The sequence below is a fragment of the Microcaecilia unicolor genome, chromosome 8 (genome assembly GCF_901765095.1).
Source record: "Microcaecilia unicolor chromosome 8, aMicUni1.1, whole genome shotgun sequence".
NCBI classification, from domain to species: domain Eukaryota; kingdom Metazoa; phylum Chordata; class Amphibia; order Gymnophiona; family Siphonopidae; genus Microcaecilia; species Microcaecilia unicolor.
The window spans coordinates 216,521,369-216,593,457 of record NC_044038.1 but is presented as its reverse complement, the minus strand read 5'-3'; positions in this window follow the sequence as shown (position 1 = coordinate 216,593,457).

Here is a 72,089-nt window from a genome sequence, read left to right as displayed (position 1 = left end):
CTACTGCTGGAAAAATGTGAGAGAAATCCAAATAAAGTAGTGGAAAGTTCAGGGAAAAGACATGGGAGCGAGGAGCTGATGTGGCTTCACATATGGTTCTTATATATTAACCAAAGTGGAAGAGCCTCAACTGAAACAGGCCAATTTGGTCCTTTTCTGTCATCATGTACTGTGCTATTACATGGGCTTACCCTGCCACACTTCCAGATAAAACAACACTGTTGTAATCTGGGAAGCATAGACTGCTGAATTACTCAAATCATTCTCTCTCTTGAGACAGGCATCTATAGTTCATCACTGCCTCAGAGATCCTACTGGTCATTCCTCTCTCCTCTCCAACTTAGAAGCAACCTCAGCCTCTAGAAGGCCTAAGACCCCACCCCTGGCTGGCATATACCATAATTCCACAATGTAACAGGGGTGCACAGAACCAATATGATACCATCTCTGACTGTGAGTATGGATTTATTTCTAACTTTAAGTAGATTACATAGGGACCCTACCGTAGACTCATTCAGAGAGGCCATCCATTAGGGATGCCCATGGAAAAAGTTTTCAAGTTGTTTTCAGGCCATTTTCAAACGTATTTGGCCAATTTTTCAGGTAATTGTTTGGTTCGCTTCAGATATTTTCAGATGTGAATATTGATTAAAGCACATAAAATGTTTTGATGTCTGTAAATCAATTTTAGGCTCATTCATTTTGAGGTTTGATGTGCATAAAGTTGTTTTAGTGTATATTCTATACCCATGCACCTTCTCACCAGTCCTATTTTCTGATGGAATTTGTGGACTTCCCTGTTAAATAAATGGTACCTACCGTGGTAAATACCCTGAACACAGACATTATTGATAAGATAAATGAGTTCAGTTTTCTTCTGCAGATACAAAGTTGAAATAACGACTCCCGATTTTGTATTGGACAGTAGAAACACCTTGCAGTATGATGATGGACACTTTATTGGTGGGGAGAAATGTCACTGTCCGATATTTGCAAAGAGAAGAAGAGAGGCCAGGATCTTAGAAACAAAGGAACAGCACCAGGAGATGACACCAGAAGTACATATCAGTATGGTGAAGAACACTTTAGTGATGGACTGCCCAATGCAGGCACATTTTGGAATACATTTTGTGTCTCTGGCGTTCCCTGCAGACTATGAGTTGGCGCGCGGGTGGCGTCCCCCCCCCCCCGCATCTCCTTTCTCTCTTCTCCCACCCTGCCCCTGTCCAGCGATTCTCCTTCGCCCCCATCTCCCTCCCATTTATGTCCACCTGCCCGCCCTCTTCTCCCCCCCAACATCCCCCTTTTTCTTCCCTGCGTGGTTTAAGTCTTTTTTAATTTACTTCCGTCCCAGCAGCCGTGTCATTTGAAAGCCCTGCCCCGTCTCTAGCTTTCCCTCCCTTCATGAGTTCGTTCCCTCAGAGTCCCGGCCTCGAGGAAATGACGTCAGAAGGTGGGACTCTGCGGAACGAACTCACGAAGGGAGGGAAGGCTAGAGACGGGGCAGGGCTTTCAAATGACGCGGCTGCTGGGACGGAGGTAAATTAAAGATTTAAAGCCCCAAGGGCGGCGCGGTATGGCAGGCGCCACCCTGCGGTGCTTACCCCGCTTACCAGGTTTGACCGGCTCTGAACACCTGCATCAGGGGCATGCTTTCATAGCCAAGATGCACACTTGCAATAACAGTGTATAATGCAGTGGCATAGCTATTGGGGGGCCACAGGGGCCTGTGCCCCCCAAAACTGGATCTGTGCCCCTACACACATGCTCAATTTCATTAAAATGACATGACATAAGGGGAAGAAAGAGCAGGGCACCAGAGACCAGCGCTGGAAAACGTGCTTCAGCTGGGGGGGGGGGGGGGCGGGGGACCAAAATGTGCCCCCTCACTTTGGGTTCTGGCCCCTCCCACCTCGAAGTTCGGCTATGCCCCTGGTATAATGTAATAGATGTATTCTCTAACCTTAAATACGATCCATACTAGCAACTTCACAAAAGAAAACACCCGATGCACTCCCAATGGCGTTTCGGTCTAAGACCTGCGTCAAGGGTTTTAAAGGGTAGTCGCACATACTAAGCAATGCTTTTAACAAAGAAAACGCTCTCCCCACAGGTTCAAAATAGAAGATTTTTCCCCCTCTTTTTTCTATATACTAATTAGGTTTCTGCCAGGTACTTGTGACCTGGATTGGCCACTGCTGGAAGCGGGATACTGGGCTAGATGGACCATTGTCTGACCCAGTATGGCTATTCTTTTTTTCTTATGTTCTTACCATCATGAGGCCGATATTCAGGCGCAGGAATTAGCCTGGCTAACTCCCGCGGTCACTGCTAAACCTGAATATTCAATGCAGGGCAATTTCTGGTGACTGGCATTGAATATCTGGTTTATTTTTGACCGGTTAGAAGATAACCAGCTATGTTGACAACCAGATTTTAATCAGTTATCTTCTAACCAGCCAAAGATAGCCCACATATTCATGCGGTCCAATATAGCTGCTAAAGTGGGGCTGAAAATCAGCGGATTTTTCAAGAAATGGCCATGCGGCAAGTGAAGCATTTGCCACACGGCCATTTTAGGGGGGGGAGGAGCACTTACCGTCACCCATGGAGGTGGTGGTAAGGACTCCCACGCTAATCCGCTGGTAACCGGTCAGTGTGCGGCACTGCTCGATTACCACTGGGTACACACCAGCGCGACAAGAATTGAAATATTTATGAAGCGCCAGAAATGGCGCGTGCTGGGGGAGGGAAGTACCGCCGGGCTGCTGCGGTACTTCCCTTTTAGTAAGTGGTAAGCCTTCATTGGGCTTACTAACGCTTCGTAAACGGGCCCCAAAATGCCCTCCATGCTAATTCTCCACCCATAACATTCTACCCCACATAACGCACTTAATCCGCAGCTTACTGCGTGTTAACTGCAAAAATACTTCAAAGCTTCCTAACATGGTTGTACACTAGCAGTTACTGCACAGCAAATGGCGAGGTGCTTAATAGAGTTTAATAAAAGGACCCCTAAATTTGTACATAAGGCAGCGGAGGGCTAACCCTCTGACTCTATAAATGGCATTCAAAGATAGGCATGTAGTTATAGAATGGGGTCACTTGCACCAGGGGCGTAGCCAGACCGAGGTGTGGGGGGGGGGGGGTCCAGAACCCGAGGTGGGGGGGGGGCACAGTTTAGCCCACCTTCCCCAGCTGCCAACTGCCCCCGCCACTTTCGACCCCCCCTCCTGCCGCCGACCCTCCCCCGTCGCTGCCGCCGCCAGGTCCCTTTGCTGGCAGGGGTCCCCAACCCCCGCCAGCCGAAGTCTTCTTCAGCGCCGGTCTCCTGCGCCTTCGCTGATCTGTTTCTGACTCCTGACGTCCTGCACGGGGCTACATACAGGGCATGCACGCAGGACATCAGCGGGGTTTAAAAAAGGTTTGGCTAACTTCCTAAAAGAAAAGTCCACAAACCATTATTGAGAAAAACGCCTATATTGCGACCCAAATCGGGAGATGGGCGTCTTTCTCCCGTGGGCGCCCAAATCGGTATAATCGAAAGCCGATTTTGGGCGTTTCCAACTGCAATCCGTCGCGGAAATGGGTAAAGTTGATGGGGGCGTGTCGTAGGCGTGGTGAAGACGGAACTGGGGTGTGGTTATCGGCCGAGGAGAGATGGGCGTCTTTAGTTGATAATCGAAAAAAAAAAAAAAGCGTTTTTACCGCAATTTTGGGTCACTTTTTTTGGACCCTTTTTTTCATGAACAAGTCCTAAAAAAGTACCACAACTGCCCAGATGACCACTGGAGGGAATCGGGGATGACCTCCCCGGACTCCCCCAGTGGTCACTAACCCCCTCCCACCAAAAAACCCCCACTTTAAAAACTTTTTTTCCAGCCTTTATGCCAGCCTCAAATGCCGTACCCACCTCCATGACAGCAGAATGTGTTCTATCCTGTGACAGCCTTTCCCTGGTTCTGATGTGGCTCTCGGGTGGGTGTGACACCTTTTCTGTTATGCGCACTGCAGAGTCACATCAGCAATGCATTGTGGTGGGTGTAGGGTATTGGGCTCCGTGATTCCACTAGCTTGTGGCAAATGCTCACGATGTTGGTAGTTGGTAGTCTCTACTCCCATGGTGCTTTTTCCCCTGCTTACTGGGTCAGAGTGTGCCCTGTTTTGTTTCCGGTAGTCCATGAGGTAGTAGTGGCCATTTTTGTAAGCCAGTTTTAGATCCCTTTCACGTGTTAGCCACGTTACAGAACTTAGTTCTTACCTTGAATGTGGCTGAAAGAGGGCATTGTACAGCGTTCTGCCAGCTCTGACCTACTGCTCATCTCAGTACCAGGGAGACTCGTTGCCAGTGGGGCACAACCTCTGATCTGCAGTTAACTGTGAGTAAGCGTGCTTATTCCAATAAAGGACGTTTTCGGAGAGATTAGTCTTCAGGTGTCAACTGCTGTGCCAATGTTATATAGCAGCAACCAGTCCTAGAGGCCTGCGTGTATGCAGGTCCCTGGAGCACTTTTAGTGGGTACCGCAGTGCACTTCAGCCAGGTGGACCCAGGCCCATCCCCCCCACCTGTAACACTTGTGCTGGTAAATGGGAGGTCTCTAAAACCCATTGTACCCACATGTAGGTGCCCCCTTCACCCCTAAGAGCAATGGTAGTGTTGTACATTTGTGGGTAGTGGGTTTTGGGGGAGGGGGGTTGGGTGCTCAGCACCCATGGTAAGGGAGCTATGCATGTGGAAGCTTTTACTGAAGTCCACCGCACTGACCTCTAGGGTGCCCAGTTGTTGTCCTGGCATATCAGGGGGGCCAGTGTACTACGAATCCTGGCCCCTCCCATGACCAAATGGCTCGGATTAGGACGTTTTTGAGCTGGGCGTTTTTAGTTTCCATTATCGCTAAAAAAACAAGCAAACGCCCAGCTGAAAAACGTCCATTTTTTTCAAAAATACGGTCTGTCCCGCCTCTTCACGTACCCGTTTTCGGACATAGACGTCCATGGAGATAGGCGTTCGCGTTCGATTATGCCACTATTGGAAACAGGATGCTGGGCTTGATGACCTTCGGTCTGCCCACTATGGTAACAGTTATAACTACACAATGATACATTTCACATTAGAGGGACAATTCTGTAGAGGTCCCAAAAGTTAGGTGGCAAGATGCTATGCACTAATTGTATAATGCCATTCGGTTACCCAGATTCCATTCCTACTAAGATATGTGGAGAAATGCAGTGAGACCAATAGAACATCAGTGCATTCCATTCATTATGATCATCAGTCCTAGTAAAAGTGTTGACTCCCAAAGTCTACCATCTGAAAATGTGATTCAGGATCTATAAATAAAGTATTTAATAGCCCAGAAAGACTGTTTGTTTTGGACCTGTGCAATTCCATGTATAAAAATGCACTTAATTCTGCTGTGTCTGTAGAACATGGTATCATGTTTCAGTTCCTCTTCTGCTTCAGAGACTTCACTGAACTCAGTGGTCTGATTTCTGGCAGTAGCATTCTCTCCCAGGATGTGTCCTTCTTTATATGATAAGCTTAAAATAGGGTGGAGTTTGGACTTTTCATTTAACCTCCCTTTTACAAAATTACCCCCCTTAGTGCCCTACTATTTAGCCTGAAAAGTTCTCATTTGCAGCCAGTGGAAACCCTGGTCTTTAATAGTTGAAGCAGATCTGAAAAGAAAGTTTGCTCCAGAACCTCAATTTTTATAAAAAAAAAAAAAAAAAAAAGCTGGTTAACAAGAGCTGTCTTTTCCCCTTAATATTGTGGGATAAGGTACTTCAACAAATGTGATATGCAGGATTCAAGTTCTTAATTTTGACACAAAACACATGATTTGTGTTTTGTATGACGAATGGCAAACAATATTTTGCTTTCTTTCTTGCTTTCCAAACAGGAAAAGATTCAGGAGAGGTACCTCTTGCAGTGGCACAGCCAGAACTGAATTTTGGATGTGTGTGTGTGTGTGTGTGTGTGTGTGTGAGGCAACATTTAACATGAGTGGACACTAGACACTGACCAGTCCATTTCCTTTGGAGGAGTAGCCTAGTGGTTAGTGTAGGACTTTGATCCTGGGGAACTGGGTTTGATTCCCACTGCAGCTCCTTGTGACTCTGGGCAAGTCACTTAACCCTCCATTGCCCCTGGTACAAAATAAGTACCTGTATATATGTAAACTGCTTTGAATGTAGTTGCAAAATACCACAGAAAGGCGGTGTATCAAGTCCCAGTTCCCTTTCCCTATTTGTAGATTCTACATGGAATGTTGCTACTATTTGAGATTCTGTTGCTACTATTTGAGATTCTACATGGAATGTTGCTATTCCACTAGCAACATTCCATTTGGAAAGCCTGCCCTTGCAGATCAGCAACAAGGCCGCGCAGGCTTCTGTTTCTGTGAGTCTGACGTCCTGCACGGCCGCGTTGCTGATTTGTAAGGGCAGGCTTCTAAGTTGGAGTGTTGCTAGTGGAGGAGTAGCCTAGTGGTTAGTGCAATGGACTTTGATCCTGGGGAACTGGGTTTGATTCCCACTGCAGCTCCTTGTGACTCTGAGCAAGTCACTTAACCCAACAAAAAAAGGAGGAAAATACCTCAGGTAAATGTGAGCCTCAAACAAAGAGAAGTGAGGTGGATACAAGGAGGATGTCAAGAAGTCTTTTTTATTTGTTACATTTCTATCCCACATTTTCCCACCTTTTGCAGGCTCAACATGGCTTACATATAACCGTTAACGGCGTTAGCCGATTACGGTCTGAACAAGTACATAGTATGAATGAATACAAAGTGATATTGAGGTATAATGAGGTATATGTATGGTAGGAAACAGTTGGGGGGAACTTAGAGAGGGAGAGGGGGAAGAAGAGTCAGGTAATGTCCATTACGGTCTTTGGTTGTATTGTGTCGCAAGTGACCGGTATTTTTATGTTGGGTCAGTGGGGTATGCCTTTAATGTAACAGCATAAAAACAACCCAACATAGCTGTGTTTCAGCACAAAGGCCTGCCTCTTGTGTTATGGTGAAAAAGCTTAACATAAGAGTGAAGTCAAAGTCCTGGCTGTTGGACCTCTATGAAATCCTCGGTAGGAGAAACTGCTGAGCAGCAAATGCTGTCCAACTGGCAAAAGTCAGTGACGTAAGTAATGTACTCTTATTCCAGACTTCTTCAGCTAGTGGGGTTTGGGGGTTCCCTGCCAACCAGCGGCGTAGCCAGACTTCGGTGGGAGGGGAGTCCAGAGCCTGAGGTGAGGGGGCACATTTTAGCCACCCCCCGGTGCCACCAACCCTCCCCCCCCCGCCATTGCCAACCCCTCCGCCACCACCAACTTTGCCCCCCCTGCCGATGACCCTCTCAACCCCCCTACCGCCGCCAACCCGTCGCCAACCCGCCGTCGCCTACCTTTGCTGGTGGGGGACCCCAACCCCCGCCAGCCGAGGTCCTCTTCTTCCCGCGCAAGGCTTCCTTCTGTTTCTGATGTGACATCAGAAACAGAAGGAAGCCGTTTGCAGGAAGAAGAGGACCTCGGCTGGCGGGGGTTGGGGTCCACGACTAGCAAAGTCAGGCGACGGCAGGAGGGGGTTCAAGAGGGTCATTGGCATGGAGGTCCAGGGCCAAATCTAAGGGGGCCCAGGCCCCCTGGCCCCACGTAGCTACGCCACCGCTGCCAACTACAGCAATGGTGAACTCAGCTATTTGAGACAAAAGTGGAGGGGCCCAGACCCACCCAGGCCCTCCCGTGGCTACACTGCTGCCTTCTTGCATTCTCCTTCTTGAATTTAAAATCTGGAATTTGATAGCTGTAGGTGAGCGAATAGTGCTCCAAATTTCCCCTTGAAAAATCAAATGGATCTAATGTTTTTTTCTCTAGCATATGAAGTTACAGTGTATTAGTAAAATGTCATAGTTGAAACCTTCAGAAGAATGCAGAGTCAAAATATTTATAAAAGCACTTTTCTTGCCAAACTTAAACGGAAGTTGTCTTAAAAAAAAAAGGCAAATCTCTGTTGCCAAAAGTAGGAAGCAGTTCTGTTTAAATCAGTGAGTGATTCCTACATCATCACAATGTGTTTAACAACATTTTCACCTTAGAATGGAAGTAAAAAGATGAGAAAAGTTGTGCTTTTTCAAGGCATGCAGTTACATAGTAACATAGTAGATGACGGCAGAAAAAGACCTACACGGTCCATCCAGTTTGCCCAACAAGATAACTCATATGTGGCTAATTTTGTGTATACCCTACTTTGATTTGTACCTGTGTTCTTCAGGGCACAGACTGTATAAGTCTGCCCAGCACTATCCCCGCCTCCCAACCACCAGCCCCGCCTCCCAACCACCGGCTCTGGCACAGACCATATAAGTCTGCCCAGCACTATCTCCGCCTCCCAACCACCAGTCCCGCCTCCCACCGCCGGCTCTGGCACAGACCGTATAAGTCTGCCCAGCACTATCCCCGCCTCCCACCACCGGCTCTGGCACAGACCGTATAAGTCTGCCCAGAGTCAGCCTCCACTAGAGACGTGCACAGGGCAAAAATGTCTGGTTAGTTTTCTGTTTGTCTGGGCCTTTTCCCCTGCTTTTCAAACTATTTCGATTCATTTCACACTACCTGCACCAGTGCCACCGCTTCCCAGCTTTGCTGACGCGGGCAGCAGCATCAGGCCCAGGGAATCTTGCCCCCCTCTCGGTGGCCCTGTCCTGACGTAGGCACATATGTTGAAACACGGCCGTGTCGCGTCACCTCCACACATGTCTTCCTTCATTTGGATTTTATGAATGAATTAAAAGTTCTATGTGCATTCCTCGAATCCTGCCTTCTTTGTTGCCTCACTACTCCTCTTGTTGCTTATCTATGACCTCCTTCTGTTGTTTTGCGCACCTACTTACTAGCATGTAGGCATATAAATGGACATGTTCTATAAAACCATGCCTGAACGCTGGGCACACCCCTGACCCACCCATGCCCCTCCCATGGTCATGCCCCTCCCATGGCCACGCCCCCGTAGGAGTTGCATGCTATGGAAATTAGGCATTCTATTTATAGACTAGGGGCATAGATCGGTTACATGTATAACTCCTAATTAGTGCCAATTAAGCCAATTAGTTTATGTGTGCAAGTCAGGGGCGTAGCTAGGTGGGGCCACGAGGGCTTTTACTACATTCTCTGGCAACAAATTCCAGAGTTTAATTACACATTGAGTGAAGAAATATTTACTACTTTGTAGCTTCATCGCGTGCCCCCTAGTCCTAGTATTTTTGGAAAGAGTAAACAAGCGATTCACGTCCGACCGTTCCACTCCACTCAGTATTTTATATACCTCTATCATATCTCCCCTCAGCCATCTTTTCTCCAAGCTGAAAAGCCCTATCCACTTTAGCTTTTCCTCATAGGGAAGTCATCCCATCCCCTTTACCATGTTCGTCGCCCTTCTCTGTACCTTTTCTATTTGTATTACTTTACACTTGTAATATAGTAGCAGAGTAAATAACAGCAGGTAAAGACCTCCATATTAAATTTCTTCTGTCATTTGGATGCCCAATATTTACTTTTAATAGGAACCAGGATGAAATCCTTATGCCTAAATCAATCTGAACTCCACTTCCTGGTACAGAGCAAGTCGTGGGAGACCCTGTTATATGCTGCAACTGCTGGTAAAGATTACAGTACACAAAATTTATAGATGCTATTTTAATAACTTCTTGTAAAGTTAAATTCCTCAGTTATAGCCTTCAGAAAATGTATTTGCTTCCAAAATATGAGTCATTAAGGAAAGGAAGGGGAAAAGTGCTTTTACACTCATCACTTTGAGGCAGGGGCATAGCCAGATTTCAGCGGGAGAGGGGTCCAGAGCCTGAGGTGAGGGGGCACATTTTAGCACCCCCGCCGACCCCCCACCATTTTTAACCCCACCACCATTTTTGACCCCCCCCCCCCCCACTGCCACCCTCACCTTTGACCCCCCTGGTGCCAACCCTTTCAACCCCCTCTTCCCGCTGCCACTGCCAACCCTCCCCCGCTGCCGCCATCGGGTACCTTTGCTGGTGGGGGTCCCCAACCCCTGCCAGCAAAGGTACCCGATGGCAGTGGCGGTGGGGGAGGGTTGGCGGCGGGATGGGGGTCAAAGGGGTTGGCAGGGGGGCCAGGGCCAAATCTACGGGGGCCCATGCCCCCATGGCCCCACGTAGTTACGCCCCGGCTTTGAGGCTAAAGTTGAAGTTAATGCCTCATGCTCTTATACACTAAGGGGTCCTTTTATTAAGTTGCGGGACAAAGGGCCTTGCGGTAGCGACAGGGCCCTTTTTAGCGCAGCGGGTAAAAAGCCTCTAAAAACAATGGCCATGCAGCAAGATAACTCTTGGCCATATGGCCACTGAGGTGGCGGTAAGGGCTCCTGCGGTAACCCAGTGGTAACTGGGCAGTGTGCGGCGATGCGCAATTTCCTCCGGGATAGTGCCGCTCTATAAAAAAAATTTCCGGCGCAGCAGAAATGGTGTGCGCTCGAGGCAGAACTACCGCCAATGGTAATTCTGAGTTAGCATGTATTAAGCCCACATTGGGCTTACCGATGCTTTGTAAAAGGGCCCCTAACTTTTCCACAGGGGCAAGATCTCCAAATAAGTTAATTTTGCACATACAATGACATTAATGAACCGTTCTCCTAAGCCAGGGTATGTTGGGTATCATTTACTACTACTAGTACTATTTAACATTTCTAAAGCGCTACCAGGGTTGCGCAGCACTGTACAATTAACAAAGAAGGACAGTCCCTGCTCAAAGGAGCTTACAATCTAAAGGACAAAAAGTGCAGTCAATCAAGATTGAGGCAGTCTAGATTTCCTGGATAGAGGTACAATGGTTAGGTGCCGAAAGCGACATTGAAGAGGTGGGCTTTGAGCCCACCCTCAATACGTGCATCACATTCCTGCCTAGTTAAATCACTCTGGCTGCGTGATCCAGTGGCGCAGCCATGGGGAGGGGCCTTAGGAACCTCAGCCCCCCCCCCCTCTTAGGGCTCAGACCCAATCCAAACCCTAACTGTACCGGTTAAATGGTTGGCGGGGATGCCAAAGCCCTGTCAGTGAAAGACATTCCCTGCCAAACTGCTCCCCTCCTTCTTGCGCTGCTGCAGTAACTTGGAGATCAGTGGGGTGCCCTCTAGCCACTGGCACCGGGACACACTTTGAGCATGTTTAGGAAGTCCCGGAGTTGGTGGTTGGAAGCACCTGGCCGATTTCCGGGTTACTGCAGTAGTACAAGGAGGAGGGGAGCAGCTCAGCAGGGAATTTTTTTGGCTGGTGGGGCTTTGGAATCCCTGCCAGTAAAGATACTAATTTTAATGTGGAGGGTGGGTGGAGGAATACACTGCTCCAGTCCACTTCTCCCCCACTCCTTAAATTGGAGGGTTGGCTATGCCTCTGGTGTGATCCCTGGATTTTCAGTGGCAGATAACCAGACAATGCTACTGAGAATCCAGGAAGACTGCTGTGGCACTCTTTCGTTACTGCTGGTAGCGGAAGCAGGATTTACTCAATTAGTGATGATTCTCAGACTGTGAATCAGGTAAGTACTTTCCTAACTTTATCCAGTCAGTTATCCAGGTACTGATCTGAATATCAGTTGGCCACGACCTGGATATTCAATGCCAGTGGCCAGATTAGATTTGGCATTGAATATCCAGGTCGTAGTCGCCTTTAAGATTGCTGACTAGTACAGGCTGAATATTGGTCCAATAGTGTTTATAAAGTTTCCAGTGGATGAGATGTGCCACCTTATTGTAGTGGCGTAATCATGGGTGGGCCCGGGTGGGCACAGGCCCACCCACTTTGACTCAGGCCCACCCAGCATCAGCACAGCAGCAATATGGCTTGGGGGGATCCCGAAACCCCACCAGCTGAAGACTCCTGGCATCTCTCTCTCCATGCGATAAGGGTGGGGGGTGACTAATGCTACTCCTCCAACATCTCCCCTCCCCCTGTAACTTTACATGCCAGCAGTAAGCAGCAACATATTCCCTGTGCTTATTCAAGTATCAATTCTGGATATTTACCTTCATAGTTCAACACTTTTTGTGTGTTTGTGTGAACGCAGCAGCAGCAACACTGTCCGCAAAATTCAGCATGCAGCCTGTCCAGGTCCTACAGCAGGGGCGTAGCCACGAGTGGGCCTGGGTGGGCCCAGGCCCACCCATTTCTACCCTAGGCCCACCTAAAAACAGTGGATCGCAATCGGGCATCATGCGTGGCCAAGATGAAGCTTTTTTTCCCTCCCTCACCCCCACCGCGAAGCGTCTAGTAGTTTAAATTAAGGTCGCTCCGGCGCTGGCCAGCAGAGATTCAGTGAGATCAACTCCGGAGCCTTCCATGATCCGAGTGGTGGCCCGTGGCTGAGGTGAATCAGCTTCTCCCTCCCTCACCCCCGCCAAGCACCTAGTCTAAATTAAGGGCACCAGCCGACAGCGATTCAGAAACAAGGTTGCCAGGTGGAAAATTTTTTTCCCACCCAAAACAGCCTAAATCCAGCCCAAAACCCGCCCAAACTCAAACCCCGCCCCCAACACCCCCACCCCCGCGTCATCACCCCCGCCCCCGCCGTCATCAACCCCGCCCCTGCCGTCATCGGCCCCGCCTCCCACGTCATCGGCCCCGCCCAGAACGTCATCGGCCCCGCCTCCCCCGTCATCGGCCCCGCCCAAAACGTCACTAACCCCGCCCCCTGCGGCCGAAAAAACCGTCAAAAAAACCGCCCAAGAACCAAAAAAGAAGCCCAAAAAACCGCAACCTGCCGCGGGCAAAAATTTCCCGCGGCGGGTCGCGGAAAACCGCCCAATTGGGCGGTAAAACTGCCCACCTGGCAACACTGTTCAGAAACGGAGACCCACTCCAGGGCGTTCCCTCTGCCACGATCCGCCCTCTCGGAAACAGGAAGTTGTAACAGAGAGCGCGGATCGCGGCAGAGGGAACGCCCTGGAGTGGGTCTCCGTTTCTGAATCGCTGTCGGCTGGTGCCCTTAATTTAAACTAGAACTTAGCAGCGCAGAATGAGGGAGGAAAAAGGACAGAGTAGTGCTGATCTGCTGTGGGGCGGGCTGGGAGACAGTGGCTGCACCAGGGGGTGGGGCTAAAGGCCGAAGGGAAGGGAGAGAGGTTCAGGGTCAGGACTTGCAAGGGGGGGAGAAGGCTAACTGGCTGGAGGGAAGGGATAGGGTTTTGGACCGTGTGTGTGGGTGGTGGTGTGTGTGTGTGTGTCTGTGTATGGGTGGTGGGTTGCCTGCCTGCAGCGAAGGAAGAGAGGTTCTAGACCTGCAAAAAAGGGGGGGGGGAGTAGCAGACTGGAGGCAAAGCTGGACTTATGGGGGGGGGGCTGCTGGAAGCAAGAGAGAGAGATGCTGGACCTGTAATAGCAGGAGGGCGATGGAGGGAAGGAAGAGAGGTGTTGGACCTACAAAGGGGAGAGGCTGGAGGAAAGGGAGGAAGTTGCTGGACCTGCAAGGGGGGCATGCTGGAAGGAAGGGAGAGAGGTGCTAGACCTGGGGGGGGGGGGGGGGCTGGAGGGAAGGAACAGAGGTGCTGTACCAGGAGGAGAGATTAGAGGGAAGGGAGAGAGATGAGGGGTCAAGGGGATGAAAAAAGAGGGAGACAAATGTTTACCTCACAGTTGAAGAAAGAGCCCAAAGCTGGAAGGAGAGAAGCTGGATAGGTGGGATCGCAGAAGAGAGAGAGACATTGGTGTGGGTGAGGGAGAAAGGGAAAATACAGAAACAGATGTGAGATGCTACATGGGGATGACAATGCCTGACCGGGGGGAGGGGGGGTAGGAATTTGGAATAGAGAGGCTATGATGGTCACTGGGAGGGAGGGGTATATGCACACGGGGGACAGATAGTAGACATAGGGGAGAATAGGAACTCAGAAGGGAGGTACTGGACATGGGAGGGCAAAGGGACACAAGGGATGATGCTGGACACAGGGGTAGGGGATAAAAGGGTGATGGATGCAGGAATTTGAACATAGTGGAGATACTGGACAAGGAACCATGGGGACACAGAGAAGGGAGATGGATGGTGGACATGGAGAGAAAAGACATGACAAATAGACAGAAGACTCTGGTGAGTAAGTTAAGACAGAGGAAAGAAGAAACCAGAGACTAGGACCAAGCTGATTTGAAAAGTAAAATAGCCACACAACAAAAGGTAGAAAAAAATTTATTTTCTATTTTCTGATTAGAATATGTCAGATTTGGAATGTACATCTTGCCAGAGCTGGTGTTAGACATGGCTGGAGCCCAGGCCATAAATTTGGGAGGGAACCCCAAAGCCAATCACCAGGCTTTACTGCCTTCACCTTCCATCATGCTTGTGGCTCTCTGGTCAGGGGACCAACAGTAATTGCTCCAGTTGCACTCCTCTAACACCATCCCTGGCACGTACTACCTCTATATTTTGCGCAGGAGGAAATGCATTTCATTTTGTTTTTCTGGTATTGTATTGCATGCAAGGTCTGACTTCCTGGGGTTTTGGTTATTTTTATAATTTGTAGTCAATTATTCTATATTTAGCATTTTTGTTCCATGTGTGTGATCGAGGTATTCTGTTAGCATGAATTTTCTATGTAGCCTTCTTGTAGTAAGTTTGGTTTGTTCAGTTTTCCAAATAGATGTATTGATATTTTAGGGCCCCTCCGTAATATGTAAGGCAATGCCTTTTTCATAGGTAGGATCCTTGTTTTGGACGTTAGTGCTGGCATCTTAAATTTGCTCTAGGTTATGTGACATTTTGTTTTAAAGATTGTTTTATTTACTATATGGTGGCTGTTGAGATTACGGTGAGTTTTATGGGGAAATGTCCTAACTGCTCTGCACCCATTGGGGGAAAGCCAGGGGGTTCTATGGATGCAGAATTTATTTGCAGAATTTAATACTAGAGTAGACTATACTTTTTGGCATCATTTCTACAGCGTGTAACTGGAGAGATATGCTGAAAAGTGTTTGGTCTTGCTATACAGGCTAAGTATGTGTGTTAGGGGACCGAGGCTGAAGAGTGCAATCTCTTGTACTTCCCTCTAGCCCTCAATGTGGCCTGCAGTCACTGAAGCCTGCACTGCTACCCTCATTGAAGTTATTGGCAGTGGGGTACAGGTGGGGCATCAGGTGGCAAGTTTTTCAATTTCAAAAAGTTGGCAACCCTGATGCCCACCCATCTGACCTGTTGGCCCACCCAAAAATTGCCTTCTGGCTACGCCACTGTCCTACAGTGCTTCATCTTCTCCTCTTCCTTTTGCAGGGTTTGCATGGTAACAGGAAGCCCTGTGAGAGATGTGCCAGTTACACTAGTATTTTATGAAGGTAGGTGTCTACTTTTCTTTATAAAAAAAAGCCTTTTAAATAACACTTTTAGGGGTGAATTCTATAAATTGTCACTATAAAATTGGTGCCAAACCAATGGCACAGTTTATAGAATAGTGAATAGTGCTTAAGCTCAGGGGTTGTGTGTAAATTTAGGTGCACTGATTTGCACCAACGAAAATGTGCAAATTCCCTGCCTAAATTTATGCACGGATCCCTCTATTCGATAATTGCATGTGTAACTGGAATCCACGCCCATGCTCCGCCCTGAAATGCCCATGACCCTCCCATTTCCACATCCCTTTTTCCGGGACCTGTGTAAAATTTAGGTGCGGATCGTGTGCCTAAATTTACATACGTGCAAGTTCATTGATTTCAATTCACGCCAATTATTGGCACGAATTGGCTCATATTACGTGCGCAAATTGGGCGCACACCCAAATTTGCGTGTGCAATTTTTGGCAACTTTTATAGAATTAGAGGGTTATAGTGCACTGTATTATAAAATTATAAATCATTGAGGGGGAAATTCTACAAAGTGAGCACTAACATTGACATGGCAAATATGTGAGTAAATAATTAGAATAACAGCATATATGTGCACGTTGTGCATATAAAAGCATATATGTGCACATTGTGCATATATGCAAATAAATACCCAAATTCCATCCAAGTGCTCTTCTGTAAATACCCATATCAGGGGCATAGCCAGACCTCAAAGTGAAGGGGTCCAGAGCCCAAAGTGAGGGGACACATTTTGACCCACTGCCCCCCCTCCTCACTGCAATGTCACATACCTTGGCTGTCGGGGGTCCACAACCCCCGCCAGCTGAAGCGTTTCCCCAGTGATGCTCTCCTTACATTGTCTGCCCTGCTTCCCCTCACGTTGCGCATGCTTGATTTTAATGAATACTGTATGTAATTCTGGTCACGACATCTCAAAAAAGATATAGTGGAATTAGGAATGGTACAGAGAAGGGCGATGTTACGTAAATGATAAAGGGGATGGGATGACTTCCCTATGAGGAAAGGCTAAAGTGGCTAGGGCTCTTCAGCTTGGAGAAAAGACGGCTGAGGGGAGATATGATAGAGGAATATGAAATACTGAGTGGAGTGGAACGGTCAGACGTGAATCGCTTGTTTACTCTTTCCAAAAACACTAGGACTAGGGGGCATGCAATGAAGCTACAAAGTAGTAAATTTAAAACAAATTGGAGAAAGTATTTCTTCACTCAATGTGCAATTAAATTCTGGAATTCATTGCCAAAGAATGTGGTAAAAGCAGTTAGCTTCGCAGGGTTTATAAAAGGTTTGGATAACTTCCTAAAAGAAAAGTCCATAAGCCATTATTGAGATGGACTGGGGAAAAAAATCCACTGTTTATTTCTAGAATAAGCAGCATAAAATGTATTGTACTGTTTTGGGATCTTTCCAGGTACTTGTGACCTGGATTGGCCACTGTTGGAAACAGGATGCTGGGCTTGATGGACCTTCAGTCTGTCCCAGTATGGCAATGCTTATGTTCTTACGTTCTTATAAGTTACTGTGCACTAAGTGGAAGGAAAAGTCCCTGCCCATTAACATAAGACCATAAGAGTTGCCCTTAGTGCACAATGTGGAATGGAGGTGAAGAATGGAAAACAAAAATGAGAATGTTATAATGCCCTTGTATCGCTCTATGGTGCGACCGCAACCTCAACTATCGTATGCAATTCTGGTCAATGCATCGCAAAAAAGATATAGCGGAATTAGAAGAGCGACGAAAATGATAAAAGAGATGGAATGGCTTCCCTATGAGGAAAGACTAAAGCAGCTAGGGCTCTTCAGCTTGGAGAAGAGATGGCTGAGGGGAGGCACACGCAACCCAGTGGAGCTTCATGGGACCTCTTCTCTACCCACCTCCCGACGGTGCCGCATCCTTCAGGTGAGCCAATTCAATTTTTCTGCAAAAATGTACTGCTGGGGCCGCGTGTTGAAGACCACCGATGGAAACTGATCAATTCTGACCCAGTTCTCTTCAGCTTTTCCTTATGGTAACAAGAATAGGTGGGTCTTACTTAGTGGAGGAGTGGCCTAGTGGTTAGGGTGGTGGACTTTGGTCCTGAGGAACTGAGTTTGATTCCCACTTCAGGCACAGGCAGCTCCTTGTGAGGTGGAGCAAGTCACTTAACCCTCCATTGCCCCAGGTACAAATAAGTACCTGTATACAATATGTAAGCCACACTGAGCCTGCCATGAGTGGGAAAGTGTGGGGTACAAATGTAACAATAATAAATAAAATAAAAATCTCACTGCTATTTGGCTGCTTATATTCCCTTTAAGGCTAGTTCAAACTGCTATGAACTGAATCACACAACCAACCCATTGTATTGCAGGCATTGTGGATTATTTCCATTGGCACAGTTGGCTTGTGTGACCTTTCCTAAGTCAGCTTTCCTTCCAGTATCTTAGCTTGCCTGAGATTGTACTGTGGGTGTTAATAAAACAAATCATTCTGCCATCGTTCTTATGGAAATTTGTCATGTGATCTGTATGGGTACAGGGCTCTCTTTAGGCCTGAATGGGGCCTGGTGTGATAACTTCATTTATAACACAGCATAACATAACATAACATAACATAAGAAATCTTATATACCGTTCACACTCTAAGGCTCAGAATGGTTTACATAATAAACACCCATAATGAACAATACAATAAATCAATCAATACAAATTCAAACATACAATGGCGTTAAAACAAGAAACAAAATAAACTTTATTAAATATAACAACAGGAAAAAAGCCAGGTTTTCAATAATTTCCCTACATCTTCAGTAATGAATTCCCATCCTAATTTCTAAGGGTAATGAGTTCCATAAAGTAACTATTGCATGAATAAAAAAAATCTCTTAAAGGTAACAGCCAATCTAGGTTTAGAAAAAGGAGGTTGTTTATTAGCATGCAGAAGCCTATTTGTCATCCTAGGAGTCTGAATCACAATTAATCAGGACAAAAGCCATACATAATCTTATGAGTCAAGTACAAAACCGCAAAATATATTCTAACTTGAACAGGCAACCAATAAAGAGCTTTAAGTAGAGGAGTGACATGCTCATAATATGTGGGCAGCAGTGTTTTGTAGTAGCTAAAGTTCAAATAGAGATTTGGAGGATAATTCTAAATAAAGAGAATTATAGTAGTCAATTCTGGAAAAAATACTTTTTTCTGTAAATCATCTAATGTAAAATAAGAAAGTACTTGATGTATTTTAACTTGAAAAACGTAACAATAACCAACTTCTTCACTTGAAAATCACCATTCAAATCCAAATCAATCCAAACACCCAGGGGTCATTTTAGGAAGGCGTGCTAGTGTTTTTAGTGCGTGCTAAACACTAGAGACGCCCACAGGAAGTCTTGGTACTGAGATGGTAAATCCAAGAAATCAAAATGTGAATCTGAGAGAAATCGAGACCTGACGTCAATATATATATTTTTTCAAAATACTTAGCAAGATCAGTAGCAGAAGGTAAAGAAGAACATTCTGCTGGATTATTTGAAAAAGCACTTGAGAATCATTGAATCCAATTGCAATCTTCCTAGCATAATAAACCTGCTTGGCTTTATGAATAGATGATTTATAATCAGCAAAAGAAACCTTCCAGGAAGTCCCATCTGAATCTAATCCAGAATTAAGCCAAGCTCTTTCCAATTTTCTACATTCCCGTGTCTTCTCCAGTAGTTCGGTAGAAAACCATGGTGAAATTTCACTTTTTCTGTGAAGTTTCTTAAAAGGAGCAACAGTGTCTGCTACAGATAAAAGATTACAGTTTCAATCAAAATCCAAAACACAAAGAGTACCAAAAGCCTTCAAGAACGGGTCAAGTCCTTTTTTTCCACAATGTAGATCAATCTTCTGCATCATTGACACAATCTCGACTAGTTACGAGGCTATGCTACGTCGATAATCCCAGACCGAGTCGCAATAAGGATTCTATTTTTTGCCTTTAACTGAGATGCTGGGCATGTCCATATTGGATTTTGAAGTCACACGACCCCTGACACACATGTTGTACGCCAAAACATGGCCCGTGTCGGGTCATTGATGATCAAGGTTGTGTCATTGATATACAAGACTGACCTACATTTATTTATTTTTATTGCATTTGTATCCCACATTTTCCCACCTATTTGCAGGCTCAATGTGGCTTACAAAACCTGTTATGGCATCGCCATTCCAGGAGCCAGGTACAATTGGTGTTATAACAAGATCATGGATGAGGAAAAAAGGGGCTGAGCAAAGTTATAGAAAGGTGGCTATCAAAATAGGGTGGAGTGGTTAGGTGTTGTAATAGGCTATGGATTCTCATTATAGGCCTTGTTGAAGAGATAGGTTTTCAATGATTTATGGAAGTTTGTTATTTCGTTAATCGTTCTCAAGTCAGTTGGTAGTGCATTCCATAGCTGCGTGCTCTTGTAGGAGAAGCTAGTCGCATGTGTTAGCTTGTACTTTAATCCTTTGCAGTTGGGGAAGTACAGATCAAGGAATTTGCGGGCTGATCTTTTGGCATTTCTGGGAGGGAGGTCCACGAGGTCTAGCATGCAGCTCGGGGCATCTCCGTGGTTGATTTTGTGAACAATCGTGCAGATCTTGAACGCGATACGCTCTTTGAGAGGGAGCCAGTGAAGTCTTTTTCGTAGGGGTTTTGCACTTTCATATTTTGCTTTGCCAAATATGAGTCTGGCTGCGGTGTTGGTAGAGAAATGGAATGGGGAATTGGGAACTACGTACACTGAACAAACGTTTCAAAAGTTCTTCACGACTCTATATGAAATGGTCAAAGTGGCCGATTTGCAAGAGATGCAATTCAAGATCCTACATAGGGCACACATCTCTAGGGCTAAGGGGGTACAACTAGGACTTTGGGAGGATGATCGCTGTATTAAATGCCATAGGGGGGGGGGGAACGCTGCTGCACTCCTATTTAGAGTGTCCGGCACTGACGCTGTGGAATGACGCCATACAGGTGATCAACACTGTTGTGCGACAGACATTGGAGTGGGACTATGCAACTTTGTTGTTAGGAGACCAATCCCTTTTAATTAAGCAAGGCCTAACACAACCTTATAGGAGGTTGATATATGTCACCTTGTTGCTGGTAAAGAAAACCATTTTATATTTCTGGACTGCTGAAGAAGGTGCATTAGGGGCAGTGTGGAAGACGAGAATGCGGGAGGTGGGCACATATGAGAAGCAACTTTATTCAAAGGCCACCAAGTCAAATACCAGGGCGTATGCTATGTTGTGGGCGGAGTGTTTAACTATACTTACCTAAGGATGGAGATGGGGAAGGTTGACGAAGGCGACTGTTGGGTTGAATGGGGGGGGGGGGAAGTATGATTGATGAGGCTTTGGACGGTGAGTTTGCGGGAGTCTGGCTGCAGTATTCTGGGCTGTTTGAAGTTTCTTAATAGTCTGTTCTTTGCAGCCTGCGTATAGTGCATTGCAGTAGTCCAGGTGACTTAGCACCATTGACTGTATCAGGTTACGGAAAATGGATCTTGGAAAGAAAGGTTTTACTCGTTTGAGTTTCCACATGGAGTGGAACATCTTTTTCGTTGTATTCTTCACATGGGTTTCGAGTGTGAGGTTTCAGTCAATGGTAACTCCCAGAATTTTCAGATTGTTTGAGACTGGAAGAGAAAAGTTTGGTGTGATTATGGTGGTGAAGTTACTTGTGTTATGTTGTGAGGTGAGTATAAGACATTGTGTTTTTTCTGCGTTGAGTTTTAGCTGGAATGCATCAGCCCAGGAGTGCATGATTTGGAGGCTTTGATTGATCTCGTTGGTAATTTCCTTTACATCATGTTTGAACGGGATATAAATCGTGACATCGTCTGCGTATATGTAAGGGTTGAGGTTATGGTTGGCTAGTAACTTGGCTAAGGGTGTCATCATTAGGTTGAAGAGGGTTGGTGAGAGGGGGGATCCTTGGGGGACTCCACATTCAGGTGTCCATGGGGCTGAAATATCTTCGTTCGCTATTACTTGATATGATCTTGTGGTCAGGAATCCTCTGAACCAGTTGAGGACATTACCTCCAACTCCAAAGTATTCAAGAATGTTTAGTAATATTCCGTGGTTGACCATGTTGAAGGCACTGGACATGTCAAATTGTAGGAGGAGTATGTTATTACCAGTTGCGATTGTTTGTTTAAATGAGTTCATTAAAGTCACTAGTACAGTTTCAGTACTGTGATTCGAACGGAATCCTGATTGAGACTCGTGTAGAATTGAGTATTTATTTAGGTAGTCTGTGAGTTGTTTCGTCACTACGCCTTCCATGAGTTTGGTTATTAGTGGGATAGATGCCACTGGGCGATAATTGGTTAGGTCACTTGTATTTTTCTTTGCATCTTTAGGTAAAGGGGTAAGTAGAATGTTTCCTTTATCCTTAGGGAAGAGGCCATTTTGTAGCATGTAATTTAGGTGCTTCTTGAGGTCTGTTTTGAGTCGTTGAGGGGCAGATTTTATAAGGTTTATAGGGCAGGTGTCAAGTTTGCATTGCGATTTAGCATATCTTCCAAGCAGTTGGGAGACACTGTCTATCGAGAGTATGTCAAAGTTAGTCCATGATTGGTCTGCTGGGAATTCCCCAGGTATTGGGTCTAGACACTCAAGGAGGTGTACGTAGTCTGTTGTGTTGATAGGTATCATGAGTCGTAGCTTTATAATTTTCTTTTTGAAGAAGTTTGCAAGATTGGTTATTGATGGAGTGTCTGTGTTGTTAATAGTAATCGGTGTGGTATTTAATAGTTTGTTTACGAGTAGATAGAGTTTGTGTGTATCTTTGCAATTTGGTCCGATTTTAGTTTTGTAATATATTCTTTTAGTTTGTCTGATGGTGTATTTGTATTTTCTTTGTAGTTGTTTCCAGTCGTTGAATGTGGAATCGTCTTGTTTCTTATTCCATGATCTCTCTAATCTCCTGACTTGTGTCTTTAGTTTCTTTAGTTCTTCGTTAAACCATGGTATTGAATTTTTTCTATGTGAGGTTCTGGTATGAAATGGTGCTATGTTGTCTAGCACGATTCTGCATCTGTTGTCCCATTCGAGAAGAAATTGGTGTGAGTCAGTTGGTGCTGTCATAGAATTGTTGCCAAAATATTAGCGGGTCTGTTTTGCCTCTCATGGTATAAGTTTGTTGATCTTGTTTATGTTGTGAACCTTTTGTTCGCCATTGAAGGGAAAGGTTTGCTCTGTAGTGATCAGACCATGGTGTAGCTGTCCATTTAGACTCTTTTAATGCCAAATTTGGTTCTGATGAGAATTTATATGTGATGATATCTAGTGTATGTCCTTTATTATGGGTAGGTTGCATGTTTGGCCAATGGAGCTCCCATAATTGGAGGAAGTCTTTATATTCACGTATGTTACTTAGGTTAGTGTCCTCAAGGTGAAGGTTGATGTCACCTGCTATGAGAAGGTTTTGGGTGGAAACACATGTGTTCGATATGAAATCCATAAACTGTGTTTGGGAGTCTTGCCAGTTGTCTGGTGGCCTGTAAAACAGGATAAGGTTCAAGTGGTCTTGTAGGTTTGGGTGGTTGATTCTAACTGAAGCTATTTCCAGTTGAGGAAGTATGGATTCTGCTATTGTTGTGACGGTGAATTGGGAGTTATAGATTATGGCTATGCCTCCTCCTCTTTTTCCGTTCCTTGTCCAGTGGGTGATTTTGTACCCATGAGGGCATAGCTCTAAGATTATGGGATCTTTAGGGTCATTGTGGAATAAAAGGACAACCTGTTTTTGAAGGCTCTTGGTACTCTTTGTGTTTTGGATTGTGATTTGTGCTTTGTACCCTCTCTCTGCTGTGTTGAGTTCCAATCAAAAAATCATCTCACCTACATCACTGATGTTCAAGGATGCAAATATAGGATGAATATATTTATAACCCACAAATATCCAAATTCTCTTCGGCTTTATGTGGCTTACAAATGAGGTGCCTTTCATAGGTTTTGGGCTCATTAACAACCTGCTACCAACTTGCACTCCTAGAAACTGGTGCCCAAGTGGCTCCATAATTTCCCTTACTTGTAGGGTGGAGTAAGGCCCACATACCCAAGATGGTTCCCTGCTCCTATAACAGGTTCATGCTACAAGACCATTTTTTGGCTTAGGTAGTGCAATTGTAGTAGGCTCCTCCATCCACAGGGCCTGGTAACGATCATGCCTTTCCAAACCATTTAAAGATGAGGCTACATGCATCCCCAAAGTGTGATGACAGAAACATATTTCTAGGTGTTAAAACATTCATCAAACCTTATCTGGATCAAAGTAAAATAGTAATAGTATTTTCACTAGATCTGTCTAGCACATTTAAATTAGTCAACCATGCTATTCAGAGCATAGGCATTACAGGAATCATATTACTATGGTTTCACTCCGGCCTATCAGATAAAATGTAGTGTTAAGGGGCAATTCATTATCACCAGCTTACTCACTGAATTATTATTATTATTATTATTGTTATTATTTATTACATTTGTATCCCACACTTTCCCACCTTTTTGCAGGCTCAATGTGGCTTACATATAACCGTTAACGGCGTTAGCCGATTCCGATCTGAACAAATACATGGTATGAATGAATACAAAGTGATATTGTGGTAGAATGAGGTACATGTATGGCGTATGCCTTGTAGCGCTATAGAAGTGATAAGTAGTAGTAGTAGTAGGTACAATTGAGGGGAACTTAGGGAGGGAAGGGGGAAGAAGAGTCAGGTAACATCCGTTATGGTCTTTGGTTACATTGTGTCACAAGTGTCCAGGTATTTTTATGTTGGGTCGGTGGGGTATGCTCTTCTGAACAGGTCTGTCTTTAGTGCTTTCTGAAAATTTAGGTGGTCTAACGTAGTTTTTACTGCTTTTGGTAATGCGTTCCATAGTTGTGCGCTTAGGTAGGAAAAGCTGGATGCATAGGTGGATTTGTATTTGAGTCCTTTGCTGCTTGGATAGTGGAGGTTTAGGTATGATCGGGCAGTTTTAGTGGTGTTTCTGGTTGGCAGGTCAATAAGGTCTGTCATGTATCCCGGTGCCTTGCCGTAGATAATTTTATGGACAATTGTGCAGATTTTGAAAGTGATACGTTCTTTGATTGGTAGCCAATTCAGTTTTTCTTGGAGTGGTTTGGCGCTGTCCAAATGTGTTTTTCCAAATACAAGCCTGGCTGCTGTGTTTTGGGCGGTCTGAAGTTTCTTTATGATTTGATCCTTGCATCCCGCATACAGTAATCTGCGTGGCTGAGTACCATGGACCGTACAAGGTTACGAAATATTTCCCTCTATGATGTTTTTCAGCTATTTATTTTGCCACCAACATTAGTTATTAAGTCTGGATTGAAGATGTTTTTTTTTTTTAGAAAAAAAACATAATTGATTTAATGCCCTACAGTTCTGTGTCTGGCCATGGGTTACAGAGGAAGCTCTGTGAGGACACCATGAGCCTTATCTTTCCACTCTATGAAAATTGTAATGCTTGTTTCACCATTATATTTATAACTTTGCAAACCACTGAGATGGCAGGCACTGCCAATTAGCAGTATATCAAACTGAAATAAACTTGGATCTTGAAACTTGCATTAGATCTTACCCAGCATCGAACTGTAACGGAGCACAGATTTTATGCTTAATAAACTCTGTCAAAGACAACTGTAATTTTCAGGTATTTAGAAAGCAGGTCAGTGCTTTCACGTTCAAGTTCTTTTTTGCTAATTTATAAGCTTGACACAAAACCTAGATGTAATCAGCAGCCATTGCAACCATAATTCTGCCAAGTGACATGGTTAATCCAGAATTTATCTTGTTTTTATTTGAAGTAAACGCCATTCAGGGATGTACGGGCCTTAGGTTAACCCCTGATTTTTATAGACAAATAGCCGTGTCCAATTTGGACACATGATTACACATCCAAAAGAGCAGAATGATTTTAGCGATTGTGCCTGAAGTATCAAAAATTGGGAGGTGGGAATAAATGGTGTGTTCTTTTTCTGTGAAAAATTAGGAAAGCCATATTCATGTTCTTCTACAAAAGAACCAGATATTTCCGTTCTCTGTTAAACGGCCATGAGGGATCATCCGTTTCTAGGGATCCTTTTACTAAGGTGCGCTGAAAAATGGCCTGCGGTAGTGTAGACGTGTGTTTTGGGTGCACACAGAATTATTTTTCAGCGCACCTACAAAAAAATGCTTTCTTAAACATTTTTGCAGAAAATGGACATGCGGCAAAATGAAACTTGCCGCGCGTCCATTTTGGGACAAGTACATTTGGCCGGCTAAATGGCAGATGACGTTTAATGTGAGCAAGTGCAAGGTGATGCATGTGGGAAAAAAGAACCCGAAATATAGCTACGTCATGCAAGGTTCCACGTTAGGAGTTACGGACCAAGAAAGGGATCTGGGTGTCTTCGTCGATAATACACTGAAACCTTCTGCTCAGTGTGCTGCTGCGGCTAGGAAAGTGAATAGAATGTTGGGTATTATTAGGAAAGGTATGGAAAACAGGTGTGAGGATGTTATAATGCCGTTGTATCGCTCCATGGTGCGACCGCACCTTGGGTACTGTGTTCAATTCTGGTCGCCGCATCTCAAGAAAGATATAGTAGAATTGGAAAAGGTGCAGCGAAGGGCGACTAAAATGATAGCGGGGATGGGACGACTTCCCTATGAAGAAAGACTAAGGAGGCTAGGGCTTTTCAGCTTGGCGAAGAGATGGCTGAGGGGAGACATGATAGAGGTATATAAAATAATGAGTGGAGTGGAACAGGTGGATGTGAAGCGTCTGTTCACGCTTTCCAAAAATACTAGGACTAGGGGGCATGCAATGAAACTACAGTGTAGTAAATTTAAAACAAATTGGAGAAAATTTTTCTTCACCCAACGTGTAATTAAACTCTGGAATTCGTTGCCGGAGAACGTGGTGAAGGTAGTTAGCTTAGCAGAGTTTAAAAAGGGGTTAGACGGTTTCCTAAAGGACAAGTCCATAAACCACTACTAAATGGACTTGGGAAAAATCCACAATTCCAGGAATAGCATGTATAGAATGTTTGTACGTTTGGGAAGCTTGCCAGTGCCCATGGCCTGGATTGGCCGCTGTCGTGGACAGGATACTGGGCTCGATGGACCCTTGGTCTTTTCCCAGTGTGGCATTACTTATGTAATTATGGTGTTTATGTACTTTAGTTTTTCTCTGTTTCTAAGTAATCCTCAAACTGAAGCACAGGAAAAATTTAGTACTGTGGACACAATAGGCAGTCAAATTAGGGTTTTTGCACATACATGTGTCAAATATGCCTCTGCTTTCTTGGAATCCAGTATCATAGCATGGTTATGCAAGCCAGCAACGCTGCTTGTCTGGTTACCTGTTTATACATGGGTGTGCAAATATTGCATTAAGCTATTCTTGAATTTGCAAAGCAACCATAGCTTGTATTATAGATATTGTGTAAAGAGCCAATGCACACACTGGTCAGGTAACCTGTGATACTGGGCTTCTCTTGGTGGTGAGTCTTCAGCCTGCCTCATGCTCTCGTTAACACTGGAGATCAAAAATTGAGGCTTCAGTTCATTTGAAACGTAGGCTAGCTATATAAATATCGTGAACTTTCTTATAAGAACTCAGAAGTGAGGTCACAATCAGAAAAGTAGAGCACTATTTAAAAAAAAAGGCTGAAAAACTACATTCAAGTTCTTCCCATTTTCAGTGGGGTCATAAGAAGCTCACACATTAGGTATTTCTCTGTCATTTGAAGTGATAATTTTACAGGCATGCTCCAGTGATTGAGATTTTATGGGGAGAGATATTAGAACTGAGTTTATTTCCTCATAATCATATGTTAAGGAATAAGGAGGATGGATATGCACAGCGCAAAATTTTTCGGTTTATTTTTGATTTGTTTGGACTTTTTACCCAATTTTCATTGAATTTATTTAAAAACATTTTTTTTTATCATGCATCAGTTTATCTAGCACATGTTAGGATATCACTTCTTATCCAATACACTTTTTGTCACCTTCCTCACTTGTTCTCCACCCTTCTTAGTAGCTGATCGTGCAATGTCCATTCACGAGATTCTGTCACAATTCAAACAGTCATGAATCCCAGTTTGCTGTTAACAAACTATCTGGCTTCCTAGAGCTCCATGAATTTTTCCTTATAGTATCCCTTCTCCCCCCACTCGCTGTACAGATCTAGTCAACATGAGGAGTGCATAGCTTGCCAGACAGACTTGGCTATACTGGGGAAGGGGGGGGGGGGGGGTTGAGTCAAATTTTCAGGGTATCCAATGGTGTGCTGGTAAATTTTTAACAACAGTCTCTCTCCCCGGGTATAGCCAGCCCTGCAATTTGAGGGGGGGGGGGGGGGGCGCAGAGGTATTGCATCTTCTTTAAAATGGATGCCAAGACTTACAAGGGCAGCCTCGCAAGACTTCATCGGATGTCTCGCGAGGACACCGCTGGAAGTCTCGGCAGCCATTTTTAAGGAGCGATGCGGCAGCGGGAGGGTCAGCGCTGGCAGCGGGCAGGAAAGACTGGGGATCTTTCTTGCCTCGAAGAATGCACTAGACCACAAGGGTGGCTGCCTTCAGGTATGTGCTGGGACTCTGAGGCTCAGGAGGAGGAGAGGCAAACCGGCTCGCCCTGCCTGAACATCCGGCTCGCAAAATGCTACAAAAATTAACAACCGGCTTTTGTGAGCCGGTTCAAGCCAGCTCCAGCACACCACTGAGGGTATCCCTAATGAATAAGCTTAGTTGATTACAAACGAGATAAGTAGTATTTATATCCTGAACATATATGGGATTATTGAATTCTATGTATTATGCGATCCCCTAGGATCTAATGTAAACAAGGAACAATTGAATTAGAAGAGAGGATGAAGACCTCTCCTCAAGTCACTTCACTGGCTTCCTATCTGTTTCCGCATACAGTTCAAACTCCTCTTATTGACCTATAAATGCATTCACTCTGCAGCTCCTCAGTACCTCTCCACTCTCATCTCGCCCTACATTCCTCCCCAGGAACTCCGTTCACTGGGTAAATCTCTCTTATCTGCACCCTTCTCCTCCATTGCTAACTCCAGACTTCGTTCCTTTTATCTTGCTGCATCATATGCCTGGAATAGACTTCCTGAGCCGGTACGTCAAGCTCCATCTCTGGCCATCTTCAAATCTAAGCTAAAAGCCCACCTTTTTGATGCTGCTTTTAACTCCTAACCTTTGTTCACTTGTTCAGAACCCTTATTTTATCATCCTCACTTTAATATTCCCTTATCTCTTGTTTGTCCTGTTTGTCTGTCCTAATTAGATTGTAAGGTCTGTCAAGCACGGACTGTCTCTTCATGTTCAAGTGTACAGTGCTGCGTACATCTAGTAGCACTTTAGAAATGATAAGTAGTAGTAGTAGTAGTTTTTGGGATTCCGGAATCCTTCTACTCTTTGGGATTCCACTCAGAATCTTGCTACTCTTTAGGATTCCGGAATCTTGCTACTCTTTGTCCTTATCCCTCATTTGTCCTGTGTCTGTCTTGATTACATTGTAAGCTCTGTCGAGCAGGGACTGTCTCTTCATGTTCAAGTGTACAGCACTGTGTACGTCCAGTAGCGCTATAGAAATGATAAGTAGTAGTAGTAGTAGTAAGTAGTAGAATGACTGTGTTCGAAAGGATGGATGCATGAAAACCATAAAGAACTAAAAGCATTAGACTTTTATAACACTTTTGGTGCGGACAATAATAAAATTTTGTGAACTCTTGACGAGTTGGTGGACCTGAGGACTGGAGTTGTCCCTCCAACCCCACCCCTCCACCCACCCCAATAGCTGGTAATTTGCTTTGGGATATGACCACACTATCGGACCATTGCATTTGGAGCATACGTCAAGTTTTCCTTCAGTGTTTTCTATAGTATTTCTAGCCAATGCTTGTCTCCAATTGTCAGGGAGGACAGAAGATACTTTAGTCCTTTTTTATCATCAATCTTTGACCTTTCAGATCACCTACAGAGGTGCCAAACAGATGTTTCCAGTGATGTAGTCCCCTTTGTCCTCTGGGATCTTCACTTTAGTTATACCAAAAATACTAACTCCATTGTGAGATAGTTTCAGTGCTCAGTGCTCCATAGTTGGTCTAGCTTCATGGATGCTCACAATTTACAAACCAAGAGCTCTAAAATAATATCATTTATCCTGTGCGTGCTAAGCATTGTAAATTGTATGTTCGTTCTATAAATTAGGTATTGTTTTTATTTCGGAGTATGTGTGGGAAGGATTGGCATTGCTTAATGAATACAGAGGAAGATGCCAAGAACAACTGAAGACGTTTAGACAAGTTCTGGGCGGGTGAGTTTCATGGGTTGGGCAGAGACAGATGAGCAGACGCGCGGTGGCCAGCTGCCATAATTAGTCTTTGGTTACCAGGATGTGGGGCAGAAGTCATCCCGAGAAAAAAAAAAGAGCTTGAAAAGAAGTCTTTAGTCAAATGTAGCCTAGGATTTAGTTCCTATTTCTACGATCATTTTCTGGATATTTTTTTCTAAGACTTAAGAGTGTATTTTTTTTTCAAACTCTTTTTATTGAATTCACTTAATACAAGCACAGGTGGTGAGCACTGGTTATTCCATGCACCAGTCCCAGAACCATATTGAAATGCAAAGGTCCACCCCTTACCCCTCCACCTTCGCATTTTGCCCTCTTCCATGCCCTTTCCCTCTCCACAATAGTATATAAAATGTATAAAATTCAGCATCGCCAACAGACTCAGTTGTTTGGGAATAGTTCTGGAAACTCTTTGAACTCTCTACAACTCAGGTTTTGCTCCGGGCTTGACAAGTGGGGACAGATCACATCCAGCTGCTCACACGTGAAATACACATACAGAGAAACACACACCCTCTATGTTCTGATGTCAGTCTTTACGCCTCAGGAAGAAGCCTCCAGTTATCTATATCATTGCATAAAGTCCCTCAAGTTTTAAGCTTTGGTGCATAATTATGATCAGCAAGGTTTTGCACATACACACCTTCTTCGGTTAGTTATAGGGACGGTTTGCAATGTAAAACTCAGTTACTTAAGCATTTAGTTTACTAGGGGTAAAGCTCATACCGGTGTTAAGCAACCTTCAAGTGAAGACACGGAGAATGATGAAAAAGATAATAACTCCATAGATATACTCAAAAACCCTCTCTCCCTAAGGGGCCCTTTTACTAAGCCGCGTAAGCGTCTACGTGCGCCTAATGTGCACCATAATGGAGTTACCGCACGGCTGTCACGTGGCCCTTGCAGTAATTTCATTTTTTGGCACACGTCCACTACGCGCTTCCGCAAAATATTTTTTATTTTCTGGCACGCGTCAGCTATGCATTCCAAGTGGCATTTGATGCACATAGGTCATTACCGCCTGGTTACCGCGTGAGACTTTACCGCTAGGTCAATGGCTGGCAGTAAGGTCTCAGACCCAAAATGTACACGTGGCAATTTGCCACACGTCCATAGGCATTTTTTTACAGGTGCGCAGAAAAATGATTCTGTGCGCACCCAAAACCCGCGCCTACACTACCGCAAGCCATTTTTCAGTGCACCTTAGTAAAAGAACCCCTCAATGTCCCTCCTTTAGCTCTTCGGTAAAGTACTACTACTACTACTTATCATTTCTATAGCGCTACTAGACGTACGCAGCGCTGTACACTTGAACATGAAGAGACAGTCCCTGCTCGACAGAGCTTACAATCTAATTAGAACAGGCAAACAGGACAAACAAGAGATAAGGGAATACTAAAGTGAGGATGATAAAATAAGGGTTCTGAACAAGTGAATAAGGGTTGGGAGTTAAAAGCAGCATCACAAAGGTGGGTTTTTAGCTTAGATTTGAAGATGGCCAGAGATGGAGCTTGACGTACTGGCTCAGGAAGTCTATTCCAGGCATAAGGGCAGCAAGATAAAAGGAACGGAGTCTGGAGTTAGCGGTGGAGGAGAAGGGTGCAGATAAGAGAGATTTACCCAGTGAATGGAGTTCCCGGGGAGGAGTGTAGGGAGAGATGAGAGTGGAGAGGTACTGAGGAGCTGCAGAGTGAATGCACTTATAGGTCAATAAGAGGAGTTTGAACTGTATGCGGAAACGGATAGGGAGCCAGTGAAGTGACTTGAGGAGAGGGCTAATATAACAACATGTGTTGATTTTAGGAATGTGCCCTTTCTGCTTGCCTCTCCCATTTTTGTGCCCCCTTTTTCAAATCACACATGAAATTTAGGCATGGATCCCACACTTAAATATACGCATGTAAAATTCAATTAAATTTAATTCGTGCCAAAAATTGCGTGTTAAAAAGCCAATTATTGGTACTAATTGGCTTGTTATTTAATCAAATTGCACACACAAATTGGGTGCACATCCAAATTTGTGCATGCAATTGTTGGCAACTTTTACGGAATTAGGTCCAATTTAAAGGAAGGGGGAATCTAACAAAGCAACTGCTCAAAATATTGAAAGCTAAGTTAGGGCCCCTTTTATGAAGCTGTTGTTTTTGATGCATGCTGAGGCCCCTTTTGACCGTGCACTAACCTGGCAGTAGCGCTGAATATGACGCGCGCTGGAGGTGGGCACTACAGCTGGGTTGCTGCGGTAACCAGACAGTATGTCCCTTTTAGCGAGCAGTAAGCCCGCGTTGGGCTTACCGCTGCTTTGTTAAAAGGACCTTTTAGTGTAGAAGTGAGGAATGTTCCAGCATCGTGATCTTCTATTTAACACTGAGCATTCCAGGTGAGGTTCAGAGTTCAGTGATTTCTCATTTTGACTCTAAGCTGTTACTGAAAAATTATTTTTTTTATCCAAAAGTACCAGATTCACCTGCTCATATCTCCAGTTTCACTAGAATCAAATCCTGTGATAGTGGAAAAATCTTCTGGTAAATTAAAAAAGAAATAGAACCACAAAGGAGCTGATTTTTGTACGTTTTTTTTTCCTAATGGGCATAAGATGATACCTTGATAATTGGACTAACTTATTACATTTTTTGATTAGCTTTCGAAGGTAACCCTTCTTCTTCAGACGCAAATGTTGACATCCTCAGTTAGGCCATTAAAAAAGGTATCATCTTATTTTCTTTTCTATGTTTTGATTTATTTCTATTTATTATCTTTAAAAAGTGGACTAACACGGCTACCACACCACTTTACTCATTACTTTTCTATAATCTAGTTCTAAATCACCCCCTTCCTTCCTAATGTTGTCTTGGTGAAATGAAGCATAAGCACATGGACGTCTCATTCTCTGGGCATCATGGGAGGTAATTCTATGATGCAGGTGGCAACAGTTAGGCACCAGGAATGCATGTAAATGACCAGAATACCAGCATATGTGTTAACATATGGGCATAAATGGTAATAATCTAGCTAAATGCTGTTCTATAACCTGGTGCATAATGCCAAAGCATGCACTTTGAAGGTGGGCATACACATTGGCAAGGCATGAGTGGGGCACACAGTTATGTGCATAAATTATAGAGTGGTGGAGTAGCCTAATGGTTAGTGCAGCGGGTTGGGGAACTGGCTTCATTTCCCACTGCAGATCCTTGTGACCCTAGGCAAGTCACCTAATCCTCTATTGCCCTAGGCAGGGCCGGCCCAAGGCAAGATGCTGCCTGAGGCGAAGCTAAGATGCCCCCCCTCCGGACAAGATATCGCCTCCCCCAGACCGAGATGCTGCTCCCTTCCTACCTGCCGACGGCACCCGGCATCTCCCCTTTGCTGTGTTACCCGGCAGCGGCTGCGATTCCCATACGCTGCCCTGCTGCTGGCACCCGCCTCTTCCCTTTACTGTGGCTGCCTGAGCCTCTGATGAAACAGGAAGTTACATCAGAGAGGTGGCTGCAATAAAGGGAAGAGGCGGGTGCCGGCGGCAGGGCAGCGTATGGGAATCGCTGCTGCTGCCGGGTAATGCTGGGGAGAGGACTTTGAGAAGAAATTAGCGTTGGAAGCAAAAATACATAGTAAAAACTTTTTTAGATACATTAAAAGCAGGAAACCGGCCAAAGAGTCGGTTGGGCCGCTGGACGAAAATGGTGTTAAAGGGGCGATCAAGGAGGACAAAGCCGTAGCGGAGAAATTAAATGAATTCTTTGCTTCGGTCTTCACCGAGGAGGATTTGGGGGGGACACCGGTGCCGGAAAGAATATTTGAAGCGGGGGAGTCGGAGAAACTAAACAAATTCTCTGTAACCTTGGAGGATGTAATGGGTCAGTTCAGCAAGCTGAAGAGTAGTAAATCACCGGGACCTGATGGTATTCATCCCAGAGTATTAATAGAACTAAAAAATGAACTTGCGGAGCTACTGTTAGAAATATGCAATCTGTCCCTAAAATCGAGTGTAATACCGGAAGACTGGAGGGTAGCCAATGTTACTCCGATTTTTAAGAAAGGTTCCAGAGGAGATCCGGGAAATTATAGACCGGTGAGTCTGACGTCGGTGCCGGGCAAGATGGTGGAGGCTATTATTAAGAATAAAATTGCAGAGCATATACAAAAACATGGACTGATGAGACAAAGTCAGCACGGATTTAGTGAAGGGAAGTCTTGCCTCACCAATCTAATGCATTTTTTTGAGGGGGTAAGCAAACATGTGGACAATGGGGAGCCGGTTGATATTGTATATCTGGATTTTCAGAAGGCGTTTGACAAAGTGCCGCACGAAAGACTCCTGAAGAAATTGCAGAGTCATGGAATCGGAGGTAGGGTATTATTATGGATTAAGAACTGGTTGAAAGATAGGAAGCAGAGAGTAGGATTGCGTGGCCAGTATTCTCAGTGGAGGAGGGTAGTTAGTGGGGTCCCGCAGGGGTCTGTGCTGGGTCCGTTGCTTTTTAATGTATTTATAAATGACCTAGAGATGGGAATAACTAGTGAGGTAATTAAATTCGCCGATGACACAAAATTATTCAGGGTCGTCAAGTCGCAGGAGGAATGTGAACGATTACAGGAGGACCTTGCGAGACTGGGAGAATGGGCGTGCAAGTGGCAGATGAAGTTCAATGTTGACAAGTGCAAAGTGATGCATGTGGGTAAGAGGAACCCGAATTATAGCTACGTCTTGCAAGGTTCCGCGTTAGGAGTTACGGATCAAGAAAGGGATCTGGGTGTCGTCGTCGATGATACGCTGAAACCTTCTGCTCAGTGTGCTGCTGCGGCTAGGAAAGCGAATAGAATGTTGGGTGTTATTAAGAAGGGTATGGAGTCCAGGTGTGCGGATGTTATAATGCCGTTGTATCGCTCCATGGTGCGACCGCACCTGGAGTATTGTGTTCAGTACTGGTCTCCGTATCTCAAAAAAGATATAGTAGAATTGGAAAAGGTACAGCGAAGGGCGACGAAAATGATAGTGGGGATGGGACGACTTTCCTATGAAGAGAGGCTGAGAAGGCTAGGGCTTTTCAGCTTGGAGAAGAGACGGCTGAGGGGAGATATGATAGAAGTGTATAAAATAATGAGTGGAATGGATCGGGTGGATGTGAAGCGACTGTTCACGCTATCCAAAAATACTAGGACTAGAGGGCATGAGTTGAAGCTACAGTGTGGTAAATTTAAAACGAATCGGAGAAAATTTTTCTTCACCCAACGTGTAATTAGACTCTGGAATTCATTGCCGGAGAACGTGGTACGGGCGGTTAGCTTGACGGAGTTTAAAAAGGGGTTAGATAGATTCCTAAAGGACAAGTCCATAGACCGCTATTAAATGGACTGGAAAAATTCCTCATTTTTAGGTATAACTTGTCTGGAATGTTTTTACGTTTGGGGAGCGTGCCAGGTGCCCTTGACCTGGATTGGCCACTGTCGGTGACAGGATGCTGGGCTAGATGGACCTTTGGTCTTTCCCAGTATGGCACTACTTATGTACTTATGACGTTGCTCCTGAAGAGTGCCGCCTGAGGTCCCTGCCTTAGCTGGCCTAAAGGTTGGGACACCCCTGGCCCCAGGTACAAATAACCTTAGATTGTGAGCCCATTAGGGACAGAAAGGTACCTGCAAAAAATAGCATACATAAACCACTTTGACTGTATCTACAGAAAGACAGTATATCAATTGTGAAATGAACAGAATACTATAATTTACATGCATTTCTTTACACAATCTAGGTGTAAACATTTGCACCAGCTCTATGGCTGGCATTAAGTGCTCATGTAGCCAGTCTATAAAGGAAATTAGGTGCCTGCTTTCCTTTATAAACCAAGTCCCACATATGTAGGTGCTTATTTGTAGAACTATCCTCCACATGCTTGTGATAAAGGGGATGGGACGACTTCAGCTAGGGCTCTTCATCTTGGAGAAAAGACGGCTGAGGGGAGATATGATAGAGATACATAAAATAATGAGTGGATTGGAAAGGGTAGATGTGAATCATCTGTTTACTCTTTCCAAAAATACTAGGACTATGGGGCATTCAATGAAGCTACAAAGTAGTAAATTTAAAATGAATCATGGAAAATCTTTCTTCACATAACGTGTAATTAATCTCTGGAATTCGTTGCCAGAAAATGTGGTAAAGGCGGTTAGCTTAGCGGGGTTTAAAGAAAGGTTTGGATGACTTCCTAAAGTCCATAGACCATTATTAACATGGACTTGGAGAAAATCCACTGTTTATTTCTGGGATAAGCAGCATAAAATGTTTTGTACTTTTTTGGGATCTTGCCAGGTATTGGCCACTGTTGGAAACAGGATACCGGGCTTGATGGACCTTTGGTCTGTCCCAGTATGGCAGTACTTATGTACTTATCTGCAAATAGTGTTGAAAAAAAGGTAAGGGGGCCAGAATCTACTACAAACTGCAAGAAAATGGAAGACCTGTGTGGAAGGGATTGGCAGCTACAAGGGTCAGCCGCAGGTAGACCATGGAGGGTGAGATTTTGGCTGGGAATCAGACTTAACCCCCGCTAGATATAGTAGGCATGCCCCAGCACAGCTGACTCGTGCTATTAGAACAGATGCTGGCAGGAACATTGCAGTCAAAGGAGCCTCCAGTCCTGTTGTGGCCCTGCCTTTGTCAACAGGCGTTGCTTTGTACCTGCCGAGGGTGTAAGCACGTACTCAGAGCGTTGTGTAAATGCAGCACTGGATCTTAACAAAGAGTGTTTTTGAATTGGGACAGAAGGGTTGCAATGCTTTTGTAGAACCTAAACTACAGCTTTGAGACCTCTATAGCAGGGAGAATGCCTAGTAGTTGTTCCATAACAATCACTGTCTTGGTTATTACTCTAATTGCAGTTAAACTGAATTGTAATAGCTGGTGGAAAAGGAGGCATTTGGGACTTTTGCCAGTTCCACTTTACCTTGGCAACACTTCTACAAGGAACGCGGAGTCACTGGGTTTGTTTACCCAGCACGTTTCTCTAAGCAGAGGGATTTCAATTTATATGTGATTAAGAATCACATGGGACAGAGACCACTTTTGGGAGGGGGGGCGGAGGGGAAGGGAGTTTGGATTTAGCTGTAGTTCCAGGTAAGCTACTTTCAGGTACAGTAGGTATTTTCCTGTCCCTGGAAGGCTTATTTTACTTTATTTATTTAAAACCATTTCAGAGACAGATTCAGACAGTCCTTCATGAACAGTCATCATAAGTGGGTTTTGTATTGCTCAGTTGGTTAAAGAAAAAAACAAAAAACATTTCTAACCCGCAATATTCACAGTTCTAAGGGGATACAATATAAACACACATAATATAAAGACATATTAAATAAAACATACACCAGTAATAATCAAGTATCGCCTCCCCACACTGTCCAAGGTACTCAACAGCTTCACATAGCTTGCTACAGCCCTGCTAACTGGGTAACTATCCAGATCATAAGTGCCAACATTTTCAAAACCATTGGAGGTGCCAAACACAACACAAATTAACCCTCCCTGGACACAGTGAAGGAGCTCAGAGCAGGGTGTTTGAAAAGAGGATTTCTGACAATTCTTTCTTTAAAATCTGCCGGGTTTTCTTTAATTTAGAAGCAGAAGGAAGTCCGTGCAAGTCCCTTAAACATCAGTAGTGAGAAACCAATGTGCATGAGTCCGAGCAAACCCAAAAGTGAAAGCACAAATTGGTGCCTGTTTCCTGCGTTTAAAGATAAGCCTTCCAAGTTAAAAAAAAAAATTGAAAAGCCAATGTGTGCTTACCGTGAAGCTCTTCTGTGAATGTGCCAAGCACATCCCCCTTCCTTGCTTTCGCTGTAACAGCATGCATATGATTTGCATGCCATTTCCTTTGAGCATTAGCAAGCTAATTTTCTGTGCTGTTCCGGCGCTCTTCAGCTTGGAGAAAAGGCGGCTGAGGGGTGATATGATAGAAGTCTACAAGATAGTGAGCGGAGTAGAGCGGACAGATGTGAAGCGTTTGTTTACACTTTCAAACAGTAATAGAACCAGGGGACACAAGATGAAGCTAGAATATGGTAGATTTAAAACAAATAGGAGAAAGATTTTCTTTACTCAGCGTGTAGTTGGACTCTGGAACTCGTTGCCGGAGAATGTGGTGACAGCGGCTGGCCTTACGGAGTTTAAGGGGGGTTTGGACAGATTCCTGAGGGAAAAGTCCATTGAACATTATTAAAAATTAAATTTTTTTAAAATGGGTTTTGCCGGTTCTTGAAGCCTGGATTTGCCGCTGTCGGAGACAGGATGCTGGGCTTGATGGACCCTTGGTCTTTTCCCAGTATTTTTTTATTTGTTGCATTTGTATCCCACATTTTCCCACCTCTTTGCAGGCTCAATGTGGCTTACAATACATCATGAATAGTGGAAGTGTATAAGAAGATATACATGTATGGCGGTGCTTATGCGCTTATGTGCTTTAGTTTCAGCTCTGATGGCTTCTTGTAGGAGTTCTGAGCATCGGGGCATGAATAAGCTCCAGCAACATCTACAGACCTCTCCCGCACTATCCAGATAGTACAGAAGCGGACAGAGGAAATATTCCTTCTCACTGACCATTATCTGGGTAGAAGCCACTGTTGTCCAGATAACTGCCTACGAATATTGACCCCTTTGGGGGTCTTTTACTAAACCGCGGTGGTGTTTTTAGCTTGCGGTAAACGCTGACGTGACCATTCTATTCCTATGGGCCTCTCGACGTTTACCGCCAGCTGATTTCTGTGGCTTAGTAAAAGACCCCCCACCCCCTCCCGCTAAGTTTGTACCTGAAGCACCAGAGGGTTAAGTGACTTTCCCAACATCATAAGGAGCATCAATGGGATTTGAACCCTGGCTTCACTGGCTCTTAGTTTGCTGCTCTAAGCATTAGGCTCCTCCTCCATGAAAGGCACACATTAAACTGTAATTTCCGATGAAGAATAATGGAATTGTGATGGTGTGATACACCAGCAAAGATGTGAGGCCAGAGTGAAATACAGCATTTCATGAACCCTCTTTCTGCTAAATAACACCTCTGTATGTATCCTATGAAAGTATGACTGCACTGCCTACATTTTCAATCTGGTGTATGAGGACTCTCCCCCACCCCCCAACCGTTCCGGTTTTCTGATTTCTTGGCTGTCCACCAGAATTGTGCATGAGTGTGGTAACGTGACTAGCGATAGGTCTGGGCCCTTGATAAATACAGCCTCAGGGCAGGCAACCCTTGTCTCTTCCTGGAATCCCCACCATTTCACTTCCACTGACTTCTCAAGCACACTGTCTACCAGGTTGTAAGACAAAGTTGCCCTACCTCAATCCTCTTCTGCTCTGTCACTTACAGGGTATCACTCCCTGCTAAGGCTACTCTTCTTCCCTAGGCTCTAACCAGGTACTGCAGCCCTGCTTGCCACACCCTTGGAGTCACTGGGGGGTCAGGGCCGCTTAGAGACAAAGCTGGACCAGGGTCAAAAAAATCTTCGGGTCTCCCCCCCTCCCACACTGTTCTTCACCACCACTGCCGCTTTTCTCCCCTCACTTCCTTCTCCCCACTGGTCTCACCTTCAGGTTCCTGCAGCCGGCAGCGATTCACAGTTAGAGGCCATTTCCAACTCTGAGGCCTTCCTTCCGCCTTGTCCCACCCTCTCTACTGCAACTTCCTGTTTTGATGCTAAACAGGAATTGGCAGTAGAGAGGGTGGGATGCGGCAGAAGGAAGGTCACTGCCAGCTGTAGGATCCTGTAAGTGAGACCTGCAAGGAGGAAGAAGACGGGAAGGGAGGAAAGCATTGTTTACTACAGGAACAACATTTTTTACCGTTCCATGGAGCGATAAAAAGTTTTATTTCCTGTATTTGTGATGATTGTTGGCACGATAGCCCTCTGAAGGCCTGATGCCAGGCCCTACTTGGAAGTCGGGTCCGTGGAATTCCCCCCCGCCCTCCCCCCTCCCCTCTCCCCCCTCTCTCCCAATCTGTTCAACCTAAGGGCACTTAACTCCAGCCTGGTCTGAGCCCCACCCCTCTGACTCAGCCTCAGCCTTTGCAGACTAGCACCACCTGCTGTAAGGTGACTGAACTGCACCATCAGTGAGGGAGAGTTCTTCATTGTACCATTTACTCCCTCACAATGAGATATATTTATTTACGGTGGAGGCAATGAATGCTTATTCCTGGTGGACCAAGAAAGACTGCCCTGATTAATTTCAAGGAGCAGATTATGGATGTACAGCACAGAGCTTGAACCAGAACACTCCTTTTCCAATGTCCCAATCACTTACTCAACATGGGAGCTTGAGCAAGATGCTTGCACTTGCAGACTAGCTAATTTAATGTAGCATTTTAAAAAGGCATTTATATTCAGCTTTCCCTTGAAATCATCAGGTTCAAGGCGGATTGGCTTGACATTTCCTTGGTTCTGTTGTCTTTCTCTGAGGGCTTTTATGTTAATCCATCTTAGTATAGCTACTCTTGAAATAGTTTTGCATTCTTTTTGCAATCCAAGGTGTGCGCTTTTTATTAAAGTCACACCTCCTGCTTTTGAAAGTCTCCTAACCCTACATTCTCTCGAAGAGTTTGGACTTAGTTCATGAGTCATGTGTACCAGTGTGATGATGGCGTTAACCAGAACCTAATTTTACTGCAATTCCTAATAGTGGGCATGATTAATTTGGGGGTGCTTAGAAAATAGTTTCAGCAATGTTTTCTCGGGAATGAAATGAAAATCAAGATTTAAAAAGCTAAACCTTGGATTTTAAGGTTTTACCCCTTAATTCTATAATCTTACCTCCTAAATGTAAATGCCATTTGCACGCTAAGATTGCAGAATACTAGTGCGTGAATTTTGCATTCAACCATGTAAGTGCCAGTTGGGCACTAACCAGCATGCAACATACATAGCGCGCAACTGCAAGGGGGCATATGAGTGGGCAGAGCATGGGCGGGGTTTGGGAGAGTCCCACACTTAGGTATATATATATTACATATCAATTGGATGTCACTATACTTCAGAAGCAAAGCAGATTTTAATCAGAATAAACATTCTTATATACTGCTAAACATATCAATTACTGCAATGGTATATATGAGGGATGTAAAGAACAAATCTTAAAGAAACTTCAGACCGCCCAGAATACGGCAGCTAGACTTATATACGGAAAATCTCATTTTGAAAGCGCAAAACCTTTTCTCGAAAAACTGCACTGGCTACCATTCAAAGAACGCACCGCCTTCAAAATTTGCACTTTAGTTCACAAAATAATTCATGGTCTTGCGCCGAACTACATGACTGGACTAATCGACCTACCAAAGAAAAACACACTTGAATCTGCACGAACGTATCTAAACCTTCACTTCCCAAGATGCAAGGGACTGAAGTATAAATGAACTTATGCGTCCAGTTTCTCCTTCATAGGCACACAGCTCTGGAACACATTACCAAAAGTCTTGAAAAACATGAGTAATCACCTAAATTATTTAAAAAAAAAACCCTAAAAACTCACCTTTTCAGAAAGGCATACCCCACTCAACCAACATAAACACCGAACTATGATACATAACAATTAACTAAGTAATAGATAATGCCCAATCCCTCACCGAACGATCCCACTCTCACAACCCACATGGAGCAAACCGCCCAATCTTTAATTTGTACTATCCACTTTTTGTATTTGATCACACCGGACTCAGAAACAACCTCTCCAGAACTATGTAAGCCACATTGAGCCTACCAAAAGGTGGGAAAATGTGGGATACAAATGTAACAACTAAATACATATAAGTTATAGAATACTCAGTGGTGCACCATGTACACGCTAGCAATTTTGCCTGCTTTTTACATGGTAAATATGATAGCACCTAAATGTTGACATGCATTTTAGCAACCAAATGTGGGTGACATTTATAGAGTTACCTATTAGATGGTGGGCGGGGTGGGTAAACTATCTACAACAATAAGCAATGGCGTAGCCAATGGGGGGCTGTGGGGGCCTGGGCCCCCCACCTTGGGCTCAGGCTCCCTCCAGAACTGCAGTACCTTTTTACCTTTGTTGGCAGGGATGTCAAAGCCCCCCTGGCCAAATACAGTACCACCACTCCCCTCCGCCTCGCGCTGATTCCTTCCTACAGAAGTTGGCGGCATGCCTTCAGTTTCTGACACCGGGATTTCTCACTAAAGTAAAAGGAGGCCTCGGCTTAAGGAGTTAAAAAAATAATTTGATGTAATAAGCAATTAAGGCCAGATAGCTAAGAAAAATCTGTTTAGTCAAGATAAGAACTGTACAAAAGAAACAAAAAATGCCTTGCTAATTTCTCACAAATAAATTAGTCAATAAATAGAAATAAAACAAAATCTAAAAAAAATCGAACGCCCATCTCCATGGGTGTCTACCTCCGAGAACGGGTACGTGAAGGGGCGGGACAAACCGTATTTTGGAAAAAAATGGGCGTCCATCTTTTTTCCGATAATACGGTTTGTGTCAGCCAAATGCATCGGATTTGTGCGGATTTGAGCTGGGCGGTATCGTTTTTTCAGCGATAATGGAAACCGAAGGCGCCCAGCTCAAAAACGAACAAATCCAAGGCATTGGGTCGTGGGAGGGGCCAGGATTCGTAGTGAACTGGTCCCGCTCACATGCCAGGACACCAACCAGGTACCCTAGGGGGCACTTGTAACATAAAAAAAAAGTTAACTACCTCTGAAGTCCATAGTTCCCTTCCCTTGGGTGCAGAGCCCCCAAATCCCCCCCAAACCCACTGCCTACAACTCTACACCATTACCATAGCACTTATGGCTGAAGGGGGGCACCTAGATGTGGGTACAGTGGGTTTTGGGGGGGGGGTGGAGGGCTCCCATTTACCACCACAAGTGTAACAGGTAGGGTGGATGGGCCTGGGTCCACCTGGCTGACGTCCACTGCACCCACTAACAACTGCTCCAGGGACCTGCATACTGCTGTGATGGAGCTGGGTATGACATATGAGGCTGGCATACAGGCTGGAAAAAAAAGTTTTTAAAGTTGTTTTTTTTGGGTGGGAGGGGGTTAGTGACCACTGGGGGAGTCAGGGGTGGTCATACCCGATTCCCTCCGGTGGTCATCTGGTCATTTAGGGCACTTTTTTGGGACTTGTTCGTGAAAAAAAAGGGTCCAAAAAAAGAGACCCAAAGTCGCGCTAAAAATGCCTTTCTTTTTTCGATTATCGGCCAAGGACGCCCATCTCTCCTCGGCCAATAAACACGCCCCAGTCCCGCCTTCACCACGCCTCTGTCACGCCCCCATCAACTTTGGCCGTTTCCGCGACAGATTGCAGTTGAAGACGCCCAAAATCGGCTTTCGATTATACCCGATTTGGGCGCCCACGGTAGAAAGATGCCCATCTCCCGATTTGGGTCAAAATATGGGCATCTTTCTCTTTCGAAAATAAGGCGGATAGTAGTTTTGTATATTTCTCAACTGAGGTGGAATTGAATTCCAAATAGCTGGGGCTTGGTATAAAAGATTAGCTGAAAATATACTCTTTTGTGTCAGCTCCCCCCCCCCCCCCCCCCCTAGGATTAGGAAATGATGCTGGACAACACCCTCTTCTTCAGATCAGAAATCACACCAAATAAACTGAAATTGAATAATGTACCATAATGCTCTTGATAGATGTGCAGGTTATTTTTTTTTTATAGGGTACCTAGGTTAATAGGGCAGGAAGATGTCTATTTGTAACCTATTTTATAAAGACACATTGTCCTCATCTGTATTTCTAAAATACTAAAAGTAAAAGAGCAAAAACAGCTGCTAGATTGAAGCAGCGGCGATTAAACCAACATGCGCCATCTTGTCACCACATATTGCTTGTTCTTATCCAAGGTTAAGCGGTATAAAAAACTGAATAAACTGTATTCCATAGTGTAATTTTATAAGTTATTTTATGTTTGTTTAACTGGGTTTTATACACGAGGAAACATCATAAAATTACTCCCCAGGTGTACTATTTGCTTCAAATCAGAATGCCACCCACTCTGTTCTTCAGAGTAGAGGCTGACCAAATTTTGGCTTCGTTTATGGGGCTGAAACCAGCCCAAAAATCCTTTTTCTGTCTGGTTTCAGTTTCGGCTGAAAGGGTATTTTAATTTTCAGCAGTGTTTTCGGTTTCGGCCGAAAAATGACCGTGTGTTTTTGGTGGAAGCCAAAAACTTGTCTCATTCCGTTCCCCCCAAACATGAGCTGCCCCTTCTCTCAGACCCCCCCTGTGCCTCCTTCTCCATCTGTAGGCTCCTCTGGGCCTATCTTGCAATCCCTGTTGGTCTAGAGGTATATGGGCAGGAGTGATCCTAAATTGCTCCTGCTCATTCCAACTCTGCTCTCAAAATGGCTGCTGGGACTGATGCATTGTTCCTTCCTACCCTGACTACACCACTAGACCACCAGAGATTGTAAGGTAGTCCTGGGGGAAGGCTACTATTTGTATTCTATTTTTCTGTTTTTTTTTCTGTACTGTGATTGCAAGTAATGTCGTTATGATCTTGCACAATAGTTTGTATGGTAGAGTGCTCCAAATAAATGCTTTTGGCAGTGGAAGGAAGAAGGCAACACATCAGAGACCCGACATTCAGGCAGTCCCCTTGATAAAGCTGGAACAGCGAAACAGGCACCTGTGGGGGTGCCATGATTGGGGGTGTTAAAACTCGTGGATGGGGTGTGAAAATATGACCACACACCAGAAGAGTACAGATAAGTGATAATCACTAGCCTGCCAACACTAGCACTGTTATGATTTAAGATTTTTGCATAATGATAGTGGCATAAATTGCCGTGAACAGCTATAGATAAGTCAACACAAGACAAACAGAGAAAAAAAAGTTTTGATAAAAAGATAAAAAATTTAAATATTGACTTGTGACCGAGTGCAGATATAAGTACATAAGTACATAAGTATTGCCATACTGGGAAAGACCAAAGGTCCATCAAGCCCAGCATCCTGTTTCCAACAGTGGCCAATCCAGGTCCCAAAAATCTACAAAATGGTAGAGACTATTATTGAGAACAAAATTACAGAGCATATTCGAAAGTATGGATTAATGAGACAAAGTCAACATGGATTTAGTGAAGGGAGATCTTGCCTCGCCGGACTACTGCATTTCTTTGAAGGGGTGAACAAAAATGTGGATAAAGGGGAGCCGGTTGATATTGTGTATCTGGATTTTCAGAAGGCGTTTGATGGGGTGCCTCATGAAGGACTCCAGAGGAAATTGGAGAGTGTTCTACCCTGAGGAAGGGGGTTTGGTCGATGATTACAAACCGGCACAGAATGAGCCTCACCAGTGAGTGAGCAAAGGAGATTATCCTGTGACCATATATGAGACTTCCCCTTAAAAAACAATAGGTAAGAATAATTAACGAGAAAAACATAACAGCAACAGACTCCAAGTTGATCGATCTACCATTAAGTTGTATATACGTTTGATACACAATTTTAGCAGGAATTTACGTCAGTAAATCTGGGAGATAAGCTCCTTAGGGATTAGCCTCTGTGTGGAGTTATGACATCAGTTGTCACTCAGAGGGTGACATAAAGTCAGCCACAATAAAAGTACCATGGCTTTTCAGTTTTCATTAGCTGTGGTCAGTGTGTGGAAAGGCTATTTTACTTGGAAGTAAAATACAGTCTTTCATTATTTAAATTACATTCTAGCTTGGATACTGTGGGTTTAGCAGAGGGATTTATTTATTTATTTATTGCACTTGTATCCCACATTTTCCCACCTCTTTGCAGGCGCAATGTGGCTTACAAAACATCATGGATAATGGAAATGAGAAGAGAATAGACATTTGGTGTTACAGAAGGATGTTGGATTGCATGGTAATGGAATACATGATAGTAATATAATAGAAGGTATTATTAACATTTCTGGAAATATGTACTGTAAGAGTTTCACATGATTTGATCTTTGTGGTATATCTTGTCGAAGAGATGGGTCTTTAGTAGTTTAGGGAAGTTGGTCAGTTCATAGGTCGCTTTTAGGTTGCGTGGCAATGCGTTCCAGAATTGTGTGCTCATATAGGAAAAGGTTGATGCGTGCATTAATTTGTATTTTAGACCTTTACAGTTGGGGAAATGAAGATTAAGGAATGTGCAAGATGATTTTTTAGCATTTTTAGCATTTTAGCATTTTTAGCAGACTGCAAGTTTGGAAAATCTCTAGCGACCCTCATAGGTTCATATTCACACAGACAAATTTGAGGTTTTTTTTTGTTTTGGCTTCAGTTTCGGCTTCGGCCAAAACCAGGCGATGAGTTTCGGCTGCAGTTTCGGTTTCAGCTGAAACTGAGAAAAGCAGTTTCAGTTGGCCTCTACTTTCTGTAACATTTGCAATTCTTTATCACAAGTTTGTGTTTAATTTAGCTTGAAAATATATTAAGTTAAATGTTAGTTGCTTTATCTGAATTAAGTAGGGATATATGTACCTTGGTCTTCACAATCGACAAACTCAACACCTTAGTCAATCAAACACAGGAACTTATAAAATAATACAGTTTCAGGACACTGCATTGATTATAAAGTTTTTAGTATAGCTGCTCATTATTTATTTTGATGGGTTTTTGTCTCTAGTGCTTTAAGTTGTTATTATAAGGTGTCACATTGCTCATAGATTCTCAGTTTTAAGACTTCTGGGGAGACTTCCTTGAGAGGGTTACCGAGTGGCTTCATTGTTTTCAGATTTGCTCCCAGTTTATCCCATTGCACGCCTGGAGTTATCATTCTGATGTTGCTAAGAGAAGTAGAACTACATGTCCCAGCATGCAGTGGAATAAAACTAGCATTGGATGGATCAACCTGCTTTGAAGGCACAGAGCCATCTGGCAGCCTTGTTCTTTGGCCCCTCCTTCCGTGACATCACAGCTGCCATCAGCACTGCCCCAGTGAATCATCAGTCACCTGGCATCTTGCCACTGGTACAATGAATGCATCAACTCCCTGTTGCACCCTTCTCCTAGTAAAATATATGGGATCCCTGGTGTGAGCCTCACGGCTTGGGTGTTCCCATTTCAGATGAGACAAGCTTCAGGTGCGTCCGTATACCTTCTCATTTTAGGCTCACTTTTGTAGGAGGATGCAAACAGAGGAGATGGGAAAAAAATTACTCGACCATGGACAATCACGTGCAATATTCATTGATCTCTGATGAAAGCCAGAGATTTGTAACTTTACTGTGTTCCTTGAAAAAAAAGTGAATAGGAAAGAACAATTATATTTCTCCACTAATTACAAAGTACTTGATGTAATCGGGTTAGTATTCAAAGCTGGCAGTGATTGCATTTTTTCAAATGCTAGTCACAGCCAGCCAACTTTTTAATTCATAACTGCAACAATATAAATTGTTCTGTCTGCACTTTGCTAGCGATTTTTATAAACCTCATAAATATATAATTCTTGCCCAACCATTATTGGGGCTATAATGTATAATTCTTAATCTTATCCTTTCACTCTTAACAATTCATCTGGTAACAAGCCTGGGAGCATGCATCTTGATTTATACATCTACTAGTAAAAAAGGCCCGTTTCTGACACAAATGAAACGGGCGCTAGCAAGGTTTTCCTCGGAGTGTGTATGTTTGAGAGAGTGTATGTGAGAGCAGTGGTGTGCTGGAGCCGGCTCTGTCCGGCTCGCAAAAGCCGCTTGTTAAATTTTGACAGCTCTTGCGAGCCGGTTGTTGTTGGGGGCGAGCCGGCTCCATTAGGGGAGGTAAGCATGGCAGGAGGGCACCATCACAGGCCATGCTTACCTCCCCTGCCACTCCGAAGCATGTCCAACTATGTCCTTCGCCCCCACCCTCCCGCTCCCATCTGACTTTTTAAATTACCTCCATCAAAACCGCTATTTAAAGCCCTGCTGCATGCAGGCCGTCTCTCCAGGCTTCCCCTGCTTGCTTCGGTGACGTTTGCGCCCTTAGTCCCGCCTTCTGACATCATTCTGATGCCATTTCCTTTTTCCACGAAGGCGGGACTAAGGGCACGAACATCACCGAAGCAAGCAGGGGAAGCCTGGAGAGACGGCCTGCATGCAGCAGGGCTTTAAATAGCGCGGGCTTCGATGGAGGTAATTAAAAAAGACAGATGGGAGCGGGAGGGGAGGGTGGGGGCAAAGGACATGTTCGCTGGACATGTTTGGGAGCGGGAGGGAAGGGCAGGGGAGGGAGGAGAATCACTGGGCATGGATGGGGAGAGGGGGGCAGGGGAGAGACTTGCTGGACATGGATGAGAGGGGGGCAGGGGAGAGATTTGCTGGGCATGGATGGGGAGAGGGGGGCAGGGGAGAGACTTGCTGGGCATGGATGGGGAGAGGGAGGTGGGGAGAGACTTGCTGGGCATGGATGGGGAGAGGGGGGCAGGGGAGAGATTTGCTGGGCATGGATGGGGAGAGAGGGGCAGGGGAGAGACTTGCTGGGCATGGATGGGGAGAGGGGGTAGGGGAAAGATTTGCTGGGCATGGATGGGGAGAGGGGGCAGGGGAGAGACTTGCTGGGCATGGATGGGGAGAGGGGGGCAGGGGAGAGACTTGCTGGGCATGGATGGGGAAAGGGGGCAGGGGAGAGACTTGCTGGGCATGGATGGGGAGAGGGGGCAGGGGAGAGACTTGCTGGGCATGGATGGGGAGAGGGGGGCAGGGGAGAGAGGAGAGTTTCAGGATGGAGGGGAGAGCAAGAGAAATTCTGGACATGGATGGAGGGGAGGGAAGGGAGAGAGAAGAAATGCTGGACATGGAGGGAAGATAGAGGAAGGAGATTAGATGAGGGAAAAGGAATTGAGGAGAGAAACTGCACATGGATGGAGAAAATAGGAAGAAGCTAGATCCTCTGGACAGTCAAGTCTGCGGAGGATCAGAAATGAAGAAGAAAGGAGGAAAGAAAAGAAATAAATGGAAAGGAAGCCCTGGAAATGGAGTCAAGGGAACAGATAGAGAGCTGCAGAATCAGATACTGGACCAGCATGATCAGAGAAACAAAGTCACCAGACAAAAAAGGTAGAAAAAAAATAATTTTATTTTCATTTTAGTGTTTGGAATATGTCCACTTTGAGAATCAGGTGCTGAACGTTAAAAGTTTATATTTATTTACTTATTTATGGCATTTTATCCCATATTAAACATGAATTAGATTGGAACCTGGGATCATTTAATTTTTTTTCCTGGAGAGAGTAATGCATTGCCCGCTCCCCCCGGCTATGGCCAGCTCTGCAATTTTGGGGGGGGGAGCACAGAGGTGGGTGGGTGGGTGCAGCGGTAGATGTGGGGGTGCCGAGGTGGACGGGGGGGGGGGGGGGGGGGGCGCCGAGGTGGACCGGGGAGAGAGCCTGTTGTTAAAAATTTACCGGCACACCACTGTGTGAGAGTGACTGTGTGTGAGAGAGATAGTGAATGTGCGAGTGTGTGTGTGTGTGTGAGAGAGAGAATGAGTCTGGGTGCAAGTGTGTCTGTGAGAGAGAGTGTGTGTGTGAGAATGAGAGTGTGTGCAAGTGCGTATGTGAGAAACAGTGTGTGATAGAGTGTGTTTCACACAGATACAATGTGTGCGAGAGAGAGAGTGTGTGTGAGACACAGACTCTCTGTGAGACTAAGTGTATGAGACCAAGAGAGTGTGTGAGTGACTGTGTGACACATAGAGAGTGAATGTGATACAGTGTGAGACATAGAGTGTGTGAGAGACAGTGTGTGAGAGTGAGAGAAAGACATTGACTGTGAGAGAGAGATTGTGTGTTTGACAGAGATACCTCCCCCCCTCTCTGGTGTGAGGCCCCCCCTCCTTCCCTCTCTCTGGTGTCATGCCCCCCCCCCCCTCTCTCTCTCTGGTGTTTGAGCGTTACTGTGCAGGATGCTGAGCTCTGGCTGTGCTTCAAGAAACTGACCAATCCTATTTAATAGAATGCACCTCCAACATTCTGAAGCTGAGAAATCTCATGTGGTTGGTCCAGGGGCGTAGCCAGACTTCCGTGGGAGGGGGGTCCAGAGCTCGAGGAGAGGGGGCACATTTTACCCCCCCTCCTGCCGCCATTGTCGCCCCCCGTCTCTGCCGACCCCCTCCCACCGCGAACCCTCCTCCGCCGCCGCCTACCTTCCGTTTTGCTGGCGGGGGACCCCACTCCCCGCCAGCCGACGTCCTCTCCAACCGTTCTGCTGCAAAGAAAAGTCTTCTTCCTTGCATGCTGATGTCCTGACAGTTCTGTTCTCTGAGTCTGACGTCCTGCACGTACAACGTGCAGGATGTCAGCATGCAAGGAAGAAGACTTTTCTCTGCAGCAGAATGGTCGGAGAGGACGTCGGCTGGCGGGGAGTGGGGTCCCCCGCCAGCAAAACGGAAGGTAGGCGGGGGCGGGGGCGGGTTCACCGGGAGGGGGTCCCGACTGAAATCTACGGGGGCCCAGGCCCCCTCAGGCCCCACGTAGCTATGCTACTGGGTTGGTCACTTCTGCTTGTGACGAACCCGGAAGTACTCGAGAGCGGAGCTTACAGAGATGGAGCCGGAGCTTCAGAAGCTTCAAACCCTTCACTGAAGCCATGGAGTCAGCTTCAGAATGTTGAGGGTGCTTTTTATTATATAGGATATTCATTTTTTAACAAACTTTAACTGCTTCCCTTATTTGGCCAACTGACCCGTAGCAGTTTGCTGCAATGTAACACTGGGAGCCATTGGAGCCGACTCTGTGGGTGCTGTGGGTGCTTGAGCACCCCCAATATTGAGAAAAATCCTTGTATGTGTCCAGGGAGGGGTTATTTCCATTGGGCTTAGCACCCCCAATAATTTTGAAAAGTTGGCTCCTATGCTGGGAGCGAGGCACTGCCATTTTGGAAGATAAAGATGGGGTAAGGGGAGCACTGTTGGATGTCTCCTGAGAGCCAGGTAATTATTATTAGTCCATGAGGTGGACTGCCAGAGCAGCAAAGGCTCTCTGTTCAAGGCAATCCTTGTACTGGGTACGTGGGCCCACGGGGTCCAGGCTAAGAGTGCCCTGAGTGGGATGGGGGTGGAGAAAGGAAAGGGGGAGAGTGTAAGGGGTCCAGAAAGTCTGAGGCCCACTGGTCCACCATGGAATGCTTGCAGAGTGGGAGGTGGGGTTTCAAAACCCATTGAATCACCCCAAAAAAATTTTAGTAGCCTTTTATTTCTTGTCTTGCTACCTGTCTGTGTGTGAGGCAATCCCCACTCATGGACTGATATGCCGAATACTAGAAACACTGGCGGTGTGTGCTATTCCTTCTGTCTGTTTACATTTTTAATTTTACAGTAATTTTCAGGGGCGTAGCCAGACCTGTCATTTTGGGTGGGCCTTACAAAATCCCCCCCCCCCTTTTGTCCTGCATCTATCTCCTTCTCCTTTGCCCCCAGATCCAGCATTTCTCCACTCCCCCCTCCCCGCAGCCTAGCAATACCTCCCTCTCTAAAACAACCCCCATGCCTTAGTACTTTCGACAGCAGCAACAGGAGTGATGTACATCCACTGCCTGCACCAGCCTTGCATACTTCCATCCAGGGTTGCCAGGTGGAAAATATTTTTCCCACCCAAACCAGCCTAAATCCAGCCCAAAACCCGCCCAAACTCAAACCCCGCCCCTGACACCCCGCCCCCGCCGTCATCAACCTCGCCCCCGCTGTCATCAACCCCGCCCCCGCCGTCATCGGCCCTGCCTCCCCCATCATCGGCCCCGCCCAGAACGTCACTAACCCCGCCCAAAATGTCACTAACCCCGCCCCCCCGCGGCCGAAAAAAAAAACCGCCTAAAAAACCGCCCAAAAGACAAAAAAGAAGGCCAAAAAACTGCAACCCGCCGTGGGCAAAAATTTCCCGCGGCGGGTCGCGGAAAACCGCCCAATTGGGTGGTAAAACCACCCACCTGGCAACACTGCTTCCATCTGCCGCATCATGCCAGAGAGGAAACAGGAAGTGACATTGAGGGCGGAATGCGGCAAAGGGAAGACTGCGAGTTTGGTGCAGGCAGCAGACTGTATCGCTGCTGTTGCTGCTGGGAAAGGTGCTGAGTTAGAACAAGAAGGGGGAGTGTTGCTGAGCTGTGGGAGGGGGGGGGGGGGGAAATGCCAAGTCCAAGGGTGGAGGAGAGGGGAGTGAGGCAGGTGCTGCTGAACTGTTTTGGAGGCCAGACAGGTTGGGTCTGAGTCATAGCCGGTCGGTAGCCAACTGTTTTGGGGAGGCTAAAGGGGGTGGAGCTTACCTCTGTGGCGACGTCAATGACGTTGCGTCGCTGCCAAGGGGGCGGAGGGGCGGAGCTTACCTCCGTAGCGACGTCAATGACGTCGCGTCGCTGCCAAGAGGGCGGAGCCGACCTCCGTATTCTCCGTAGAACGACGTCAATGATGTCGCAGCCACGGAACTAAAACAATTAAACCGCACGCGCGAGGGGGGCGGGTAGAGCGGGCGCAACACCCGGAAGTCAACCATTGGGCTGGGGAGGATTAGCCTCCCCAAGCCTCTTATACGGGGCGCCTATGGTCTGAGTCAAGAATGGGTGAGCCTCTGCCCACCCAGGCCCACCTACAGCTACACCAATTTACATGTCATTAGTTTACTGCATCAGGAGTAAACGTTTTTCACCATGTGCGGTAGAACATTATTGTTCTGCTTAATTTTTTTTTTTTTGGGGGGGGGGGGAGTAAGGAAGTGATATTGGCAGCAGTGAGAGGGGTACCAATTCAGCATTAGCACCGGCAGCATTTTTATTGGGGGGGGGGGAGCAGTGCCTCGTTGTCCAGTTATGTACCACTGAAAAGCCTGGGATCACCTGGCCAGTGTGATTTAACTGGGAAAGAGTCTCTCCTGTGCAGTTAAATCATTTAAAATATTGACCCCTTTATGTTTATAGTTATAAAGAGATAGTTCACAAGCATACTAGAGTTTCTATATTTTCTATACAGAGCCCACACCTGTGGCCCTCACTACCACTGCATCTAAAATTGCAAACGTCCCTTACTCAATTTAAAATAGGTCTCAAGACTTTTCTTTTCAATGTCACCTACTGCTAATTTTTTTACATATTGCCAGGGGTGGACTGACCATTTGGGCAACTGGGCAGTGCCCGAGGGCCCAGAGGCTCTAGGTGGCCCAGAGGCTCTGCCCAGATGCCTGGATGTTCGGTGCACCACTAGTGATGTAATGGCCTCAGCAGGGGGGGGGGGGGGGGAATGTTCTTTCCTGCCCAGCCCGCTGGGCTGCCGTTATTCCCCCTGCCCAGCACCTCCATATTTTAAAAATGGTGGCCGAGACTCCCTGCGGAAGTCTCACGAGACTGTCGAAACTTGCGAGACTACCGCCGGGATAATAAATAACAATAAACTTGGAATTTGAAACTTTATCACCGTACCATCCATAAGTTCTTTCTCATATACCATTCCATCTTACATGCATTCAGCTCAATTTTACTAACAGTTCATTGACGCATACATTTCCACTGGCACCTCTGAGAACGTCAGAAGTCATTAGTTGAGGCATTGCAGAGAGGGGTTTCCCCGGGCACATTTACACTCCAACCTCCTATATATCAACCACTCTAGTTTGGAGTTGGCGTTATAAGTCTGCCTTCAAAATTTAGACATTTTTCTCGTAAGCTGTTGTCAGTATCAGCATCCTCATGCCTTAATATTGTTTCCTTAATCAGCAGAATTGTCACATGCAAATCTTTCCCAGGAGTGACAGCCCATACCAGGGGCATAGCTACGTGGGGCCACGGGGGCATGGGCCCCCGTAGATTTGGCCCTGGCCCCTCGTGCCGCCAACCCTCCCCCGCCGCCGTCGGGTACCTTTGCTCTTCTCTGGCGTGGCCGCGTTGCTGATCTGCAAGGGCAGGCTTCTGTTTCTGTGAGTCTGACATCCTGCACGTACGTGCAGCACGTCAGACTCACAGAAACAGAAGCGTGCAGGACGTCAGACTCACAGAAACAGAAGCCTGCCCTTGCAGATCAGTAATGTGGCCACGCCGGAGAAGAGGACTTCAGCTGGTGGGGGTTGGGGACCCCCGCCAGCAAAGGTACCTGACGGCAGCAGCGGGGGAGGGTTGGTGGTGGCAGGAAGAGGGGGTCGAAAGGGTTGGCACTGGGAGGGGTCAAAGGTGGTGGTGGCGACGGGGGGGGCAGGGAGGTCAGCAGCGCCGGGGGGGAGGGGCTAAAATGTGCCCCCTCACCTCAGGCTCTGGACCCCCCTCCCGCCAAAGTCTGGCTTTGCCCCTGGCCCATACATCTATACTTGGTTCCTTTATGTAGGCTTTTATTGTTTGGACCTTCAGTTTTCTAAATAGATAGATACATAGATATTCGGGGGCCCTTTAACAAAGGTGTGCCAAAAAGTGGGCTGTGGTAGTGTGGGCGCAGGTATTGGACGCGCGCTGGACCATTTTTCCAGCGTGTCTGGAAAAACAGGTTTTTTTGTTGGGGGGGGGGGCGGGAAATGGATGTGCTGCAAAATGAAAACCAGTGCGTGTCTATTTATGGCTGAGCCTTTAATGCCACCCATTGACTTAGCGGTAAGGGCTCATGTGTTACCCCTGCGGTAACTGTCCGGCACTTGCCAACTGCCGATTACCATCGGAAACACCCCCACGATAGAAAATAGCAAATTATTTTCTACTGGGTGTTTTTGGTGCACACCTAACTTGGAATACCTCCAGGTGCATGCACTAGCCGGGTAGTAATGCTAATTTATTTATTTTTTTGGATTTTGCTCACACCTTTTTCAGTAGTAGCTCAAGGTGAGTTGCATTCAGGCACTCTGGCTATTTCTCTGTCCCAGGAGGGCTCACAATCTAAGTTTGTACCTGAGGCAATGGAGGGTTAAGTGACTTGCCCAAGATCTCAAGGAGCAGCAGTGGGATTTCAACTGGCCACCTCTGGATTGCAAGATCAGTGCTCTAACCACTAGGCCACTCCTCCACTATAACAACATTCCATGTAGAATCTCAAATAGTAGCAACATTCCACGTAGACTCTCAGATAATATCAACATTCCATATAGAATCTCAAATAGTAGCAACATTCCATGTAAAATCCCAGATAGTAGCAACAGAATCTCAAATAATTTATTTGGATTTTGCTCACACCTTTTTCAGTAGTAGCTCAAGGTGAGTTACATTCAGGTACTCTGGATATTTCTCTGTCCCAGGAGGGCTCACAATCTAAGTTTGTACCTGAGGCAATGGAGGGTTAAGTGACTTGCCCAAGATCTCAAGGAGCAGCAGTGGGATTTCAACTGGCCACCTCTGGATTGCAAGATCAGTGCTCTAACCACTAGGCCACTCCTCCACGAGTGTAGGCCTTTATGTGCCTTTGTAAAAGGGCCCCTTAGATTTTGATAAGCATAGATCAATCTATCGATAAATATTGTGCTTTGCTGTAGCTACGTCTCAACTCTATTGGACATCAGATGAAAGGTAATAGGTTGACGTTAAATGTTGTAAAAGCTCAAATTTTATACTTATCAGGGTTTCCATTTGATGGTGCCCTTCACATTTTTCATGGATGGTATTTGTATTGCAATTGTTCAGAAGATTCGGAATTTAGGAATCGTGATTGATTCTACATTAACTATGAAATATCAAGTTTCTAAGATTATTCAGCAAGTTTTCATGACGTTGAGAATTATTAGAAGGTTGAAAGACCTTGTAAGCTGAGAGCTTCAAAACCATTGCACAGAGTATTGTTTATCCTTCTTTTGATTATTGTAATGGGTTTTGTAATAGGTGTGCTGAAAAGTCTTGTTAAGGTGTTACAGGTAGCTGAGAACGCCAATGCAAGAGTGATAAGTGGTTACTCAAGGTTCTCATACATTTCTCCAGTGCTGTAAAAGCTACACCAGCTTCCAATTGAACGGCAAAATAGGATTAAAATATTGCTATTGGTATATAAGTTTTAACTAACTGTAGAGGTCTTTTACTAAAGGTTAGTTTGAGTTTTATTCCTATGGGCCCTGCTGCAGGTAATTCGAGCTAATCTTTAGTAAAAGACCCCCTGTGTTTCAGTCACAGTATCTTTGAATCTTAAACTTTATCAACCATCTAGATCATTACGGTCAACATATAAATAAATGCTTGTTAGATGTTCCTGCCCTTCAGATGGTCAGAATGAAGGATCAACAGTTTTTTATGTGATTAGTCCCAGACTATGGGATTCTCTGCCTGTGAACATTAGAGACTTTAAAACTGTTGGACAATTTAAAAGAGACTTGAAAACGTTTCTGTTTCGGCAGTCATGTGGACTGGAGTAAGATGGAACATAGTATTTATTTATTTATTTTATTACATAAGTACATAAGTACATAAGTAGTGCCATACTGGGAAAGACCAAAGGTCCATCTAGCCCAGCATCCTGTCACCGACAGTGGCCAATCCAGGTCAAGGGCACCTGGCACGCTCCCCAAACGTAAAAACATTCCAGACAAGTTATACCTAAAAATGCGGAATTTTTCCAAGTCCATTTAATAGCGGTCTATGGACTTGTCCTTTAGGAATCTATCTAACCCCTTTTTAAACTCCGTCAAGCTAACCGCCCGTACCACGTTCTCCGGCAACGAATTCCAGAGTCTAATTACACGTTGGGTGAAGAAAAATTTTCTCCGATTCGTTTTAAATTTACCACACTGTAGCTTCAACTCATGCCCTCTAGTCCTAGTATTTTTGGATAGCGTGAACAGTCGCTTCACATCCACCCGATCCATTCCACTCATTATTTTATACACTTCTATCATATCTCCCCTCAGCCGTCTCTTCTCCAAGCTGAAAAGCCCTAGCCTTCTCAGCCTCTCTTCATAGGAAAGTCGTCCCATCCCCACTATCATTTTCGTCGCCCTTCGCTGTACCTTTTCCAATTCTACTATATCTTTTTTGAGATACGGAGACCAGTACTGAACACAATACTCCAGGTGCGGTCGCACCATGGAGCGATACAACGGCATTATAACATCCGCACACCTGGACTCCATACCCTTCCTAATAACACCCAACATTCTATTCGCTTTCCTAGCCGCAGCAGCACACTGAGCAGAAGGTTTCAGCGTATCATCGACGACGACACCCAGATCCCTTTCTTGATCCGTAACTCCTAACGCGGAACCTTGCAAGACGTAGCTATAATTCGGGTTCCGCTTACCCACATGCATCACTTTGCACTTGTCAACATTGAACTTCATCTGCCACTTGCACGCCCATTCTCCCAGTCTCGCAAGGTCCTCCTGTAATCGTTCACATTCCTCCTGTGACTTGACGACCCTGAATAATTTTGTATCATCGGCGAATTTAATTACCTCACTAGTTATTCCCATCTCTAGGTCATTTATAAATACATTAAAAAGCAACGGACCCAGCACAGACCCCTGCGGGACCCCACTAACTACCCTCCTCCACTGAGAATACTGGCCACGCAATCCTACTCTCTGCTTCCTATCTTTCAACCAGTTCTTAATCCATAATAATACCCTACCTCCGATTCCATGACTCTGCAATTTCTTCAGGAGTCTTTCGTGCGGCACTTTGTCAAACGCCTTCTGAAAATCCAGATATACAATATCAACCGGCTCCCCATTGTCCACATGTTTGCTTACCCCCTCAAAAAAATGCATTAGATTGGTGAGGCAAGACTTCCCTTCACTAAATCCGTGCTGACTTTGTCTCATCAGTCCATGTTTTTGTATATGCTCTGCAATTTTATTCTTAATAATAGCCTCCACCATCTTGCCCGGCACCGACGTCAGACTCACCGGTCTATAATTTCCCGGATCTCCTCTGGAACCCTTCTTACATTTTTATCCCACATTATCCCACCTCTTTGCAGGCTCAATGTGGCTTACAATTCATCGTGGATACTGGAAATAGTGAAGAATATACAATTGGTTTACAGAAAGTTTTGGGTACATGATGGTGAAATACATGAAATTGTCGAGCAAAAGACATTAGAGAACATAAAGAACGTTTCTGGATATTTTGAAGAATGTACAGTTACACATGTTGATCTTTGTGATATATTTTGTCGAAGAGATACGTTTTCAGTAGTTTGCGGAAACTGGTCATTTCATAGACCGTTTTCAGGTTGCGTGGCAGCGCGTTCCAGAGCTGTGTGCTTGTATAGGAAAAGGTTGATGCGTGCATTAATTTGTATTTCAAGCCTTTACATTTGGGAAGATGAAGATTGAGGAATGTGCAAGAGGATTTTTTTGCGTTTCTGGGTGGTAGTTCTATTCAGGGGCGTATCTGGAATCCGGCGGTAGGGGGGGCCAGAGCCAGAGAGGGGGGCACATTTTTGCCTTCCCCCCCCCCGCCGCCGCCGCCGCCGCCGCCTCTCTCCACCCCCTCCCCGCCGTCAACCCTCCCCCGCTGCTTACTTTTGCTGGCGGGGTCCGACCCGCAATCTCCATATTTCGGCTTCCTCCGTGGCCATGTGCTTCCAGGAAGTAACGCTGCAGCGCTGATTCGTTGAATCTAGTTCGGCGTCTGACGTGTGGGACGTCAGACGCCGAACTAGATTCAACGAATCAGCGCTGCAGCGTTACTTCCTGGAAGCACATGGCCACGGAGGAAGCCGAAATATGGAGATTGCGGGTCGGACCCCGCCAGCAAAAGTAAGCAGCGGGGGAGGGTTGACGGCGGGGAGGGGGCCAGGGCGAAATCTGCGGGGGCCCAGGCCCCTGTGGCCCCACGCAGATACGCCCCTGGTTCTATTAGGTCTGACATGTAAGCTGGGGCGTCACCATGGATGATTTTATGGACCAAGGTACAGAATTTGCACGTGAGCAAACTGAGGACTGATAGCGGAGTTGGACCTGATTTTGAAGATCTATAAAGGTTAGTGGAAGGAGTAGCCTAGTGGTTTATGCAATGGACTTTGATCCTAGAGAACTGGGTTCTATTCCCACCACAGTTCCTTATGACTCTGGGCAAGTTACTTACCCTTCCATTGCCCCAGGTACAATTGAGTACCTGTATATAGTATGTAAACTGCTTTGAATATAGTTGCAAAAACCACAGAAAGGCTGTAGATCAAGTCCCTTTTCCCATTAATATACTTTCCACCTTATAATTGAAAGAGAAAAACGCCTAGATTTCGACCCAAATCGGGAGATAGACGTTTATCTCACAAAAACGAATAAATCGGTATAATGGAAAGCCAATTTTGGACGTTTTCAACTGCACTCCATCGCGGAAGCGTACAAAGTTGACGGGGGCGTGTCGGAGGCGTGGCGAAGGTGGAACTGGGGGCGTGGTTATTGGCCGAGGAGAGATGGACGCCTTTCGCTGATAATGGAAAAAAAGTATGCGTTTGTAGCTAGAATTTAGGGCACTTTTCCTGGACCCTGTTTTTTCACGAATAAGGCCCCCAAAAGTGCCCTAAATGACCAGATTACCACCAGATGGAATCGGGGATGACCTCCCCTGATTCCCCCCAGTGGTCACTAACCCCCTCCCACCACAAAAAAATGATGTTTCACAACTTTTTATTTTCACCCTCAAATGTCATACCCACCTCCATGGCAGCAGTATGCAGGTCCCTGGAGCAGTTGTTAGGGGGTGCAGTGGACTTCAGGCAGGTGGACCCAGGCCCATCCCCCCCTACCTGTTACAATTGTGCTGCTTAATGCTTAGTTGTCCAACTCCCCCAAACCCACTGTACCCACATGTAGGTGCCCCCCTTCACCCCTTAGGGCTATAGTAATGGTGTAGATTTGTGGGCGGTGGGTTTTGAGGGGGATTTGGGGGGCTCAACACCTAAGGGAAGGGTGCTATGCACCTGGGAGCTCTTTTACCTTTTTTTTTGTTTTTGTAAAAGTGCCCCCTAGGGTGCCCAGTTGGTGTCCTGGCATGTGAGGGGGACCAGTGCACTACGACTCCTGGACCCTCCCACGAACAAATGCCTTGGATTTATTCGTTTTTGAGCTGGGCGCTTTCATTTTCCATTATCATTGAAAAACAAAAACGCCCAGCTCACAAATTGTCGAATAAAACATGGATGTCTATTTTTTTCGAAAATACGGTTCGGTCCGCCCCTTCACGGACCCGTTCTCGGAGATAAACGCCCATGGAGATAGACATTTTCGTTCAATTATGCCCCTCTTTATGACCTTGGTATGTCTTTGCTACATAAGCTGTTATATATGTTTTTATTGTGTATGTGCGTTGTTTCTCCGCTTGGAGTAAAAATCTACTCCACTGTTATGCCCATGCTCTCCTTGTTCCAGCAAGGGCACACAGCATAACAGTATGGACCTGATTATGTTTGGCAAATCTGTCAAATCTTTAAAAAAAAGGACATATTTTACATCAGGGAGTCTATGTTTTAGCCCTGAACTGCTTTCATTGAGAGATATTGGAGTTTCTATTCAGCATAACAAGGTTTTTTCAAATTTACTGCTGAACTCTTCACGCAAGTGATCCTTTCCACAATTCAATACAAAGGTCTTTTTTAAGACCATTTATACACTATTCGCCAGTATTTCTTATTCTGGATCATCATTAGCTGTCTACCTTAGTATTTAGACTCCTGATGCAGGCCCTTTGGCCGAAACACAACGGTTGTGTCGAGTCAAATATACGAGTCAAATATACTAATTAATAAAATTTGGTTTTAGCTTTACTGTGATCCAGTCTCTGGGACTCCTGGTTTTGTGCCCACTTTTTTGTTTGTTTTACAAAGTATCCGTGGGTCTTCTTTGAGTTCTCCACGCTTTGTGGCTTCTCTATTGTTTCTATTCAGCATGCCATGTGTCTTCATTCTAAAGAGACCCTACAGTATAGCTGCAGCCATAATGACACACCCGAAATGAATCTTTAGTTCACTTTTAAAAGTTATTAATATTATTATCTTATCTAGCTATTTGACACCTCCTCCTAATGAAGGCTTTTGCTATAGCACCATTAATTAAATGTACCAAAATGAATATGATTCATAACGATATTATGACAAAGTAAGACAGTTGGTTGTTTCTCAGGGATGGGTTGTTTAAGGAATACTTTTATTAAGTCATTTTTGCATGTATAATGACTCTTATAACATTACCCCATGACTAAAACTGCAGATGATGACAAGACCGCACATATTGTACATGGATTTGGTTTAGGCGTGTTTTGGGGTGGAATCTGGGTGGACGGTGGGCAGAGTTGTGATTTCCATGCCTTCTTTATTAAAATGTGCATGCATGATCACACATATTGTTTGTGTGTACATTTTCACCTGATCTCAAGCTTGTGTGAATGTAGGTGGGTCCATTTTACCTGCATTTTCTTTAGGATTTGTTCCCTAGTATTTTATAAAGATACGTGGAGGGGCATAATCTAACGGAAACATCTATCTCCATGGGTGTTTATCTCCGAGAACGGGTCCGTGAAGGGGGGGACCGAACCGTATTTTCGAAAAACATGGACATTTATCTTTTTTTGAGCTGGGTGTTTTTGTTTTTCAGCGATAATGGAAACCGAAAGCGCCCAGCTCAAAAACGAATAACTCCAAGACATTTATTCGTGGGAGGGGCCAGGATTCGTAGTGCACTGGTCCCTCTCACATGCCAGGACACCAACCGGGCACCCTAGGGGGCACTTTTACAAAAAAAACAAAAAGGTAAAACAGCTCCCAGGTGCATAGCACCCTTCCCTTGGGTGTTGAGCCCCCCAAATCCTCCTCAAAACCCACTGCCCACAAGTCTACACCATTACTATAGCCCTAAGGGGTGAAGGGGGGCACCTACATGTGGGTACAGTGGGTTTGAGGGGCAGTTTGGAGGGCTCCCATTTACCAGCACAAGTGTAACAGGTGGGGGGGGGATGGGCCTGAGTCCACCTGCCTGAAGTCCACTGCACCCCCTAATAACTGCTCCAGTGACCTGCATACTGCTGCCAGGGAGGTGGGTATGACATTTGAGGGTGAAAATAAAAAGTTGTGAAAAGGCATATTTTGTGGTGGGAGGGGGTTTGTGACCACTGGGGGAGTCAGGGGAGGTCAGCCCCGATTCCCTCCAGTGGTCATCTGGTCATTTAGGGCACTTTTTGGGGCCATATTTGTGGAAAAACAGGGTCCAGGAAAAGTGCCCTAAATTCTCGCTAAAAATGCATATTTTTTTTCCATTATCGGCGAAAGGCGTCCATCTCTGATCCCCCTCTAACCACGCCCCAGTTCCACCTTCACCACGCCTTCGACACGCCCCCATCAACTTTGTCCGCATCCGCGACGGAGTGCAGTTGAAAACGTCCAAATTCGGCTTTCGATTATACCGCTTTATTCGTTTTTGTGAGATAAACGCCTATCTCCCGATTTGGGTCACAATATAGGCGTTTTTCTATTTTGATTATAAGCAGGATAGGCATCTATGTGTGTTTATAAAGAGCTTGCAAAAGGTACATTTTTACCCTCTCAGTCCAGGTGACTAGTTATAAAATTACCCTCTTATGTCATGCTGGGTTGTCCTCAGTGTTGCATAGTCCTAGCAGCTTCACAGAGCAGTAAGCAGCTCCTCTTAGTGGCTTTTTTGGTCTAGGAACCTGATTCTTGCTTTGAGTGTGAAAGGTGCTGGGTTCAATTCCCAGACAAACCCTACCCTCCTTTAGGTTTCTGCCAGGTACTTGTGACCTGGATTGGAAACAAGATACTGGACTAGATGGTCCATTGGTCTGACCCAATATGGCAGTTCTTATGTGTCAACGGTCAAAACCAAACGCGGGCGCTAGAGGTGATTAGCACCAATATTAGTGAGAGCAGAATGCTCAGGAGACAACGAGTGTGCAAAAGAGTGGCACAAATAACATGCTAATGTAGTCAAATGGATGTTGATGACATTTCCTATTCCCTCCCAATGTGCACACAAATCAAAGCCGCCTTACTGCTGAAAAATTAATGCCAGCTCAGAGAAGGCGTTAGAGCAGTGGTTCCCAAACCTGGTCCTGGAGGCACCACAGCCAGTCAGATTTTCAGGATATCCACAATGAATATTTATGAGAGACATTTGCATGCACAGCCTCTGCATGCAAATCTGTATCATGAATATTCATTGTGGATATCCTGAAAACCCGACTGGCTGAGGTGCCTCCAGTCCATGATTAAGGGGCGTAGCTACGGGTGGGCCCAGGCCCACCCAATCTCGCCTCAGGCCCACCCAGTTTTACAGCAGCTGAGCATCCACAGCCTAGTTTCTGCCGTCGTGGCAGCGGCCCGCTCAGCCACCTCCCAGCTGCTCAGCAGTCGGCACTCACTGGCAGGCTCTTCTAACTTGATCCTCCTCTTCCTCAGCGCTGCCTGCATTGTCATCCCATGCCGGCGACGCCACACCTCATATAATCTCGTGCTAAAGTCTCGCGGCCGCTTTGTTATTCGTGTATAGTAAGCAACCTCAGCTCAGCTGCACTGCCTGCTCCCCCCCCCCCCCCCCCGTCCTGGCCCGTCCCGACGTGCACATGGCACATTGGCGCCACGCCGCATGCAGTGCCACATGGGAAAGGCTGCCGGCCTGGCTGTGTCACGGGCACGGCTCCTTAGTTCATACTGTGTGCTCCTGCCTGGTGCCCTCACCTGCCCTGCCAGCCGGGTTTGTGATTTTCAGTCGGTTCTCTTCTTGGGGAGTCAATCGATCACAGTCACAGCAGCAGTATTAGCACTTCCCCATGGCCCCACAACACAGCTACAAGAGCCAGATAATAAACACATATATATATATTTTATTTTTTAACCTGTCATGTAGTAATTGTACTCAAAATGCTGGCTGGTAGTGGGCTTCTGGGCAGGGTAAGCACTTCACTGCCTAGGGCAAAAGAGATATATTTAATGATTAAATATACCTTTTTTTTGCCCTAGGCAGTGAAGCGTTCACCCCCAAACCATAAGCTCACCACCAGCCACCATTTTGATTACTCTTGTAATCAAAATGATGGCCCTGGTGGTGGGCTTCTGGGTGGGGGGTGGACGCGTCACAGCCTAGGGCAAAAAAAAAAAGGTATATTTAATCATGAAATATATCTCTTTTGCCCTAGGCAATGAGGAGCCCATCCCTACCCAGAAATTCACGAACAATAATTTTAATAGTGCCCATGTTAATGAAAATAAATTGTCTATTTCTTTCATTTTGGTGGGTTTTTAGGTGGGGATGGTCTCTGCAGTGCCTACGTTAAAATAAAAAAAAACCAAGTGTAGGTGGTTTTCTCTGCGTAGACCAGTGCGAAGGTGGGCTCTGCATTGCCCAGGACATTAAAAAAAAGTCTTTTCTATTTAATACCATGGGGTGTGGGTGGTTAGGGAGTAGGACAGGGCTGACGCTAGGCTACAGAGAGGGGTGGGGTGGTAGGATAGGGCTGATGCTTAGCTATGGGATGGAAGGTGGGGAAGGGAAGGATTGATTCTGGGCTACAGGGAAGGATGGGTGTGGGTAAAGTAGAGAAGGGAAGGGCTGATGCTGAGCTATGGGGATGGGTAGGGAGTAGGGAAGGGAAAAGCTGATGCCAGGCTGCTGTGATGGATGGAGGGGGGTGGTAGGGAAGGGAAGGTCTTTATGTTTTATGTTTTTATAATATGTTGAATTGTGACCTGCTTAGAATGGCACAGACAGTGTGGCATAGAAATTTAGAAAATCAATACATTTCTAATTTTTGGTCCTTTATTCTGTAATTGATGAGGGTTGGTCTGTGGTCTGCATGTGACCGAGCAGCAGTGGCGTAGCTATAGGTGGGCCTAGGTGGGCTGTGGCCCACCCAATTTGGACTCAAGCCCACCCGAAATTGTGGCACTCTTGCTGTGGCTGGTGAGAATCCCCACCAGCAAAAGATTTCCTCCTCCTCAGGCAGCCAATGCTGTTCCAAATGGCAGCTGGCACCACACACCAGCCCCTCCGCACATGCTGTTTTTACCCATGAGGAAGCACTGAGCATGTACAGACTACTGGCAGCGGCATCAGCTCAAGTCAAGGGCTGCCAGCTGCTGTTTGGAAGAGCACTGGCTGCCCGAGGAGGAAGAAATCTTCAGCTTGGGCAGTTTCAGGGTCCCCACTAGCTCAGGTATTTCATATTTTGTGTTTGAGGGTAGGGGGAGAGGTAGAATGCAGAGGGCATAGGGGAGGCCAGGTGGGGCTGAATTCCATGCCCATCCATTTTGGGTTCAGGCCCACCCAAAACCAGGGCCGCCGAGAGACTGGGCCGCCCCCGGGCCCCCCACCTGAGGTCACTGGGCCGGGCCCTCTGTCCACCCCCGGGCCCTCTGAACTAACCTTTAAGCACCTTGCCTCCCTCACCTTCGCTGCAAGCAGCGGCAGACCTCTCTTTCCTTCCGTGCCCCGCCCTCGCGGACGTTACATCAGGCAAGGGCAGGACACAGAAGGAAGGAGAGGTCTGCCGTTGCTTGCTGCGAAGGTGAGGGAGGCACTTAAAGTTTAGTTTCGGGAGCGACGGAGGGCGTGCGGCGGTGCCGCCGGGCCCCCTGCGGAGGCCCGGGGACCTTTGTCCCCCCTGTCCCCCCCTCTCGGTGGCCCTGCCCAAAACTGGCTGTCTGGCTATGCCCCTGCTGAGCAGGTGAGAGTTTCTGCAGGTATGTGGTTTGTATGGGATACCAATGATGAAAAATTTTAGTAGCAAGCCAACATTTTGCTTGCTTGAAAGATACCACTTCAGATGGTTCCCTAACACTTATTTCAAAAGTTTATATTGTAGGCATCTATATTTATTTAAGGTGGCAGGTATTTCTCTAGTGCCCACCCATCCAACCTGTTGGCCCACCCAAAAATTGCCTTCTGGCTACGCCACTGCCATGCTTGGGAATTACTGTGTTAGAGTGTCTGAAGAGAGGATTTCTCATGATTCTTTCTTTAAAATCTGCCGGTTTTTATATAATTTGGAAGCAGAAGGAAACCCCGTGCAAGCTCCTAAGCCAATCTCATGGTAGTAAGAAACAAATGTGTGCGAGTCAGAGCAAACCCAAAAGTGAAAGCACACATTAGTGCCTGTTTCCAGGGTTGCCAGGTGGAAAATTTTTTTCCCACCCAAACGAGCCCAAATCCAGCCCAAAACCCGCCCAAAGTCAAACCCCGCCCCTGACACCCCCACCCTCGCGTCATCAACCCCGCCCCCGCCGTCATCGGCCCCGACTCCCGCGTCACTGGCCCCAGCTCCCCCGTCACTGGCCCCGCCTCCCCGTCATCGGCCCCGCCCAGAACGTCACTAACCCCGCCCAAAACGTCACTAACCCCGCCCCCCGCGGCCGAAAAAAACGCTTTATAAACCGCCCAAAAGACCCAAAACAAGCCCAAAAAACCGCAACCCGCCACGGGCAAAAATTTCCCACGGCGGGTCGCGGAAAACCGCCCAATTGGGCGGTAAAACCGCCCACCTGGCAACACTGCCTGTTTCCTGCATTTAAATATAAGCCTTTCAAGTTTAAAAAAAAAATCAAAACACTTTGTATTTAAAGGTGCAGAAAACAGATACCAGTGTGTGCTTCATTTTTGCATGCACACAGGAGCTGAGGTTACCACGAAACTCTTCTGCACATGCACCAAGCACATTTCCCCCCACACTTGATTTCGCTTTTACAGAGCGCATATAATTTGAATATCATTTCCTTTGAGCACTGGCAAACTAGGTTTCTGCGCTGTTGACTTACCTTGGCAGTTCTGAGCATCGGCCTACTTAGGTGCGGTAGGACGGTCCTTAGTGTGTGCAAAGGAGGAGTATAGGGAGAACTCTTGAAAGCACAGACCGACTTTTTGCATGTTTATTTCTCCTCACCTGTGAAAGGAACAGGCTACCCCTCCAAATGTGTTTGTTTTACTTTTAACCTACTGCCTGGCTGTGATTACTCAAGGCTCCCGGACCAGCCCTGCTCAAGCTGCTACACTGACTTCAAAAAAATGAAAACATTTCATGGGCCCTAGGCCAGAGGCGTAGCCAGACCTCGAGGTGGGAGGGGGCCAGAGCCCAAGGTGGGGGGCACATCCCCCTTCAACGCCTCGCCACCCTGCTGCCCCTCACCCACTGCCACCGCTGTACATCTTGGCTTGTGGGGGGGGGGGGGAGTGGCCAACCCCCACCAGCTAAAGACTTCGTCCAGCGCTGGTCTCCAGCGCCACCGCATTGTCTGTCCTGCTCTTTCTTCCCCTCACATCCGGCATGCTCCTTTTAGTGAAACTGAATTTCACTAAAAGGAGCGTGTCAGACATGAGGGGAAGAGAGAGCAGGGCAGGCAATGTGACGGTGCCACCACAGACCAGTGCTAGATGAAGTGTTCAGCTGGCAGGGTTTGGGGCCCCCGCCAGCCAACCAGGGGCCCAGAGTGAATTTGGGGGGCCCAGGCCCCCGTGACCCCATGTAACTATGCCACTGCCCTAGGCACTGTGCCTAAAGGATAAGTGTGCCTTGGGGTCCACAAGGGTGGAGCATGGAAGGGGCATGGGTGGGGCTGCCAATTACATTCACAGCTTACAAAATACTGTAAGTTACGCAGGTAGCTGCTGCATTTAGATGCCCACAGCTATGCAACTGTGGGTACATAAATGAAAGGCACATCAATGCCAGGTTATGCTAGTATTCTATAACAGGAACTGGGTGCCCAAATGCCTTCATAGAATAGTTCTCACAGTGTAACGTTGGAGTACCTAAATGGAGGTGCCTATATGTAGAAATATCTCCTTTATGGTCTTAAGGAGAATGTTGGTCAGGTTACCAGGATGATACACATGGTTGTAAGGAAGAGGCAGTGGATAGGGAAAGGGAAGGGAATGGTATAAAAAGAAAGGACCTCATATGCACCAGACGTTGGTATTTATTTTATTTATTTATTTATTGCATTTGTATCCCACATTATCCCACCTCTTTGCAGGCTCAATGTGGCTTACAATGTGGTATAGATATGAACTGTCTTGATCTGCAATGACGACTACTTTCGATGGTGCAGTAATACGGCATTTCTCCGTATCCTCTCCCTCTACATTTCAGCGTTGGGAGGAATAGCTAGTGCCGCATTTCTGATGGCTGAATTTATTTCTCTGTTGCAGCACAGAAATCATTTTCTAACGTGCCGATGTTGTGACACGGGACAGGTGGATAGACCCGGTCAGTTGAAAACATAAGATGTCAGGGCTATTTTTAGACTTCCTTTACATTTATTACATATCTAAAATATATGTTCAAAGTCATACTTAGCAAATGTCCACCAGGTACAATATGAAAAGACAGATGTGGAGGAAAAGTAGTATATTCCCTCCCTACACGTAAAAGAAAAGTACGAGGCAAAGGAAACAGAGAAACATATGAGCATGTTGTTGTCTGAATGCAAAAATGTCATATATGTAATTTTTGCATGAAATAAGATAGACATATATGCCTTGTTGAATGCAAAACTGTTGTTTTGATACTTTACTACATTACTGTTACAAAAATAAAATTTGATATATTAGTCGGCGATTTATAATAAGCACATTAAACTTCACTTCTCATTTTCTCTGTTTTGCATCAAGCGCACATACAACACTTTTGTTTTCAGATGATGATAACCACATCAGTTTAAAAAACTCAAGCCCTTGTGCCAGACACACAAAGAATTTTTACCATAAAAGTGGTGCGCCCAAATTTACAATTAGCCCCAAATTCTATATAGCGTGCCTAGAGATCCTCACTAAAATCCAGGCAGATTCTGTAGCAACACACGTAACTTAATTGGCTTAACAAGTTAATTAGCATTGATGAGCACTAATTGGCAATAATTAAAATGTATGTGCACAACTCGCTAAGCGTATTCTGTAATGCACTGCGCCTAACTTCTAACGTGTGCAGACAAGAAGGGGCATGGTTATGAGTAGGGAAATGCTTTAATGAGGTCTCACCAGAGTCTTATACATTATCATTACTTCCTAGTGATCATTTTATAAATAGTTGCATAAGTTTGTGAAATTTGCGTGCATTGCATTGTAAATGCCAAATGTACACTTATAAATGAAAACCCCACCCTAGCTTCTCTTCCAGGAATGCCTCTAAAGAGTGTGAGTAAAAGTTGGCGTATACAGGGATTATGTATGTACATAAGTACATAAGTACATAAGTAGTGCCATACTGGGAAAGACCAAAGGTCCATCTAGCCCAGCATCCTGTCACCGACAGTGGCCAATCCAGGTCAAGGGCACCTGGCAGCTTCCCAAACGTAAAAACATTCTATACAATCAAGCCATTGTGACATCACTAATGAGGTTGGCTCTTATTGGTGGAATGAGCCACTATGACATCACAATAGGTTAAATCACTGCTCTATGTAATAAAAGTGAGCCAAGTAGAGGACATAAGTACAGAAGTAATGCCACACTGGGAAAAGACCAAGGGTCCATCGAGCCCAGCATCCTGTCCACGACAGTGGCCAATCCAGGTCAAGGGCACCTGGCACGCTCCCCAAACGTAAAAACATTCCAGACAAGTTATACCTAAAAATGCGGAATTTTTCCAAGTCCATTTAATAGCGGTCTATGGACTTGTCCTTTAGGAATCTATCTAACCCCTTTTTAAACTCCGTCAAGCTAACCGCCCGTACCACGTTCTCCGGCAATGAATTCCAGAGTCTAACTACACGTTGGGTGAAGAAAAATTTTCTCCGATTCGTTTTAAATTTACCACACTGTAGCTTCAACTCATGCCCTCTAGTCCTAGTATTTTTGGACAGCGTGAACAGTCGCTTCACATCCACCCGATCCATTCCACTCATTATTTTAAAGTACTTTTAACCCTCAAATTGGGAAGGACATTTTATCCAGGAAATGCCTTCTCAAATTATTCTCAAAGTGGGCGCGCCCTTCAGAACTTATCCAACGCTACCTTTGACCAACCATCAGATGTTACTCCAAGAGCAATGCCTCGCTCACCTTCCATCTATCTGGGCCATATGCACTCCAGTCCATTTACATTACTCATGGCTGAGAAGTCAGGAACTCAGTTTTAATTTCAATAGGGTTTCCCATAGATTAACGCTCATCACTAATACTGAGGTATTGGGCTGATCCCAAGAACAACGTTTAAATACAAGGACCTTTGCTTTCAGAATCTGTAGGTAATTGCAATTAACATAATTTGAATGCATCTAAAATGTATTTCCTTTTCAATTTCTAGGCTCCTTCTTGTCTTTTTCTATTCTACAGACAGACTCCATAATTCTGACTGTAGCTGTAACAGAAATGCAAACCTTGGTAGGCAGAGCAGTTTGCTCCTTTGTAAAAAGTCTTGACATGCTGTTGGTTTTCCATATGTTTGCTGTAGCTCAATTCCCATAGAGGCTGTGTATTGTTCAGGAACAGAACAGGTCTCTGTGTATCTTGCCTGGGGCTTAGGCAACACAAGGATGATGCACCAGACCACACCTCATGCCGTATGTACGCTAACATTTGGAAGTTCATAAGAAGATGATTTTGGGGATCAAGGCAAGGGATATCAAAATCCACCACTGAGATTTAGTGAAGTAGGAGTATTTTTAATGAAAGAGACGATAAAGGACTATATTTTTATCCAGAGATTTTACAACTTCTCAAATGTGTGTAGTAGTATTGTGTGTCCTTGATACACGTGGAATGGATGGGTGGGATCCCTGAAAGTGGCAAAATTCCAGCAAGCAGTACACATTCATATTTGATGGCCATATGTGAGGTTGTAGTACTTGGGTGAGGGCAGATCCTGCTTAAGGCTGTTGGATAATTAGTTGAGGAGTAAACTTTTTCTTTTTTCGTTTTAGTCTGGCACTTTCTTATGGCCCCTTCGGGCTTCCAGCTTAGTCAGAACCAGATTCATGAACTTCATTTCCAACAGCCCTTTTTTTTTTGTCTTTTCCATCTATTTTTATATTCCCTTTCCTACTCATTCCAACCATTGCAGTGACAATCTGGCCACTCGCTACAACCTGCAGCTCCCTCCAGAACCCAACATCTGGCCCTGAGGTGTTGCTGTTGAGCAGGGACTCAGGTTTCCTCCCCTCCTTCGGGCATCTCACGTCCCAGTTAGTCTAGGAATCAAATCTAGGTCTTCAACATGGCACAGCAGAGTATAAGAATTGCACTGAAGAATTTGAGCATACGCCTCCTAAATATAAAGCTGGGTGCTCAGCTGTATGCTTCGCATGCAAAGTTCTACACACAATTTATAGAATAAAGCTTGTTTAATTAGATACTAATTGGCTTTAACAACAAATAATTGCCAGTTATTGGTGTTAATCAGCATTTTTTAGCTCAGCATTGTATAAACTAGATGTAGAATTTCCATTGCGCACAATTGCAAGGGGGCGTAGACTGGCAGTTACACATCTTCAGTGAGGTATGAGAATTTACATCAGCCATTTGGTTAGTGTGAGTGCTTGTGCATAAAGTTTGGCACGAAACTGCAGACTTACGCTAGTCCTATATAATAATTCTCACTTCCAACGTTCTATTGGTCTTGCTGCCTGTGTTCGTGACTTCTTCGGAGTTGGTCTGCTAGGCTCCGTAGCACAGGCTGACGCCACTGTACCCATTATGACGTCCACATCAGAACCCGGGAAAAAAGGTCACGGTGACGATGGCCGAGCAGGGGAAGAAGATGATCGCCGTCAGCAGCAGCGAGTAGGGCACGTTGCTGGCATTGTCCAGGTTACAGAACAGCGAGGCCTGCGAGAAGTAGACGCGGATCACGGTGCCGCCGGGGATGGCGATGGGAAAGAGCAGGGCGCGCAGCAGCAGCCAGGCCGTGGTGATCAGGAGCCGCACCCACCGCCGGATCATCAGGCACCCGTAGCACAGCGGGAAGAACACTCAGAGGGAGGGACCCTGAAACTAGGAGGGAGGGACCCTGAAACTGGAAGGACCCTGAAACTCGGAGGGAGGGAGGGAGGGAGGGGATGACCCTGAAACTCGGAGGGAGGGATGAACCCTGAAACTCGGAGGGAGGGAGGGGACGACCCTGGAACTCGGAGGGAGGGGATGACCCTGAAACTCGGAGGGAGGGAGGGGACGACCCTGGAACTTGGAGGGAGGGAATGACCCTCAAACTCGGAGGGAGGGAGGGAGGGGACGACCCTGGAACTCAGAGGGAGGGGATGACCCTGGAACTGTGATGGAGGGAGGGGGGTCCCTGGCACACACTCTCATTCTCACACACACACTCTCTCTCTCACAGACACACTCGCGCCCAGTCTCACTCTCTCTCTGTCACACAGACACACTCGCACATTCACTCTCTCTCACACAGTCACTCTCACACACACTCTCTCAAACATACACACTCCGAGGAAAACCTTGCTAGCACCCGTTTCATTTGTGTCAGAAACGGGCCTTTTTTACTAGTATTTTATAATGATGGTTCCACGTGCAGCTGCCATTATACAAATCACGCTT